Source organism: Camellia sinensis, chromosome 15 (genome assembly GCF_055761805.1).
Source record: "Camellia sinensis isolate YWXY chromosome 15, ASM5576180v1, whole genome shotgun sequence".
NCBI lineage: Eukaryota > Viridiplantae > Streptophyta > Magnoliopsida > Ericales > Theaceae > Camellia > Camellia sinensis.
In genome coordinates this window covers 15,227,976-15,297,709 of record NC_138975.1, presented here as the reverse complement: position 1 = coordinate 15,297,709, position 69,734 = coordinate 15,227,976, and the positions used below count along the sequence as shown (strand labels likewise).

Sequence of the window (69,734 nt, the reverse complement as noted above, 5' to 3'; positions counted from 1 at the left end):
ATTTCTGATTTGCTGCAACAGAGAGCAACAAAGGGGCATGGAAAGGTATTTTCACATATGTATGCATGACTACTCGTCAGGAAGTGTAGTTCTCGATCCTCGTGCCACCAATCACGCATTTCGATGCATGATGGCCGAGAAGTTGAATTGCATGACTCAATATGAAATGAATACACATATGGACACAACAAGGCCTAGACTCCATCACGGATAATCCGGAGTGTCGGCGACCGGGAATTGAGACACGTTCCGTTACTCGGAGTACGAAACGTCCCTCGTTTCCCGTGCTTGGGCTAACTCCTATCCCAAGCACAATGCAATATGCATGACATGCATGAACGCAATCCTAACATGCAACCTAGCATACGCAATGCTATGAAGTGGCATACACAATGCATGATGTAACGAGGCATACACAATGCTCTAACATACAACCTAGCATACACAATGCTATGAAATGAAATGGCACACACAATGCACGATGGACTTACACCAACATGAGTGGACCTCAGCCACACTCACATCAGTAGCCATTAGGTGAGAATGAGACTCTCAAAATGTGTGCACGCATGCACGCAAACCGAGGACCAAGCCTAAGGCATCAAATGCCACTCTACCAAAGCATGGCAAGGCATGGAACATGGTATGCAAACATGCAAATTTCAGCACTGAAATATGATGCTAAACAGCCCCGAAACATGGAAAAATGGCACCCGATGCATGAGATGACCCTCGAAACTCGAAACTAGGCACATGGAATGACTTATAGCTATACAAAGCATGCATCATTTGATCATGAAGTCTAAAGACAGAGCCAAGGTAGTCCCAAAACATGAACATTTCCAGTTCAAAGTATGGCCAAAAGATGCTAGCAAGATGGACTAAAGTAGCATGCAACTTTGACTAGCAAACATGAGTTATATGGCAAATATAGGATGCACATGGAATCTTACGAAACCAGCAAAAATCAGTGAATAAAACATGTGAAAATATTCCCAAATAACCATGGAGATGTAACCAATACATGCAAAAATGATGGGCTCCTTTAGAGGGCCATGCAATGGATTATTAAGCACATACAAGGTGGACACGTAGCATGGAATAAACAACTATGAAAATCAAATATGGTAGTCTTAGAACTCACCAAATTGACCCTAGAAAGTGACTTCAAAGCATGCAAGATAGGGTCTCTTTGGAAGGCCAAAATGACCACCAAACAAGTCAAGGAGAGAGGGGGTCACCCCCCTATGATTTGGAGGCTCAAAATAGTGTTCTAGCCACTGAAAATCCATTGGATTTCAGTGGCTAGAAGGCCAAACCAAGCATGCAACAAGAGTGTAGGTGTAAGGCTCAAAATAAGGGACAATCGAGCATACAAGGAAGCATATAACCTCAAACAAGAAAATGCCCTTAATCAAACATGAAGACGATGTCAAAAGGAGACTTTTTCCAGTTTATAACAAATCTCAAAAGTGAACACAAATAGGGCTAATCTATTATGCAAAAATGGCCCTAAAAGAGAGATTAGAGACAAGGGACAACAGCTGGCCCCAAATAGCAAAGATCCCTTCAACAAAGTTGAATAGGGGCTCAAAACAAGGTACTTTACAGTTTATATCAAGTCTCTAAAATAAACACAAGTGGGGGTAAAACAACATGCAAGAAAAAGGCCAAAAAGAGGGATAAAGAGACAAGTGGTAGAAGCTGGCCTCAAAAAGAGGAGAGTCCTTCAACAAAGTTGAAGAGGGGCTCAAAAAAAGACATTTTACAGTTTATGACTAAGTCCAAAACAGCTCACAAATAAGACTAAAATACCATGCAAAAATAGGCCTAAAAGAGAGATTAAACACAAAGGGTGAGGAGAAGACCTCAAACAGTAAAAAGTCCTTGATCAAACATGAAGAGGAGCTCAAAATATGACCTTTTTCAGTTCACGAAAAAGTCCATAAATGCTTGCAAGTATAGCTTATAAATGAAACAAAAAAATACAAGTTTGAGGGAAATAGACACTTACCCTTGAAGAGCAGCAAATCAACAACTTTTGGACCAAAATTCTGGGCTTTCAACCTCTTCAAATGTCCTCCAATGTTCTGGAATGAGTGATGGAGGGGGTAGGCTAGGGGTTGTAGTACAAGTGGTGCAAGAAAATGGGTGTTTGGAGCTTGAAAATGGAGAGTAATGGAGGAGGAGGGTTATGAGCCTAAGCCAAAAGTGTCTAACCCTTAACAATGGTGGTGGAGTGTGTATTATATAGAGGGAGAGAGGCTAAGAAAAGGGAGGGGAAACAAACAAATTCAAAAATGGAGCCAAAACTTGTCTCTCTTGGAAAATGAGAGATATATCATCATATATAGCAAAAACAACACTAAAGGTCGAAAATATCTGAGCTAGGGACAACTGGAGGTTGTGGAAGACAGATGGAGGGAAGACATCTGTCAATTTTGGGCTTTCTGGGCATAAGTGGCCGGCTTACCACCTTTTATGGTCGGCCTGCTACTTTTCAGGACAAAAATGGATCTACCGGAAAGAAAGGTGGCCTTCCAGTGATTGGGAAGTCCAATGGTGGCTGGCCAGATATCCAAATTTAAGCCCCAGAATTTATCTTTCCAATGGCGCAAACCTTGCATTAAAATTCCTCCTGTGCAAAAAGTTATGCCTGTTTTGGTGAAGCCGCGCAGATTCGGTCCAACCAGAGTGATGCCCTACTTCAATCAACCATATCTCCCTCGTCCAGAATTGGCTTTAGGAGATTCTTGAGTGAAAAATGAAGCCCTGAAAGTCTTCTTTCCAACGGTGGTGGCCTCATAGCTTGATTCCAAGTATGCAAATGCATAGGCCCAATTCGGCGAGGGTTGCTCGACTCTTTCTTAACAGTTCATGCCCATTTTCTCCCCCAACTGGGTTTCTTCCCTCTTCTCTTCTTTTCTTCAACTTCAGACTCCTAAGTAAGGTGTTTTGAAATATTTTTCAAAGATTTCATCTCTCTTTCATTCATTTCTGCTTTGTCCTTGCTTGGTTTACCGAAAAGCGCAACATTTAACAAAATGCGAGCGTTGGAACATCGTAGAAACTTTATTTCAAAAACGTTTTGAAAGAGAGGGTTTTAAGGTCTAAAATCTTTTGATCAAGATTGTTTTGGTCAAAAAAGGGGTATGAAGTTGAGTTTTGACTCTCTCCTTGCCGAAGAAACTGAACCTTTCCCCTGCACACCTTTCTCCACCATGTAAACCATCAGTCACATCCAAGTCTTAAGGGCGGTCAAAAATGGGGTGTCTACACCTACCATTAATGGAGTTTTCCTACAACAACAGTTTCTAGTCGAGTATTGGCAGGGTACCATTTGAAGCCTTGTATGGCCGACCGTGTAGATCTCCAGTGTGTTGGGCCAAGGTGGGTGATGCATCTTTGTTTGGTCCAGAGTTGGTTCAGGAAACGATGGAGAAAATGGTACTTATAAGTAAGAGGTTGATTACAACCCAAAGTCGCCAAAAGAGTTATGCCGACCGTATGAGGAGGCCGTTGTCATTTGAGGTGGGAGATCACGTCTTTTTAAAAATATCACCTAAACGGGGTTTGATGAGATTTGGGAAGAGTGAGAAGTTGTCCCCTCGGTTTATTGGCCCTTTTGAGATCCTTGAGTGGGTTGGGGAGGTTGCCTACCGTTTGGCGTTGCCACCGCAATTGTCCAGAGTACATGATGTGTTTCATGTTAGTATGTTTCGGAAATATGAACCGGATCCATCACATGTGTTGGATTGGACCAACTTAGAAGTAGATGAGGATGCTTCGTATGAGGAGAGACCATTGAGCGTCTTGGATAGACGGGACCAAGTCTTGCGAGGCAAGACGATTCCCTTGGTCAAGGTATTGTGGAAACATCACGGAGTTGAGGAAGCGACTTGGGAGCGTGAAATGGAAGTCCGAGAGAAGTATCCGGACTTGTTTGCTAATATACAACTTTGTATTGAGATTATAATTGTTGTTAAAGAAAAGTATGAGCATTGTATATGTTTTAAAGTATGAGAACATTGTATATGCTATGGACATCTTGGAAACATGAGTTTATTGTACACATTGCATATCTTTGGGAATATGGAATATCACGTGTATTGTATTACCTTGGGAGCATTGTATATGCCATGTACACTTATTGAAAATTTGAATTTTGATTAAACATTGTTAATGTTTTGGAAATTGTGAATTTCATTTCAATGTGGGGCTCATGTATCGAGTCGGTGGGAATGAATGGCCAGAGGATGGGTCATGGTATTGGATTTGGAAGAATAACATGGTTAGGAATGACCAAACGTTGATTTTGAACTTAATTTGTAATTTTGGGGATGAAATTCTACAAGGAGGGGAAGTTATAGTGATCCCGGTTTTTGACTTGGCTTTTATGGCGTTCTGGACTCGGGTCTTGTGGTTTAATGTTGTTGTTTATGTCTTTTCCTCTTCTTACCCTTTGAATTTGGGTTTTTGAAGGTCTTGGGCGTGTTTAGAACAGGTTGGTTGTTACTTGGTTTAGAACCTTGTTGCCTAGAATTTTGGTCTTGCGCTCAAGCGGGCTTTCTTGCGCTTGAGCGGGCTTTGCAATCATTCAGTACTTTGTGCGTCTGCAAAAATACTGCAGAAGTGTTTTTCACGCTCGAGCGGAGTTTCTTACGCTCTAGCGGGTCTAAGCTTGAGCGGCCCATCTGGCGCTCGAGCGACTGTCTGAAGTCTGTAAAATACTGGGCAAGTGTATTCTACGCTCGAGTGGGTCTCATTGCACTCGAGCGGGTAGTGCTTTGCTGTTGTGTCTGGTGCTCGAGCGGCCTTTATTGCGCTCGGGTGGGTCGAATTTATGTGTTTGACGCTCGAGCGTCAAACTCTTCGCTCGAGCAGACTGTGTGTATATCAGATCGCGAAAGTGACTTTTTAAATCACTTTTTTCTGTCATTTCTCTCGCCAAAACTTTCCAAAACCCTAAGTTAAGAGCCTCTTTCTCTAAAATACTCTCTCTCTCTACATTTTGACCTAGATCTAGTGATCTCTTCACCCTCCTTCCTTTGATAAAAAGATTGAACTCTTCAAGATCTCCATTTTCGACCGAGTAAAAGTTGGTTTCATCACTTTCGAAGTTTATCTCGTGCTTCGATTTTCTCCTTTGGGCTTCTACACTTGAGGTAGGGATATTCTACTCTCCTATATGGGTTTTAACATAGATATTTGTCATTTGGTATAAATGGTGGGATTTGGGAAGTTTGGGTGAAGTTAGGGTTTGAAATTGAAATGTTTGAATGAGGGGTTTTCTAATTTGGGTTCCCTATGGGTATGAGAGGTCTTGAACATGTTATTGCTTGGATATAATTGGTGAAATTGGGTCTTGGGTACCATGTAAGTTAAAGGGAGAAAATGCTCTAATTTGAATTAAATGAATTATTTGTATGATTAATGAAATCAAGTGTGGAAATATGAAATTCGTTTGGAAATTATGAGATTGGGGAAAAATGTGATTAAATGGTGTAGTTGAATTGATAAATCACTCACATATGGTAAAGTTGATAAATCATCTGTTTGATAGATTTATTTATCTGTTTAGAAATAACTGTTTTGGGCTATCGGTGGAGGATAGCCATGATTGTTGTAGAAATTGCATGATGATTAGGTAAATTGAAACAAATCAAGTGGATTATGTCATTGAATATGACGGTTGGATTAACACATTGAATATGTGATTTAATTGGTCATTGTATATGACAACGTGTTTAAATACATTGCATACGTATCTTGTTTGGGAGGAGATAGGGGATGGATTCCATGGATAATTAAGTTGGCAGGAGTGTCCAGGATGAAAGTTCCGAAATCTGATATATATTTAGGTGCCGGTTCCCTCGGACGTAGTTCCGTAAAATGGCAAGTGAATGGAAATGTATGAATGATGTTTATGATTGAAGTGTTGATAAATGAGTTGTAGTCTCGTTTCGAATTGTTTGAATAACAATGAGCTATGTAAATGAATTGATTTTGATAAATAAAGGAGAGTGGATTGATTAGGATATCAATGTTGATTTGTAGTGGATTTGGTGTAAGTTGGTTTACAACTGTTAAACATTTATCGGATGCTAATGTTTTAGTTTATTCTCATATGTTGTTTAACATATCTCTACTAGGCTTTGGCTCACCCTGCTTGGGACACCATTTTTCAGGTACAGGTGATATGCCGCCTCCGAGATCTTAGCTTGGGACGTTTTGAAGTTGAAGACTCCCTTTTGTTATTCGTTTTGATGTTAAATGTATATTCAAGCCTAGGGCTTTTTATGTATAGAGCTATGACTCTTTTGTTGTAACCAAGTGATGACTTGGAAAGCTGTAAGCCTGTAGGGCATCCATTTTGTTGCGATCATGTAATATCCATCGTAATACAAACTCTGATGAATGAAATGATGATATTTCTATTATGCTTTATGGATTTATTGAATGGGTGGGTTATGTTTTATTTTAAGGGCGTCACATAAATTATTTCTAGTGACGATTTTACTTGGACTTATTTTCAATAGGAGTCGATGCCAATTAAGTTCAACTATTAAGACTTATTAGTAGTTTATCCCTAATGGAATCCGTAGCTCATTGCGGGTCTCACTTCAATCATATATTTTGTTTATTTTTAAGCATAGTATATCTTTCCGAAAAATGAAGAAGAATTATAACTGTAATTATATAATTTTATCAAAATTTTCTTAATTGAAAATAAATCATCAATTTTTTTTAAACACAAAGATAATAAAAATCATATAATTACAATTATTGAATTAAGTTAATTATTTCATGAATGACACACAATAACATAAATAAATAAAAAATGTCGAGCATATAATAAAAGGTAAAATTCATTTTACTCTTTTGTGATTTCGCCTCGGAGCACTTTACTCCCATATAATTCAAATATAGGCAAAGAACTCACTTATGCTTTTAGACTAAAGTGCTAATAGTTTTTCCATTAAAAATAACAGAAGATGTGCCACACTCTCTTAAATTGAGAATGAACATTGCGAAAATGTTAACTAAAAGTTAAAATTGAATCAAATATCAATAATATCCTCATATTTATCTTATTCTCCAAATTAAATCTTAATCCTAATTAAACCCTAGCCCTAATTGTCATCATTTAAAAAAAAAATAATTTAATTTAAAATGTTAAATGAAAAATTAGGTTAAAAATTAAATAGTAGATATAGCGATCCAGACTTGGTTCCGTGGTTATGTTGTTGCCTTATTCTCATTTCCATCCTTTACTCTTTGTATTAGAGTCTTGGGTTGTGTTTGCCAGGTTTGGAACAGGTTGGTTGTGTTTAGAAATCAAAAGTTGATGCCCAGATTTTGGCATTCACGCTCAAGCGGGCCCTTTGTTTTTACTTCTCCGCTCGAGCGGGCATTTTGACGCTTGAGCGTGAATATTTATCTCCCAGTATTTTGTCTCTGCAGGTTGTCGTACGCTTGAGCGGGCCCTTTCATTTTTGTTCCTCCGCTCGAGCGGGAACCATGGTCTGCAAAACTTCTGGAAGTGTGCAATCGACGCTCGAGCGGCACTTTTGACGCTCGAGTGTGAGTCTGTGTCTGACGCTCGAGCGGGGAGTTCCACACTCGAGCGGAGCGACTTGTATATCAGTCTGAAAAGTGACATTTTGGATCACTTTTTGACTTTCTTTCTCTCTTCTACTTTTTCAAAACCTCCATTGGAGAGCACCTCACTCTAAAACTCCAACTTCTCTCTACGGTTTGATCTAGTAGGAGTGATCTTCTATCCTTGGGCCTTTGTAAAAAGTGTAGAGCTTGTTGAGGACTACATTTTGATCCGAAAATATTGGGGTTTGGAGCACTTTCAAATTTCTTCATCTTCTCCTTTGAGCTCCGAATTTGAGGTAGGGATAATTACTTATTTTTATGATCTTTGACATAAATTATTGGTCATTTTGATGTAATGTTGAAGTTGGGTAATTTTGGGTGTTAGGGTTTCAAAATGAATAAAGAGGGGTTTTGTTATTTTGACTCATATATATGTATCTTGGGTCTTAAAATGATGGAATTGATGTTGTTGATGATATATGAGACCTTTGGGTTATTGTAGAGAAAAGAGGGAGAAAGTCCTAAATTGTTGTATGAATTAATTTATATAATTAATTTGGGAACGTTACGGAAATATGGAATTGAGTTGGAAATAATGAAATTGGCTCATTATAAGAGGGAATGGTGGAGTTGGATTTATTAATCACTCGCCAATGAAATTGTTGTCAAATTATCTGTTGATGCATTTATTATCTATTTAGAAATAATTGCTTTGGGCTATCGGTGGAGGATAGTCTTGAATGTTGTAGACCTTGCATGATGATTAGGTGAATTAAAACTAATCAATTGAATATGTCATTGAACATAACGGTTGGAATAATACATTAAATTTATGTATTGATTGATTATGTATGATATGTGTTTATATACATTGTGTTGTATGGAAGGAAATAGGGGATGTACTCCACGGTTTAGGAGGAGATAGGGGATGGACCCCTAAACCGGATTTTATTTGGGGGGAGATAGGGGATAGACTCCATTGATACAGCAAATATGTATATCTATTGGAGTGTTGATACAGCGAATATGTGTATCTATCGTGAAGTATGGAAGTGTTTTATGTGTAATTGATACAGTAAATATGTGTATCTATTATGAAGTATGGAAATATTGTTGATATGAGCTGTGGTCTCATGGGAATTGTTTGGCCAAGTTCAGAGCCATATTTATGAATTGAAAATCGGTTAAGTAAAGTAAAGAGGAATGAAACATGGACATATTTGTCATGTAATTGAAATGGGTTATGAAATGATTCATGCGAGTTAAACATTTATCAAATGCTGATGTTTTAGTTTTTGCTTATATTATGTTTAGCATACCTCTACTGGGCATTGGCTCACCCTATATGGGACATCATTTTTAAGTTCAGGTATCATGCCACCTCCAAGGATGTAGCTTGGGAGACTTGAGGTTGTTAGACTCTTTTTGTTGTTTTTGTTGTATTACATGTATATCAAGCCAAGGGCTTATTTTGTGTAGAGCTAGTACTCTCTTTTTTTGTAACCAAGTGTTGACTTGGAAAGTTGTAAGTTTATAGGGCATTTACTTTTGTTGTCAACATGTAATACCTTTTGTAAGAATACTCTGATGATTGTAATATGAAATCTCTTTTCTTTATCGTGAATACATGATATTATGGGTTCATTTTGAGGGCGTTACAGTAGATTAAGGTAATTTTACTGTAATAAACTAGATTATTTAGGTTAATTTATGGTTTAATTTTTATATATAAATGTTTGATTTAAAATGTTATTAAATAAGAAATTGGGTTAAAAAGTAAAAATTAGATTAATGTAATTTTATGATTTAATTTTATGGTAATAAATTAAGGTATTTATGTTAATTTATGATTTAAATTGTTAAATATATAATTTAAAATTTTATTAAAATAAAAGAATTTTAATAAATTAGGATGTCTAGTTTAATTTGTGGTAAATTACCAATAGGTCATAATAGTCGGACTTAATTCCCATAAAGTCGTATTGAAAATAAGTCTCAGTAAATTGTCGATAAATAATTTTTTGTGATGATTGTTTTGCATATGTCGTTAAAAATTGACAATTAACAACTTTTTGTCACGATTTTTATAAATTATCGCTAAAATTTACAATTAGTTAAGTTTTTTTGTGACGAAATTTTCAAATTATCACTTAAAGTTGAAAATTATAGTGACATTTTTTTTTATGACGATTTTTTTAAACTATCGCTAAAACTTATAATTAGTGACATTTTATGTGACAAAATTTTTAAATTATCTTTGAAAATTAACAATTAGTTACATTTTTAATAGTGTTTGATGAAAAATGTCATTAATTATTATAGGACTTATTGAATAATTAGTCCACTTATTAGGACCTACACACGTAGGTCTCCCTGTAATTTATGATTTAATTTGTTAAATATATATGTTTATATGTTTAATTAAAATACTATTAACTAAGGTAATTTTATGATAATAAATTAAGTTGTTTAGTTTAATTTATGATTTAATTATATATATATATATATGTTTATTTTAAAATTTTATAAAAATTAAAAATTAGGTTAAGATAATTTTATGGTAATAAATTAAAGTGTTTAGGTTAATCTTATGATTTAATTTATGACAATTTCATGTTTAATTTAAAATGTTATTAAATAAAAAATTGGGTTAAAAAATAAAAAGTAAAAAATAGATTAAGATAATTTTCTGATAATAAATTAGGGTGTTTAGCTTATTATGATTATATTTGTTAAATATGTGATTAACTGTGTGATGCACGGAAATTTATTTTAAAATAAAAAATTAATTTTGAGTCTTAATACTTAATGTGTACAATTGAAAGTCAAATACAAACAGATTTGCTAATAGTTGATGAAAATTTTCGTTACTGCGTGTGATCCTATGTAAAAGGTTCATGAAATTAATTTTTATCAAAGTTATAAAAAATAAAAATAAAAAACTATATTTGCAACCTGATATCAAATTCTCATTTGTATTAATCAAATTTACCCAAAATCATGAATTCCAGATATATCAAAATATAATATATATATATATATATATATATATATATATATATATTTTGAAAAAAATGAAAATAACGTAAAATTCTATAATGTACAATTTATGACTTGGTTATAACTCATGGTATATTATTTTGGTTATTAATCGAAAATGTCTTTACTAATTTCTTATGTTTTTGGTTATGTTTAAAGTGGTGCATCAGGTCTTTGATTATGCTTCAAGTAGTATTTGATTATGATCTATTATAATATTTTTATATGACAATATTTAAGTATTTTATTACATGAAAAAGTGTTTAAGGTGGGTTGACTCAAAAGTATGATTTATACTTGTATCAGTAATATCATAAGAGATATTCACATTGACACTTGAAAAATTACAAATTCAAATCATAAACAGTGTCCTCAAAGGGGATTAGGCACAAAATTTCTATAACCTTAATAATTTCAATTCACAAAGTTGTTCTGATTAATTATTTGACACATCATAATAATCATAAATTTTTTATTCCAGCCAAATTATTTTTGCATATCTTTTCTAGTAGAACTCATGAAGGTGCATTATCAGTAATATTATAAATTCAAAATTTTTATTTAAAAATTACTCAAGAAATATCAATAGGTGCCTTAAAATAAACACAATCATTTTCGATGAATCATTATTCTTTAAAATAATCTCTACACTATTTATCATTTCACATTTGTCAATTTATCTTATAGAAACTCAACAAAAAAGTATTGAGTTCCATTATTTAATCAATCAATATCAAATTGGACGCTACACGTGTATGTAAATCACTTTTAGAAATATTATGTATGACAAAATCACAATGAAATTAACTTTAATTAATGTAATTATATTTTATATTATGACATGTGTTATAAAAAAATAATAATAATTTTAATTTAAAATAAAAATAAAAATAAAATTATTTATTTTAATAATCTTAACATTATCATTTTATAAAAGTATTACTTGAATACTTGTATATAATAAATTTAGTTAAATTATTTATTTATTTTGATAATTTTAGTTCTATTGTGCTATAAAAGTGTAATTATCATATAATGATTTTATATGATGTATATTCAATTATAAAATAGTAAAATAAACACTCATTTTGATATTAAAAATAATAGTTAAATTAGAAAGAGAATTAGTAATATAAAACTAAAAGTGATTCTAATTATTTAATTTAGTTTTTATATTTATTTGAAAAATAAACATATGTAGAAATAGTACACAAAATTTATTTAAAAGATTAAATATAAATATGTTGTGATTGGATTAAGAAGAAAATACATAAATTAATTATATAGAGTATTGATTTTTTTCTTAATATTCTTTTTGACTTATTCATACATATTGTATATATGTATATAAAATTTAAATTAAATATAAATATTTCGTAATAAATAATTTCATATTAAATAAAAAATTAAATATAAATTAATATTAAGACATCAATAAGATAGAAAAAACAAAAAATATAAAAGAAAATTAATTTGATATGTGCAATGCACATAATTAAACATATTTTGTCTTATTTATTTATTTATTTGTATATCAAGATATATATTTTTCAAATATCATAATAATTAAATTAAAATATCAATTACAAAAAGAAATCTGACAACAACAAAATTGAATACACGATGAAAAATAAATATTTCTCAAATAGAATCCATATCAAATTGGTTATTATAATTAAAATTGAGTTTGTATAGAATTTTATATGTAGATGAAAAATGCATGCTGATGTGGTTTTTTAAGAAAAAGGTAAGCCTTTGGCATGTCCCACATAAGAAAGGAAAAACACTACTTATATATGTATATATATATTAGCAGTAGACCCGGACAATGCACGTGTTATTTTTTTTTTTCAAAAAATATTTGATGGTGCAATGTGTGTTGTAAAAGAGTAATTTTAATTTTAAATTAAAATTAAATTATGCTTTTAATTATTTATTTTGATAATATTAACACCATCATTTTATAAAATCATTACTTGAATGCTTATATATATATATATATATATATATATATATATATTAATTTTAGTTAAATTATTTGTATATTTTGATAATTTTTGTTATATCCTATTATAACAGTGCAATTATCATATAATAATTTTGTATGAGATATACTAAAATATAAAATAGTAAAATAAATACTCATTTTGATATTAAAAATAATAGTTAAATTATAATAAGAATTAGTAATATAAAATTAAAAGTAATTCTAACTATTTAATTTTTTTATATTCATTTGGAAAATAAAAATATGTAGAAATAGAAATTATATATAATTTATGAAAAAAATTAAATAGAAATATGTTGTAATTGAATTATCATATAATGATTTTGTATGATATATATATATATATATATATATATATATATATATATATATATATATATATTAAATTATAAGATTGTAAAATAAACACTCTTAATTAAATTAAAATATCAACTATATAAAATAAATTCAACAACGAGTAACCAAGAAAGAATTACATAACAACATCTACATCTAAAAAGAAAAGATAAGGAAAACATCCAAATAATAGATATATTTCAATCTATGAAGTGACTAATCATCTGTAATATGACGTCAAAACATAAAAGAACTTACTATTCAACAATTGAAAAAGTAACTTAAGCAGTAAATCCAAACTTTAGAGGTTCCTCGACAGTATTATTGTTGTGCAGGTTTTTCCTCCTGTGAGTTGTGATTATATAAAATAATGTAGAAAATGAAATATAATTTCATATATAAAATCACTATAAAATTTAAACGATAAATCCATAATATGCAATAATATAGAATTGATATTGGATATAGAATAATGCATAGAAAAATAAAGAAAAAGACAATTTAATATTAAAAAAAAATATCACAATATCCTTGAAAGAATTAAGAAGAAAAACATGAAATGTAAAATTGGTATTGGATTTGTAAATTATCTCAATTTATCATGAAAAATATATAGAAAAGAAATATTTGTCAAATAGAGTCGATATAAAATAGATAAAGTTAGCATAAGTTAAATTAGGTTTGGGTTTGTGTAAAACTCTCTATGTAATTAAGAAAATACATGCTGACGTGACTCTATTAAAAAAAAAAAAAGTCCTTATAATGTGTCACCTAAGTATGAAAAAAACATTACTTTCAATAATATATATGCTATGATGATATGTGATTAAGATGAGAAATTATGTATATTAGAGAATAGAGAAAAATAATATATCATAGGGGTATTTAAGTAATTTTGCCCTTACTTTAATAAAATTAGTTTTATACTTTAGTTTAAAATCATAAAAGGGTTTCTTGCTTCTATTTGAACATAAATAAATAAAGTACTCTAAGACAAAACTATAATTAAAGTGAATTTTGCCCTATAATAAAAAGTGAGATCCTTTTGGTATATATTCATATGACAAACATACCATTCAAAGTGTGTTCACTTGTGTATTAGGCCTGTTTGTTTCACAGGATATAAAATGAAGAATATAATATGATATGGAATTTAGTCAGGATATATAATGTGAGAGGGTAATTTATGAGTAAATTAGGCCGAGCTGGGTAATGGGCCGTTCTATGGGCCATAGTAAGGAGGGCTTAGTAAGTGGACCGAAGTCCAGGTGTTAGCTCGGTTCAGGTATGGAAGTGACCTAGCAAGGGTTAGCTCGGTCCAAGAGAGCTCTGCTGTTAGCTCGGTCACCACACTCAGAGCGGTAACAGTTAGCTCAGTCATACCATATTGAGCCGAAGTATGTTAAGCTTTCCTCAGAACCTTGCTATTGGTTAGCTCGGTCCAAGCTCATTGTGGTTAGTGCGGTCTCGGACAACGTAGTTGGAATATGTCAAACCAAGGTACATGCAGTGAAAGGAAGAACCGAGCTAGTGGGAGCTCGGTCTAGTCTGCGGTTTTAGCATGGCTATGTTATCTCGGTTGTATTGACATTCAACTATGGTAAAACCATCTCACTTGGTTTAAGCAGTGAGGGGGGTGTTGAAGGATAAGCATTATCTTTCAAGAATGTGATTTTTAGGAGGACTCTACATGGAGGAGTAAGAGTCTTACTAGGATTGTGCCACACAGAACCTATAAAAGCTCATAACATCACCTATGGAGAGATAACACAACTTTGAGTCTCGAATACACAGAGCTTTTGTCTATTTGTCTATTTTGCTGACTTAGGCATCGGAGAGGTATCCGGCACACACCCGCCGGCTAGCTCACGTTTGTGTTTTCAGGGAGTAAAGCGATGACGTTTGGAGGAGCGCGGACTCGATCAACAGGATTATACGAGAAGATTATTTCTTGCTCGTACAATTGGTGGCGTTTATGGGAACATCAGACAAAGAACAAAACCTCTTGATCAAGTTTCCCTCGCTAGTTGAATGACGCACAATGAACATTTGCCGCAATCCGCCATCGATGGACAAACCCCAGAGGGGGGTGGGAGGCGCGAAGGATTGCCCTCTATCCCTTCCATGGCGGACTTAGAGCCCCAGCGACAGAACCCTCGGAGGGATGCAAGGGGAAGGCAGGGTAACAGCCCCCGTCGCTTATCAAATCCTGATAGGCAGAGGCGGAGGATCGACCCTCAAGTTTTGGAGGATCGGGTAAAGGAGCAGGATGAGTTAATCAGGAAGATGGCGGCGGACATGGAATTGATGAAGCGCTAGATAAAAGGGAAGGGGGTGGTGACAGGAGTGGGGCGCAAGAACAATACGCCTCCTCGCCACTCAGAAGATCGTGGAAGGCATACCACGCCATCGCAAACAGAGAGTAAAAGCCTCAAGACAGGCGACACTCAATCAAGGACTTCCAGAACTCGTTACTCCAGGTCTGAGAGAACGAGATCATTGAGGTCTTACACTGAGGGAAGTACTTATCGGCCTTCACATACATACCAGACATCATCCAGGCAAACGGAGTTGCCTAGATCGTCCGACTTACGGACTGTGCTTAAAGAAAGGGCACGACGGAAGGAGGATGCCAGGGCACGCGACCTGCACAGAATTTCAGCCCTTCAGCGGTTGGCTCCTCGGACACACGGAAGCGTTGAGGTAGGAATGCCGATACCGCACCTTGCCTACGAACCAACAGATAAAGCATTGGCAAGACTACATAGCTCGTCGTTCGTTCCGGCGATTGAGAACGCACCATTACCTTCAGGCTTCATCCAGCCTAAGTTTACGACATACGAGGGGAAGACAGGCCCTTACATGCACCTAAGCCACTTTCGCCAGGTCATGGCGGTATACCGGTGGAACGAGGCTTTGATGTGCATCTTATTCCCTTCCAGCCTTGGCGACCTAGGTTTAACCTGGTTCGAAAGGCTACCCGAAGGCAGCATAGCCTCTTGGGGGCAGTTAGCGGAGGCGTTCGTGACAAGGTTCAGAACGAACACCAAGACCCCAGTGGAGATCGATCAGCTACTCTCCATTGATATGGGCGACAAGGAAACATTGAGATCCTACATCAGTCGCTACTGGGAGACGTTCAACCAGATAGGGGATTGTCCTACAAATCTCGCCATCGCGCAATACAAAAGAGGACTTCCAGTCAGAAACAGGCTGAGGAACTCAATTACCATGACACCTCCCCTCACAATGGAAGCCTTAATGGAGAGGGTACACCAGCACATTCGGGTAGAGGAGGATGGCGCGCGTGCTAAAACAAAGCTAGTACAGCCGCAATACCAGATAAAAAGACTTCGGCAAAAGTCAACGCGGTAGAACGTCCAAGCAAGAACGGGCGAGGCAGGCGAGACAACGGAGAAGACCAAGATAAAAGATGGTTGAGAGTCCATACTGCATTACCACGGTATTCAAGAAACCAATTTACCGAATTCTCAGTGACATACGTGATGAACCTTTCGTCAGATGGTTAGCTAAGCTGGGAGAAGCACAAAAGGACTACGACGAAAAATCCCGGTGCACCTTTCATAAGAAAAAGGGGCACCGCACTGAAAATTGCACGCCGTTGAGACAACATCTGGAGGAGTTAGTGACAGCTGGTCACCTGGATCGGTACATAGAAGGAGGGACGCAGCCAACCCCCCAAAATCACGATCATCTAGACGGAACACCGACAGACGCCCCACCTCAAGGCGTGATAAACGTAATACATGGGGTATTCGAACCTGAGCGAGTATGTGAGCTCAGGGGAATGATAAAGAAGGCTGAGCACCTAAGGGAAGTATTAAGTGCGCAGCCTACCATTAAAAAGGGAAAAACAGAGGCCACGAACGTCATGTCTTTTCAGACAAAGACTTGGCAAGGATATATTGCCCTTACAATGATGCACTGGTCGTCACTCTCCGCGTCAAGGATTACAACGTCAAGCGAATTTTGATTGACCAAGGGAGCTCATGTGAGATAATGTATTACGAAACCTTCAAACAATTGAAACTGGAAGACAAAGACTTGGCACATGCCGTATCCCCCCTGATCGGATTCAACTCAATGCCAGAGTGGCCAGTCGGCAAGATTATCCTCCCAGTCAAAGCAGGAAGCATGACAAAACAAGTGGAATTCTGGGTATTGAAAGTCCCTTCCACTTACAACATAATCTTGGGGAGGACATGGCTGCACGCCATACGATCGGTAGCGTCAACCTACCATCAAGTAATGCGTTTCCCAACGAAGACGGAGTAATTGAAGAGGTCTATGGAGACCAAATTATGTCCAAGCAATGCTTCGTCACAGTAAATGGCAGCCAAGCTGCCAAAGGGTTTGTTCAGATGGTGGAAGAACCTGAGAGTAATGAATTGTTTGCGGATGTTGGCAAAGCCGCTGAACAGAAGGCAGTGGAAGACTTGGTACAGGTAAGAATAGATGAAAAGGACCCAGAAAAGTTCTTTTTGCTTGGCTCATCTATGTCCAGCACCGAGAGAATAGAGATCATGGAATTCTTGATCTCTAACATCGAAGTGTTCGCCTGGACGCCGTATGACATGCCTGGCATCGACCCAAACTTCATCTGTCACCAATTGAATGTCCATCCAACTGCAAGACCAATCATACAGCGCACTCGCAGATCGGCACTTCACCATGCCGAGATAGTGGCAGAAGAAGTAAAAAACCTGCTAGAAGCAGGAGCTATCAGAGAGGTGCACTACCCCAGATGGATCTCCAATACAGTAGTGGTACCTAAGAAGAATGGAAAATGGCGTGTCTGTGTGGACTACAAAACGATCAATAAGGCATGCCCAAAAGACAGCTTTCCTCTTCCACGGATAGACCAACTGGTAGATCTAACGGCAGGACACAACCGTCTTAGCTTTCTTGATGCGTACAGAGGGTACCATCAGATCGCCATGTATAAGCCAGACTAGGAGGTTACATCTTTTACAACGCCAAGAGGACTATATTGTTACAAGGTCATGCCCTTTGGCCTTAAGAACGCTGGGGCAACATTTCAATGGATGGTTACCAAGATGTTCGAACCATTGTTAGGCAGAACAATGGAAGCTTACATCGACGACATGGTGGTCAAAAGTAAGGATAAGAATGACCATCTCAGGGACCTAGGTGAGATGTTTCAAATCCTGAAAAAGCACAAGTTACGCCTTAATGCATCCAAGTGTGCATTCGGCGTAGGATCTGGCAAGTTCCTAGGCTTCCTGGTGACCAACCGAGGTATAGAGGCAGACCCTTCTCAGATCAGAGCAATTCAAGATCTATAGAGGCCCAACTTAGTAAAAGAAGTACATCATCTCACCGGTATGGCAGCCGCGCTCAACCGGTTCATCAGTCGGTCGTCAGACAGATGTCAACCATTTTTTCAAGCATTAAACGCCAAGTTTGAATGGGATGAAGAATGCTACCGCGCCCTAGAAAGTTTGAAAGAATACATGTCTTCTTCACCGTTATTAGTGACCCCAATACCTGGAGAAGAACTATTCCTGTACCTACCCGTTTCACAGCACGCAATCAGCGCAGTGTTGGTCCGAGCAGAAGGAATCCAACATTTGCCCATCTTTTATGTCAGCAAGACATTGCTGGGTGCGAAGACCAGGTACTTACCATTGGAAAAATTGGCCTTAGCCTTGATGATGGCGTCAAGAAAATTGTCGCATTACTTTCACACCCACACAATAACCGTCCTCATAGCTTTTCCATTAAAAGCTTTGTTTGAGAGGGCGAACTTTTCTGGACGAGTCTTGAAGTAGGCAGTCGAGTTGGGACAGTTCGACATCAAGTTCCAACCTAGAACCACGATAAAAGCCCAAGCCTTGGCAGACTTTGTCGCATAATTCACCCCAGGAAGTCATCATATCTGCCCAGTCGACCTGACTAATGCAACCGAACTAGGGTTGAAAGTTGACACCAGAATAGCGCAACCCCTGGTGCAGGATACCCAATCAGACCTTAAGGCAGACTAGAGTAAAGTAAGGGAGGAAGAAGCAAACCATGCTACACCAAGTCAAGACTCACAAACAAATAAAGACTTAGTACAATTAGATTGCGAGGGGCAAAAAGCAAGCATGGACCTTGAAGAAAATACCAGCAACACTCTTGATCCCAAGGCATCATTTGATCCCTCCACTTGCTGGAAACTGTTAGTTGGAGAGATGTGGAAGCTCTTCGTGGATGGAGCATCCAACAGGCACGGTGCAGGACTAGGCATAGTCCTCATCTCACCAGATGGCCTAGTGGTGGAGCAAGCAGCCAACTTTGGCTTCTCAGCATCAAACAACGAAGCGGAATATGAAGCGCTTCTGGCAGGCTTAAAATCAGCATCCTACATGAAGGCCACCGAGCTAATGGTTTACAGTGACTCACAGCTGCTGGTAAACCAAATTTCAGGTAACTACGAGGCAAAGGACGACAGGATGGCTAAGTACCAAGAGTTAGTCAAAAAAGTGATCAAGAAATTTGAAGTAGTATGGATAGAGCAGATCGGCAGGGAAGAAAATAATAGAGCGGACGAACTAGCAGGCTTTACTCTAATGGCAGATACCACCATCCCTCATCCATTGCTGATTGACTACCTACCAAGACCAAGCATTGAAGAACCCAAAGTAGAAGAGGTATGTTGTGCCGAACTAGGCCCTTCGTGGATGGATCCCATCATACTGTTCCTAAAAGACGGCGTCTTACCGGAAGAAAAGAAAGTGGCCAACAAAATAAGAGCAAAGTCACAGCGCTTTTGGCTCTTCCTATCAATGGCATTGTACAAGAAATCTTTCACAGGACCTTACCTAAAGTGTGTCCACTCCAGCAAAGTGGAAGCATTCTTGTTCGAAATTCATGAAGGCGTATGCGAAATCCATCAAGGAGGAAGATCATTGGCCTACAAAGCAATTTCGCAAGGATATTGGTGGCCATATATGCAAGTGGATGCAGAGAAGTATGTCAAGAAGTGCGAGAAATGTCAGAAGTTCGCACACCAAATACATCAGCCAGCTAGAGAGATTCTACCTTTAACTAGTCCATGGCCCTTCGCAATGTGGGGCTTGGATTTAGTAGGACCACTTCCGACAGCACCCGGCAATAGAAAGTTCTTTCTCGCAGCAACAGACTACTTCACAAAGTGGGTGGAAGCAGAAGCACTAGCATCAATAAAGGAGAAAGATGTGAAGAAGTTCGTCTGGCAAAATATCATCACTCGGTTCGGCATACCCAAAGCGCTAATATCAGACAACGGCACTCAGTTCGACGGCAAAATCTTTAGAGGCTTTTGTGAAGAGTACAAGATAGAATTCTACAACTCTACACCGGCATACCCCCAAGCAAATGTCCAGGCAGAAGCATCAAACAAAGTTGTCTTGGATGGATTGAAGAAAAGGTTAGAGAAAGCAAAAGGAAAGTGGGCTGAGGAGCTTCCTCATGTTTTATGGGCTTATCGTACCACATCTCGGCGATCAACCGAAGAAACGCCATTCTCTTTAGCCTACGGCATGGAGGCAGTAATCCCACTAGAAATCGGCCTCCCCACAATTAGAAGCGAAAATTTTGATCTAGACTTAAATGGGGAAGCCATAGCCTTGGAACTCGACCTTGTGGAAGAAAGAAGAGAAAGAGTACTGGTTCACATTGCCTCATACCAGCAAGAGTTATCTAGAAAATACAACAAGACAGTACATCAAAGGCAATTCAAGGTTGGACATTGGGTACTGCGCAAAGTAATGAGAAACACCCTGGTACCCGGAGATGGCAAGTTAGGGCCCAATTGGGAAGGACCTTACAAAGTGGTTGGATTAGCTGGTAAAGGGGCATACCACTTAGAAGACGAGGACGGCAAAGCCATTCCCAGGCCATAGAACACTGCCAATCTCAAACTATTTTATTTTTAGCTTTTCTTTCAAGTGTTTGTAATTTTTTCTTTCTCAATAAAACAAGTAGTTTCTTTTCAGTATAGTTGTTCCCTTCTGTAAAAGATTGTTTTAGTGAGTTAGGAGCACTGCAAGTATAGTTGGCCGAAATAACCAACTTTGCACTCTCTTCAGCTAAGATGAGGATCGGTGCTGAAGAAGTTGGCTGGAATAACCAACACCCCTCCTAAGCCCAAGACAAGGATCCAGGCTGCAGGACGTTTGGTCGGAATAACCAAACACTTTACTCTAGGTTGGCAGGAAAAACTAACCTAGAGGTTGGTTGGAAAAACCAACACCCTTCCTAAGCCCAGGATAAGGATCCAGGCTGCAAGACGTTTGGTCGGAATAATCAAACACTTTACTCTAGGTTGGCAGGAATAACCAACTTAAAGGCTGGCTGGAAAAACCAACACCCCTCCTAAGCCCAGGATAAGGATCCAGGCTGCAGGACGTTTGGTCGGAATAACCAAACACTTTACTCTAGGTTGGCAGGAATAACCAACTTAGAGGTTGGTTGGAAAAACCAACACTTAGTACTCTTCAGCCGAAGTAAGGATCTAGGCTGAAGAGTGGTTGGCTGGAAAAACCAACACTTAGTACTCTTCAGCCGAAGTAAGGATCTAGGTTGAAGAAGTTGGCTGGAAAAACCAACACTTAGTACTCTTCAGCCGAAGTAAGGATCTAGGCTGAAGAGTGGTTGACTGGAAAAACCAACGCTTATTGTTCTTTAGCCGAGATAAGGATCAAGGCTAAAGAGGTCGGTAGGTATGGCCAGTCAGATTATAAAGTTATGACCAGGATAAGGTATCTCGGCCTGAGAATATTATACTTCATTCAGATTACAGTTAGAAAGTTATATGCATGACAGTTAACCGAAATAACAGTTGGAACAAAAGAGATTTCATTGATAATGCAAAGCCGAAGTACAAAAGGTGGGGCCATAGCCCGGTTACAAAAACTCCTAAAGTTAGCATCTAAAAAAAGAAGAAAATACAGAGTCAAGCAAACAGATCGTCAAGATCAGCATCCAGTTCGACTCGGAGCCCGGTTTTAATTGGTAGCTCAGTTGTCGGGTCCTCCACCGGTGGTTCCACCCGAGCTGACTGGATGACAGGATCATTGATGACTGGGGCATTATTAGGCACGGCCTCTTCATCATCATCCTCAGATTCAAGGAATTTTTGTTGAATGGCGGCTGCATACTCTGCCATATAGCTCAGTATGAAGTACGATGGAGGGTTCAAGAAAACCTCAGTCTCTGGACCGTGACCGAGCTGTTCCACCGCCGCCTTCCACCCGCACTTAAAAAATAGATCCTTGGTAGCTTCGCACTGCAGAATGTAGGTTGCTTCACCTTCTTTGAAGCCGTGGTCTTCTACATCACCAATCTTCTTCTCGAGGTCAGTTATCTCGGCCGTCTTCTTCTCTTCAATGGTGGCAAGCTCACGCAGGTAATAGTCTTTCAGCTCGGTCAAAACTTTTTGCTTCTCCACTTCGGCTGTGTTAACTACACCGGTGAGGCATGCGACCTCAGATTCAAGCTCGACCATTTTCTGTTTGGCCTCATTTAGCTCGGCCGTCTTCTGTTTAGCCTCTGCCAAGGCTTGCCTTGTTGTCTTGCGTAGCTCTAGCACACGCGTATGAGCAATCTGGTTCTTCTACATGGCCTGCATAAATATAGTAAGCAAATTGGAGTAAAAACTGAGCTAACAGTTGCACAAAAAAAAGGAAAGATAAAGGAAAGAATACTCACTAGCACCATTGATTTTGTGGCCGAACGGATAGTTTTTAGCTCGGTTAGGTGGGCATGATGATCCATATCAGGGGGCAGACACACGCTCTTAGCCAGATTGAAGTCCAGCATGTGATCTTTGTCAGCCACCACTGAATCTGTGTCTCGGATGGCTCAGTTCTGGTACGATAATTTCGGTGCCCAATCAGAAGAGTTAGATCGGTCCGAGCTCTCAGGTTGTGGGCTTAGAATTGCGGTTAGAGGAAGCACGGTTTCATCCTCATCGACAAGGCGTGGCTCGGGTGAAGAAATCCGAGTACGCTTACTTGGCCGAGATGTTGAAGGCTGATAGGTTGGCAGGGCTACCACGGCCTCTTGTGTTTGGCCGGTCGATGGTACCTCGGGCTGGTTTGTTTCGGTCAAAAGGGCTCTTATGACTCTCTTCTTGGTCATTTCTTGTTCAGCAGTTAGTCGGATTAGGTTGATTTCAGGCAAGGATAGGTCCGGTTCAGGAGAGGCTTCCAACAAAAAATCAGTTACCCTGGTCTTCCATTTACTACTGTGTCTATACGTCAGTTCAAATTCTAGTAGCTCGGCCTAACTTCTATTGGGATATCGCAGCGCGGTGCGAAGTATGTTTAAGTTGGGGTAACTGTACTGGGACTTGAGAAAGTTCATATCTGCAAGAAGTAAAAAAAGACAACAGTCAGTGCGGTTCAGTTTATGAAAACTGAGGTAAAAGAAAGCATAAAACTAAGCCAAGGTAATTGTACCGGCAACTCCTTTGTCCCAGTTTATTCGGTCGCCTGGGATTTGGGCCTTATGATCTTCAAAATTCCCAAAAACTCAGAAAAAATCGTCGTTGTTAACATCCTTATCCGGGGTATCTTTTATTATCTTTTCACGATGGCGCCTTATTCTTAAATAGTAAACCCACCCGTCCTCATTTGATCCTATGGAGTATTGGTGAAAGAGCTCGGCTAAACCGAGGTTAAGGCCAGCCCGGCGGTTTAGCTCGGCAATGTTATTTATTATACGGTATGAATTTGTGAAAAGTTGGGTTGGGCAAAGGTTGGTTTGTCTGAGGAACTCGCAAATGAGGGGCTGTATAGGGAATCTTAGTCCGGTTTCTATAATGGAAAGAAGTGCAAAGAGAATAAAGCCAGGGTTTCCCCAAGGTACGGTATCTAGTTCGGCTGGAGTGAGATGAACATCATCAGGGATATGGTAGTCCCTTCGGAACTCGACCATAACACCTGGTGAGTTCACTAAAAACCTATATTTACCCATAAGGATTTAAATTATGTATAAATTACCCTGCAGTATTAGCTCGGCGCCAAGTAGATAGAGGGTATCTCAGTTGGACGTGCAAAGGAGTGCCTGGGCAACCTAGTCAGAGTCTGCAAAGTGAAAAAAAAAAGGTGTTAAGCACAGATCGTGGGACTGTGCTACAAGTAATATAGGCAAGATAAATGAAGTCTTAGCTCGGTTACATGGAATACTATCTAGTCTTAGCTCGGTTTAAGCAAGGGGCTTCAGCCTGGTCGAGCCATTGGGGTAGCATTCTTAGTTCAGTTTGAAATAAGGGAGCTGGTTTAGCCCCAAGATTTAGCTCGGTCTGTGATTGAGGCTTTCTAGCTTAGTATTGCACAAACCTAGTACGGTGCGATAGCTCGGTTAAAAGAAACAAAAGGTCCCTAACTTATGGAAACCGCAAGTATGGCATAAGTTTTAGTGCGGTTGTTGGTTGTGGCTAGGCTTGCATCTAATACAAACAGTATCCTAGTTCGGTTGATGTGTTATTTTGGATCAGATACATCGTTCTTCAGTTTATTCCTAAGTACCAGTGGTTATATTACAAAGGTTTTTCCAGAAAATGGAACGTATGCTTTGAAAAACATAAACATGCTTTATGTTAAGAGGTGCGAAATCAATAGAAAGGAAGGAGATTCGAATCACTTACTAGTTCAAAGGTGACGACACTGAAGATGGAGGTAGTATCAGCAAGAACACGAGCTCCACAGTTGCAAAAGAATAAGGGAGAAGAAGTTCGAAGAGAGAGAAAGTAATGAATAGTGGAGTGATAGATTCAAAACGAAGGATTTGTTTTGTGTAGAGGGAAGGACAAAAAGGCGGGACTGTTCAAAAAACGCGGAGTACGAAGACGGCGTGACAACTGCATTTGGCTAATCAGAGTCTGCCATGTGTCCTTGGAATAGAAATCGATTCAGTTGGAGACTGAAGAGACATTGTGACTGGACAGATTGATAGCATGATGTAAATTTGACTCGGTTAGAAAGCTAAGGTTTTTTAGCTCGGTTAGAAGGCTAAGGTTTTTAGCTTGGTTGGAAGGCTAAAGCTTTTTTTAGCTCGGCCAGTAACAGGTAATCCCTATCATGCTGCGCAGATGGAATTAAGGGGCAATTGAGAGGGTAATTTATGAGTAAATTGGGCCGAACTAGGTAATGGGCTGTTCTATGGGCCATAATAAGGAGGGCTTAGTAAGTGGACCGAAGTCCAGGTGTTAGCTTGGTCCAGGTATGGAAGTGACCTAGTAAGGGTTAGCTCGGTCCAAGAGAGCTCTATCGTTAGCTCAGTCACCACACTCAGAGTGGTAACAGTTAGCTCAGTCATACCATATTGAGCCGAAATATGTTAAACTTTCCTCAGAACCTTGCTATTGGTTAGCTCGGTCTAAGCTCGTTGTGGTTAGTGCGGTCTCGGACAACCCAGTTGGAATATGTCAAACCGAGGTATACGCAGTGAAAGGAAGAACCGAGCTAGTGGGAGCTCGGTCTAGTCTGCGGTTTTAGCATTGCTATGTTATCTCGGTTGTATTGACATCCAGCCATGGTAAAACCATCTCACTTAATTTAAGCAGTGAGGGGGGTGTTGAAGGATAATCATTATCTTTCAGGAATGTGATTCCTAGGAGGACTCTACATGGAGGAGTAAGAGTCCTACTAGGATTGTGCCACACGGAACCTATAAAAGCTCATAACATCACCTATGGAGAGGTAACACAACTTTGATTCTCGAATACACAGAACTTTGTCTATTTGTCTATTTTACTGACTTAGGCATCGGAGAGGTATCCGGCACACACCCGCCGGCTAGCTCATGTTTGTGTTTTCAGGGAGTAAAGCGACGACATTTGGAGGAGCGCGGACTCGATCAATAGGATTATACGAGAAGAATATATATAATGAGTAAGATATATGTGTTGGATAATATATCCCCCAATTCATGTTTGTTAATTTGATATATAAGACTGGATATATATTATATACAATCCCATAGTATTATATCCTCTTCAAAAAAAATTACAAACATGGGATATGTGAACCTTATAACATATAATATCCAATCCCATCATTTGTATCCTGGAATCAAACAGGGCCTTAATGCTTACTCCAGACATGCCACATAAAATTTATCTGTGAAAGGCGGTATAAGTGTTTTATATAATGAAATATGATAGAAAAACCCCTCTCTCTCTCTCTCTCTTCCTTAAACAATATTTATTAGATCAAGGGAACTCTGGCTTTGGAGGAATCTTGGTTATATTTTACATTTCAATAATTTTAAAATATTATGTGATATTATTTATGTAATGTTCCAAACGAATCATATAAAAAAAAATACTACAAGTGAAATTTGCTGACTTACTTTATTAGATGATTAAGAGACAAAAAGTGATCAACTTTCATATTTATTGTAAATTTTTCCTTCATAAAATACCACATAGGAAATGTACTCTCAAAATATTAAAGTAAGAAAATATATATGAAAAAATTGCTAATCGCTATCTTGCCATGTTTTTTGGGTTTGGTTATGATTCTCATGATTGTTGACAATATCATGTTCGGAGAGAAAAATTGTTCACACAAGGTGAACAATACGCGCCATCTCATTAGCTGAACCAATGAGGTGTTCCCACCAAAAGTAAAGTACAAAATGAACCAATGAGATGGTATATTGTTCACTTCTGTAAGCAAATTTGCAGTCACATGCTCACTAAAACCAGCCATACTGAGCATATCACTATGGGAGAGAGGTCTTAGGCCCAACCCAAGAAGTCTCTTGTCGTACCCTCATTGTCACCGCCACCGCCACTGCCACTGTCACCTTTATACCCAACAAACCCACTTGCAGAAGAGAGAGAAGCCATCATTTCTTGAAAAAGAGAAGAAGGAGGTGCACCTGCAGTTGCAGCAGGTGATAAATTCCCAAAAGGAGATGGAGAACAAGCATTAGTAGTAGTGGTAGTAGTAGCACTCATTGTTGCACCTATCTGAGCAGCTTTTTGCAGCAATGCAGTTGCAGATATGTGTGGAGAAGGAGAAGAAGAAGAAGAGAGTGTTTGATGGTAGGGTTGAAGAAGAAAGGTGGGTCCCAGATTAGGGTTAAGGTTTGGGTTCTCATCATCATGGAGTATTCTTGCTAACTCTTGATCTTGGTCTAGCCATGGAAATGAATGGAGGTCATGGCTATGGAGTTGGGGTTGAAGAAGGTTGTGGTTGTTATTGTTGTTGTTTATATGTGATTGTGATGTTGGTGAAGGAGAAGTGGGAAGTTCAGAGGAGGAGAGAAATGGGGTTGATGTAATTCCTCTTGCAGTCTCCTTTGTCAAAGCATCACAGAATGCTCTGTGAGTTATGAAACTGTCCCTCCTGAAACCCAAAACAGAAAAACACAAAACAAAAAATCATACACAAGAAAACAAAAGCAATACCATCATAAAGTACTGTTACAAAGCACAGGTATTTTTTCCCTCTGTTATTGAATTGTTTACCATCAGCTAATCTAAAGCTCAAACTATTAGACTGAGAGACAATTTTATTATTTATATTATATTCTTAACCTGCACCCTCATGTGCGGACTTTTTATCTATAGCATGCCGAACAAGTGCAAATATTTTTTAATTATCAGGTAGGTAGTGAGGTTTGAACATAGAATCTATTGCCTAATCCACTCTGATACCATATTGAATTCTTTTTCCCCTCCGGGCTCCATCTTTGTTTCAGGAAAAATGTTATAAGTTTTAAATTTTCTATCAAATAAATGACCAAATGTCTCACATAAGTTCATTTAGTAGAAAATTTTATATCCTAGCACTACTCTTATTTCAGCGGTCAGGGACATATTAGCTAGTATCATCATAATTTTTCATATCTGCCCACTTTCTCTCTCTCTTTCACACTGATGCAATGTTGGTAGAAGTTCATGCAATGCGGTGATCGATGCTAGATTTTGCTCGAATTTCTTTGTTTATGTTTTCTAAATTTCAATTACTATCTTTTAGAGTTCGAGTCAAATGGGTTTTGAATTGAGATTTCTTTTTTTTTTTTTTTTTTTTGAGAAGTGTTTTGTGTATTTTTTTTGTTGTTGCTGTAATTATGCTATGATTAAAAAGTAATTACTCTAATTATGGTGTAACTTATGACATGGTTTCCTATATAAATAACATTTTAAGCCATTGAGACTAAATAAAGAGTAATTGGTTGAGTTTGATAAAATTTAAAAATAATTGTTTTATTTCATATTGTTCTCTTTTTATTTATTTTTACATCATTCCATACACGACACTACTTCACACACACATTGGAGGCGACAATGCTACGTAGCTCAAATTTTGTGGCTCAAAAGTGGCTCAAATGGCCAAAACGACGTCGTTTTGAGTACAGAACAACATAAAAATGGCCAAAACGACGTCGTTTTGGCCATTTGAGCCATTTTGAGCCACAAAATTTGAGTTACGAAACATTTTCCCATTGGAGGGGAGTTTCACAGTGATATAGTAATTAATAACTCCTGATAGATCAATTAAATAAACTTGAGTACATTTTCTTCAATCGAGATCAATATTTACTCTTATATTAGTTAATACTGTCCGATATTAGCTAATTTTCGACTGTTGAGCTTTGATGGGAATTGAATTAATTCACATATTTTTTGACACAAAAAAATAAAATAAAAATGATTTGGGTTAATTTATAATACCTTGAAAAAATGGTTCCACAGTCACATCTATACTCTCTAGCGCCACATGTCTTGGAATGAGCTTTCCAATCTGACTGAACAGCATACTTCTTTGAACATTTCTCACATTTCCACTTCTTCTCACCATGCTTTCTGGAAAAGTGCTTCTTGATTCCAGTCAAGTCCCCCAGAGCCCTTGATGGGTCATGGTGCACACAACTAGTCTCAGGGCACACATACACTTTCTTCCTTATTATCTCTTTGCTTTCTCTCTGCTTCAGCTTCCACGGCAGATTATGCCCTCTTCTGTGAAGCTGAAGATTCTGATCTCTCTGAAAGCCCTTCTTGCAGATCTCACACACAAATCTGTTTGTTGCCATGAGAGTCTTGGGTGACAAAGCTATCACTTCTGCGTCTGGGTCTGATTCAAATCCATGAAAAATTCAAAACCCAAATGATGAAAATGAAATTATAAGTAAGGGTAACGCAAACAGAAAATTATATTAAAAAAAGAAAAAAACTAGGGATCATGAAAAAACTTTCATGAAAATGATCATGAAAGATTTATGACTCTTGGATTACCTTGATTAGTGTGTGGTGCTTTATTTCAAGTGTAATCCAAAGGTCATAAATCTTTCATGATCATTTTCATGAAAGTTTTTTCATGATACCTAGCATTGCTCTTAAAAAAAACTTATATAAAATGATATGCCAAAACTATGAAATTATAAGAACACCAATATCAAATCATTTTGTATAGAAAGTGGGTCTAACTTTTGGTTGGACCCGAATAGCAATACTCTTCTCATAATTAAAGAAAAATGAAAAAATATACAGACTTTGAAATAAGAATACAAGGCACGGGATATTCTGTACCCAAATCTTTTTATCTTATTATTTTAAAACAATCATAGTTATTGAATGTGTCGAGATCCAATATTTTGAGATTCTCACATAATTTAATAACTATGAGCTGAGACAAAAAGACAAATAGATTTGAGGATAGAGGATCGTTGGCCACAATCTAAGAGACCTGGGTTGCCTGGCAAGTTTCTCTTCTTCTTCACTAGTGGTTGAGTTTGAGTTGATGGTGGTGGAGCAGCATATTGATGAGGATAGATAGTGGGAGTTTCAGGTATGTTGGCTGAAGAAGCACTGAATTCAGCAGAGGTAGAAGTCAAATGAGACATGTTCTCTTCCACACCTGAGTTTTGTCGTTGGATTGGCAAACCCTTCATCATCATCTTCTAGATTTGCATCACAGGCATATGGTTCTTAACCTTTTCTGTGTGATAAACATAGATTTAAATATGGCCTGATACCAGACAGTGAGATCTAATTAATGACAAATTCAAAGATTGAAAAAGCTAAAGTGAAAAATAAAATAAACTTGGAGGAGTTGCTGAATTTGAGCTTTGAACTAAATCCTCAGTTGCCTCTTGACGTTTTCTTCATTCTTTGGCATCAACCAAAGAGACAATTTTTGTTTTTTGAAAACAGAAAAAGAAAAGAGAGAGAGAGAGAGAGAGAGAGAGAGAGAGAGAGAGAGAGAGAGAGAGAGTTTAAGTGAAACTGAACCAGACCCTCCAGTCACTCTTCTTCTTCGTGTTTGAATAGTTTGCTAATAATAAAACCAAGAAAATCCAAGAATAAGCATACAAATAAAATAAACCCAATTCAGAGAGAGAGAGAGAGAGAGAGAGAGATGTGGATGAGATGGGAATCCTCTGTAATTCTGTACCAATCCAAAACCATACTCCAAAGACCACAACTAATCCTACTGCTAACTCTGATGTGCACCTTCTGTCTTTTTCTCTGTTTTCTTCCCCACCCCCAATAAAAATGGAAGAGGCTTCTCTCGACACCATTACTTGGACATTGTCCAATTGAAGTGTTGTGGACTCACTCTGCCTTCACTTTACCGATCCGAATGGTTCATCTTCTAATACTTGCTAATTAGATTATCGATGCAAATACTCAAGTTGATCAAATGTCAATAGTCTTGTCTTACAAAAATGAATAGACAATATGATTTTAAAAATACTTCATCCAATTTTAAAAATAAACGTGATCCAATCATATGATTACTGATTTTTCAATTAATTTGATTCTTTTGCATAAATAATTTACATGATGGACACTAAAAATAAAAGATTCATATTATCAACATGAATCCCGAATGAGGCTATAATTTTTCAATTAGATGATTCAATTCAATTACTAGATTAGAGGAAAATCTATCTCTCATTTCTTTGTTTTTTTTTTTTTTGCTTTTAACAAAGTTTAATTTACGGGCAAAAAAAAAAAAAAAAAAGACTTTTCTTTAATGGCACTACATGTACCTTTCCCTTGGACTAAAGTAAGTGAGAAAAGCAACTATTTTTTTAATAGAGAATTTGATTTGTATATATATGATGTAGACAGAAGGAGAGAGACATAAAGGCAACAAAAAAAAAAAAAAAAAAAAGAAAGAAAATTCTATTTTGTTTTTCAATTTTTTTCATCATAGATAGTAGAACCTTTCCCAGCTTTCTACAATATTTACAGGGTTATGATTGATTCATTGATTGAATCCTAAGTGACATGATCATGCCTAAAAGTTCAATTATTCCATTTCTTTCTCTTTCATACTCATTTATGCCCTAATCAATCAAGACTAGAGATCAATTATTACCAACTAAAAGAGATAAATATCTTATATTTTTGCATGGTGCTTCAATTTTATTATCACTGCTTAAAAAAAAAAGAAGCCTACTTCTAAAATTACCATTGATTGTACCAACCTTGTATATAACCTTAATTAAAAATTTTCTTAAGTTGAGACTCAAAACGAATATCGATAAATGACTTAACCCAATAGTTAAATTAAAGAATTGTACTCATTGAATGACTGATGTTAGTTAAATGATATATATGTATGTATATATTTTTAATGGTAACCAACATATGTAAATTCACTACATAACGTTCAAAGTGATTTGACAACAACAAACACAACAATTTTATTTATTTTGCTTTTTATCTCTCCAAAATGCTATGAATGTCTATATAAGACTTATGTATTGTAGACTATTGGTGTAAAGTGTACATAGTCGAGAAAATTGACAATTGGATATTTTTTCTTAAACCGCGTTCACATTCTTTCTATTTCATACAAAATATTCAATCTATGTTTAGGAAGAGATTAAAAAAAAAAAAAGGTCAGTAAAACTTATATAATTACAAATTAATATGGCAGCATTAGATTATTCAATCTTTCTCAAATTAATATTTTACTTTTTAAATGCATCTAAAAGATCAAATGAAATAAAATTTGACTAAAATATGGAGGAAAAAAAAAAGCTTGAAAACCAAAAATGTAAACTGGGTCTAATAAAATAAAATAAAATTATACTGGAGGCAATTTTATAGTGTAAATGCACTTGTTCGAGTTATTTTAATATGAAGTTGTGTCTCTCTAAAGATTAAAAGGTTAATAAAAAAGTGAAATAAACAAACATTTTTCTTTTGTCATTTTGTTGATTATTCCTCAATTATTTAATTTTGAAATGGGATCTAGCTCGACCCAAGTCTCGGCATGCCCTGCCAGCTCATCTGTGCCTTCTTTTTTTAAAAAAAATATATAAAAATAATTTAAAAATATGAAGAATGTAAGAAGTGAGGAATTTTTAGTATGTGTGAAATGTACAATAGTTTCTCTACATAAATATGCCTTTGGTTCATTGTATAGAGCATATATGACTTGGGAGTCATTTTGATTTGTTTTATTATTGTAAATGGATTTATCAATAATTTTATAATGTAAATTTATTTTGCAATTATTCATGCAAAACATTAGAATCCTTTCCTTTGTTCCTTGTCCTCCAATCCCAAATCATTTTTCTATCACATGACTTGTTAAATAGTTATTGTTTTTTAATTGAGAGTTTACGCATCATAAAGTGAAAGACGTTTTGAGACATAAAAAATGAGGATAGGGAATCTTGTGCTCAAATTCGGTTGAAATACCAAACAATTTACAAAATTAAGAGTGCGTAAAGTACAATAGAAGAACAATAGTTTGCAACTAAAATCTTAAAAATTGAAATGGTGCTAATTTTATTGAATCATTGCCTTCGCATCATATTTCTTCTTCATTTTAATTTTTTTTGAGGAAGTTCACATCATTTTATTTAAACAAGGTACAAGAATTATATGGGGGTGTACAAGTCCACACTAGAAGAATGGCCAAATTAGAGAAATGAGAAAATTCAAGTTTGAAAATTCACATAAAAACAATATTGAAAATTTTCTGAAATTCAAGTTTGTATACAGAATTGAGAAAGAACAGCCAATTTAGAATAAAAGAGAAAATGAAGGGCTATAGAGTAATTGGAACGCGGAGTCCATCATAGCTTAATTGCACATCAAGACCCTCAGTATCCATCAATTTTATAAGACCTTCATTTACTTTTTCATGATCCATCAGATGCATCATACCTTCACAAAATGGAAAACCACTAATCAAAATAGAATCATTTTTTGTGTTTTTTCGTTTTCATTTTTTGTGTTTCTAAAGACAAAAACATTCAAAAGTTTGAAAACACCTAAAATTTTTCATATTGTTTTCACTTTTGTGCAAAAACATATTTTAAGTGATTTCCGAAAAGAGAACAGAAAAATAAAAAATGATATCAAACATAACTTGCTTGATGAACTGTTTTCAAAAACTGTTTTTGAGAAAATTTTCCCAAAACAACCCATTTTGGGAAACATCCAAGAAAGATGTTTTCAAATTTTAGAAACTTGTTTTTGCATAAAAATAAAACGATATGAAAATAATGGATTTCTCAAAGTTTTCATCATATTTTTTGTTTCTAAAAGCACGAAAAGTGAAATCACAATTAAAAATCTACATTGCTACTAACAATAATTGATTAGAAAAAATGATAGCAAGTTTTTTCGAACCTCTTCAAAATCTTATTCCTAAATGTGCTGATCATTCCAGAATTGGTCAAGGTGAAAAGGTGTGCAAAATTATATTAAAAAAAATAAAATCGGTTTTCCTTGAAGAAAATAAAGCAACTCTACAAAAGAAGAACAATAACATACCGGTGAAAAGAGTTCGTTTCGGCTGGATTTTTCGAACTTCCTCGAGAGCCTGGCAAGAAAGTAAACACGATGTCAAAAATTAATGATGATAAACATTAAAAGATAACGGAGCATACCCTTGGAAGTCCAAAATGTGTCGAAGAAGATCGATCTGGCCTCAATGCATCCTGATAAAAGATTCAACGTGTAAGCCAACAAGAAACAGAGCAATATAATTCATTTTCATGCAAAGAAGGTAGCAATGAAGAGAGAGAGAGAGAGAGAGCCACCATGATAAGAATTTCACAGTCCTTCAAAAGTGGATAAGTTTCTTCAGGTATTTCGCTAACATCACTGCAAAACCAGAAATCGGATTAGCCTTCAATATCCCAGTTAAGAATGAACAAACTACAAGCATATATTTAGAGAACCATTACCTAATGTAACAAATATTGCCGAAGCGAAAACCAAGGGAACGATAACCACTTCCGTGCCAGACAGGTAAAGGAGTAATCTGAAAGCACAATAAAAGCAAAAGAATGGGTATCATAGTTTAGTCATATACAATAGTCATTCCTTATTTGACTCCAATGAATAAATATCCTATATTATTTAATTTCCAATGTAATTTGTGCCAGATGAAGAAACACTTCAAATAATTTGTGAAATAATATTAAAAAGTTAAATAGGTATATCACATCTCAACTGCAAATTACAAAGTCAAAAGCATGAAAGGCGAGGTAACATTCTTTTGCATAAATTCATAAATTTGCACACGATTAACGTCTATGAAGTATGGACACGCCAGATTTCATGCCGTGGTGGTGTCTGACACGGGAACACGCCGGGGACATGTACGGAACACGCTGGGTGGCGTGTCCCTTTAATTTAATTATTTTTTTGCAGGGGACACGGCGGGGACAAGCGTGTCTACCAAATCTGGACATGCGTGTCCAAATCTGGACACAAAGAGCAAAAGAGAAGAGTAAAGGTCAAGAGATAAACTTAGACTTCGATCCAGTCAACTTGCCTGTCGACCTCCATGACTTCGACCACCGTAAGCTGTCGACCCAGACCGCGACCTCCATCCAATCGACTTCAACCACCGTAAGCCCCTCTCTCTCTCTCTCACCTTCGCTCTCGCTCGCATCTCTCTCTCTCGCTGATTAATATGTATAATATATATATATATAATATGTAAAAATTAATGTATTATTATTGATTGATATATTGATATCTATTACAATGATTCATGATTCCTATATATAGAAGAGGGTGAGTGTGTAGTAGGTAAGGAGTAGGTGAAGTGGAGGTGGTAGTGGTGTAGTGGGTTAGGTTTAGTGGAGTAGGTGAGGTGGTAGTGGTGTAGTGGGTTAGGTTTAGTGGAGTAGGTGAGGTGGTAGTGGTGTAGTGGGTTAGGTTTAGTGGAGTAGGTTTAAGTAGGTGGAGAGTAGGTGGATTTTAACAGCCCCCCGCAAACTCAAGGGGGATAGGAACTAACCAACTTGAGTTTGGAGAGAGTAACAAAATAAGAAAATACATAAAAATAAAAGAGGATAAGAGACACTGTATGGTCGTGTCAGACCATTGGTGAAGACACTGGATGGTGGTGTCATAACATTGTAGAGGACACTGTATGGGGGTGTCATAACCATGTAGAGGACACTGTATGGTGGTGTCATAACGGTGTAGAGGACACTGGATGGCGGTGTCAGACCGATGTAGAAGACAGTTTATGGGGTCATGTCGGACCGTTGTAGCAGACAATGTGGTGACAGTTGTTGTGACAGTTTACGGAGTCTTGCTGGACCCTTGTAGAAACTAATCGGAATCAATGTCGGGACAGTTTACAGAGTCTTGTCGGACCCATAAAGGAGCTAACCGGAATCAATGTCGGGACAATTTACAGAGTCTTGTCGGACCCTTGAAGGAGCTAACCGGAATCAATGTCGGGACAGTTTACAGAGTCTTGTCGGACCCATAAAGGAGCTAACCGGAATCAATGTCGGGACAGTTTATAGGGTCATGTCGGACCGTCGTAAAAGTTGCACCCTCAAAAGGTGTGCCCAATCTTTCAAAAGGCGTGCCATCAAAAGGCGTGCCCAATTCATCAAAAGGCGTGCCATCAAAAGGCGTGCCATCAAAAGACGTGCCATCAAAAGGCGCGCCCATATTGTCGGCGAGCGTCGAGCGGCGCATGATGCGCGTGTCTGCCGCTTCGTCAGGGTCTTTATAAATCGAAGCGGAGGCTGAGGTTGGGAAGCATAACAAACCAGTTTGAAACCTCTGAACCTTTGCAGTCTGAAACACTCTGTAACCAACCCTTCTCTGAAACACTCAGCAACCCATAACATGGCCTCTTTTTCCCGTCCAGCTAACCAGAACATGGCCTCCTCTTCCCGTGGGCTACTTACGCTCTTTCCAGAACTGAATGAGTCCACAAGAGAAATAACTGGTGCGGTGGCCAGTGAACCTCAACCAAACACCTCTGGTTTTGCTCCGTTGAACTTTCCGATGCGGTCGGTGGAGCAAAAAATGGCGGTGCAGTCGGATGTGGAGGCCAATCAGTATACCTTGAAGTCATGTGTGGAAACCATGACTGCGGTTACAAATTTGTCGAACCGGCTGCAGAGCAGGACAAATGAGGTGCAGCAGTTAAATGCCCAACTGGCTCTGCTCCAGCGCATGTATAAGGATGCGCGAGCAGAGATAAGTATGCTAAAGGCGGAAAACAAGGAGCTGAAGCGGAAGGCCACCGTGATGTTCCGATTTGGAGATCCGCCATATGCTGCAGTGGAGGAGCAGAGAGGAGGCAACTTGCTTGGTGGTCTAGGAAGCACGGAGGCAACACCGTCAAGGGCCGTCCAGGACGGAGGCAAGAAAAAGAGACCAGCGGCAGAGTAGAGAAGAACAAAAAAAATCCCGCCGGTGGATGTGGTTGTTTTGTTTGTTTGGTTGTTGTGTTTTTTTTTTTTTTTGTGTTTTTTTTTTTTTGTGTGTGTAAAAGTGTGATCGGGGTTGTTCCCTGAGATAAATAAAATATGATTGGTTGTGCAAATTTGTAAATGGTTTGCAATGGTGTTTGGTATTTTTTTTTTTTTTTTTTTGTTTTAATAAGAATAATAATAATAATAATAAATAGGTATCATGGAGTGGGCGGTGATAAAAATATGATTTAGAAAAAAGAGGAAGGTGGTGGAATGATGGGTCAAAAAGTAGAATAAAAGAGAAAAAAAAAAAAGGTGCACATGAGTTGGTATGTCAAAAAGTAGAATAAAAACAAAAGTGCACATGGGTTGGAAAGTAACATGACCTCGTCAATTATTTATCCATAACTAGTTCCTTTCTCCTTAAACCAGTATGGGATTTTTCTCTTGGTAAATATGATGTTATCATCGGGGAGACCCGGCAAAGCAAATGTCTCTGTAACATAGAACAAGAACCTGGGAATGGCGAGGCGAGCACCAAGGTCGGCAGTCCAGGGATGGAACATGTCGCTGACGATGCAATCAGGGCGGCGTCGTTTGAAATGATCGCCGATGACCTGCGATTTTGGACGCCGATCACGAGGTTGAGATTTTCCGGCGAGGAAAAGAAGCAGAAGCTTCCGAGATCGCAGGATTCGCCTCTGATGGTGACGACGTAGGCGAATCGGACGGCGATGATGAGAACACTGAAGACAAAGAGTCGAACCAGAATGTTCCTCAGTAAGCTTGGCTTAGACTCCATAGCTCTCTGTATATACTAAATCTAGAGAGAGGGAGAGAGAGCCGTGGGTCTCCTTGGTTTGATGCCAGGAGAGTGTAAAAGAAATTGAGAGAGAGATGTGGAATTTGTGGCAGCGGAGTGAAGGAATGTGTGGAGGTCCGGCGGGCGGCCAAGGCGAGGCTGCCGCCCGCCGGTGAAGCAGAATTACTAGCTTCTTAACCTTGCTCTGATACCATGTAAAAATTAATGTATTATTATTGATTGATATATTGATATCTATTACAATGATTCATGATTCCTATATATAGAAGAGGGTGAGTGTGTAGTAGGTAAGGAGTAGGTGAAGTGGAGGTGGTAGTGGTGTAGTGGGTTAGGTTTAGTGGAGTAGGTGAGGTGGTAGTGGTGTAGTGGGTTAGGTTTAGTGGAGTAGGTGAGGTGGTAGTGGTGTAGTGGGTTAGGTTTAGTGGAGTAGGTTTAAGTAGGTGGAGAGTAGGTGGATTTTAACATAATATTAATAAAAAAGACATATCTTATATCTTATATAATATATATACTTATACATATTAATCCAAAATAAAAAAATAGATAAAATAAAATAAAAAAATTAATAGAAACACATTTATTTAAAAATATAATAATTAACTTGTATTAAAATAAAAATATTTATAAAAAAAATTTGCCGTGTCTCCAGCCGTGTCCGTGTCACCATTTTTTTAAAATTGCCATGTCCGTATCCGTGCTTCATAGACTAACATTGAAGAACAAACATCAAAGTCGTTTAATTCTTTCCAAAGCTATTTAAAGCTCACAGAACTACAATTTAGGGAAGAAAGCATAGAAGAAGCGGGCCAACTTGCTCTCCTTAGTCACTGATGATAATTGACATGACATCAGGACTATTGCCCCCCTCTTTCTCTTTGTTATTTTCCCTTTCTTCTTCATATTTTTCATCACCTCTCTGGGTCCAGTAGATTACTCCATAGGGGCCATAACCACTTTGGTTGAGAGTTTCACATTCCATCAGGAATATTTTCATTTAGTTTATTTATTTTGATTGAATCACAACTAGATTCTACGGTTTCAACTTTGTTGCATAGGATAAGTAACAAAGATAAGCCAATGGTTTCAATTAGGTACTTAGTCCTTGTCCAAAGTTCCACACACAGTTCGAAGCCAAAGATTTGAAACAAAATCATGCTTCAATTCTATACAAAAAGTGATAAGATATGGGTCTTCTTCTGACCTTTAGATCATGTACTTGGAATGGCTCTTCATGTATGATCTTAAATTCCAACTCCGAGACTGCAGCACCAGGTATTATAACGCTTGTATCCACTAAATAATAATGAGTTTTCTTCATTACCTGAAATTATTTCAACTACTGTGAAGTTAGATCTGAGAAAAAACTGATCTGGCCAACATATTGACTAATCAATGTGCATTGTATTCTAAAATTGCTTTTAGTGTGTTACATGTAATCATGCATATCAAGAAGAAAAAAAAAAAAAAAAAAAAAATTAGAAGTATTGTTGGAAAGTCAGCATCTAAAGGTGAATTGCTTTGCTGCCGTAGTTTATCAGCTCCTCTACAAAGTCATACTGGGGTTCATTTGGGAAGTGGCCTTTTTAGTGACTTTTTAATTTTTTTGGTAAAATATGAGGTGAACAAAAACTGAAGTGTTTGGGAATGGTTTTTTGGCTTTTTATGAAAAAATGAGCAAAAAGTAAAAAGAATGAGAAGGAATATTTGACTTTTCTGTATAGCTTTTTGGTATTTTTTGTGACCCTTTGGCTTTTTTAGTGGCCTTTTTTTACTTTTTGGCTAAAATGTTCAATTCCCAAACGGACCAAGCTTCAAATATGCTACCTTACAAAAGAATTCAATGCTAACATGAGTATTTAGGGCCTTAAGTAAAAATTTAGTAAATCTACATGTTCCCGATTTAGAATTTGTTAACATAGAAGGGGTGCTGACTCAATAGATTTAACATGCATTCATATGAAATAAAATAGAAGTGATATAGTTTGAATACTTGCAGAGTATTCTTTATGATGAGAAAATTTTAATTTGATGCAAGAAAGGCAGTAGTAGAATTTGGACCTCAAAATCACGTGGTGCTACATAAATTGGAATATGGAGCTGAACATTGTTCGTCCAATCGCGAAGATCATCCAAACCTGAACAAATAGCAAACTTTATGACAAATAATATGTGATTCACTCAGGAAAGAATTGCATTATCATGTCTTCTTAATCATATAAAGAATAACAGCAAAAGGTGTTGTTGCCAGAGACCTCCAATTGCATCAGCATGAGAATGTGTAATAATAACCGCATCAATTGTTCTTATCCTGACAGAAATACAACTAGTTACAAGAAGATAAAAACATGACAATAAATATTAAAAAATATCTACAAGAGAATCTGCAAGAGGACCAACTTCTTGACAACTTTTCCACGGCATTTAATAACAGAAGATCTTCTGGGGTAGGAGTACCAGAGACCTCTAGTCTAATCTTAGAGCCCCTACTCAGCAAAATTCAGTACAGGCAAACGGCAAGACTCCAAATTTCTAATTGAATTAATTGGATACCAACATTGCAGCAATTTCTTATATTGTCGAAAAAAATTCAGTTTCTACTTGGGTGTGTAGAAAATGAACATTCCTAACTGAACAGTGAAGTCCAGAACCAGTAAAAAAACATGTTTGAGTAACGGATAAAAAATATAATAGTTAAGACAATATGCATATAGACTCTTACCCATAAGTAGGAAACCATCGTAGAGCACTATGGTAGAAGAACCTGCACCATTATCAAAAGAAAAGATTGTTTAGTAAGTAGCTATCAATTAACCTATGGCCATGGCAAAAACATACACATACAGTACAAATGAATGAAAATAAGATTTGAGGATTCTAGCAAAGGAAGAAAAAAATATTAAAGACACTGCAAATAAAGGGCGCACACGATGATGATCTCCACCTACCAGAATCTAGGACTAATACGACTAATACAAGATTGACTTAAGATTTTATTTTCCTTCCCATTTCATAAAAATATACACAAAATTAGGGACAAAAACATCTTTTACTTACTTTCCAGCATCTATAAGAATGTTACGTCTTCCAGAGGGCCTAGGATGACTGATAAGGATGCTTGTGTTGAGTCTCTTATTCTTACTGCCTGGTTCCACTGCTTTTGAACACACCTTTAAAAAACCCATGAAGAGATCGATTTCAATTAATTATCGTCATTATGAAAACAATATTAAACTATCAATGCAATACTAATTTCAATCTTTCAGATAACAAATTTGCTTAAGGATAGAGGTTCTGCTAGTATACCGGACATTTCTTTTCAGGATTGGTGAGGCAGCTCACACGTGGAATGCCTTCACTAGTTCCTGTCCCCAAAAATATGATTTCAGGTTGTTCTGCAAGTGTCTGTACACCAGGTTGTGCATCTGCAGACTCTGTAGCTCACAACAAGTCACTGCATAACTCATCCACTAAAAGGGCACAGAAACTTGAAAGTGAAGCCCAACAACATTTGACTAGAAAATCTGCATCAATTTCTATTTCTCACCACTTCCATTGCTCAAATGTGCGAAAGTATCAGATACTATGCCAAGAAAATAACGACAATAAAGCATACTGTAGTGCATTGCACAATAGTTTTTGAAGGGCCAGAGGCCGAAAGAAATAAAAGAAAAGGGAAAATTTTACTTTGCCCCCTCAGACTATTATACTTGTGTCATTTTACCCCTGAACTGTCAACAGAATTATTATTTGCGGCAGAAAAAAAAATAAAATAAAGATTGAAACTAGTATCCCCACCGCCACCCCCAAAAAAAAAAAAATTTGTGATTTAGTTGTTTGCTACAGTTGGTTGTATTTTGTATGTTACTGAATATTTTCTAAACAATTTGTTGTGTTTTGTTTGTAAGGTATTTGTCTATTTGTCTATTTATCTATCTCAGGCAAAGTGAACTAGTATCCTCAATTAATCATGCAAGACCCGACGGGTGTGATATTCTGTCAAAACACAACCAATTGTTTGGGTTAAAATGAATTGATATCAATAGTTTAAGGGGATAATTATTCAAATTAGTAGTTCAAGGTGTAAAGTGACACAAGTGTAAGAGTTGGAGGGTGCAAAGTGAACTTTTCCCCTAAAAGAAACAAAGAACTTGAATCAAGCAATATTGACCCTTTTTCCAATATTAATGTTCCCAAAGCAACTTTTATTTTTGCAACCATATCAAGTACTGTAGGATTGAATCTTATTAATGGAATAAAGCTATTCATGAGCAGAATCTAAAAAGCGAATCTACTTTAGTAAAAAACATACATTCAATACAAACGATTCATTCTGATTTTGATATATGAATATACCCAAATTCGATATCATACAACAAACCTATTCAAATTAGAAATTGTTTTCATGCATGGAAAGCGATTAAAGATTGAAACTAAACGAATCAAAATAGAATCAGGAAACTACCCAAATTAGGGTGGAAAGAAATGCAAGAAAAGGGTAATAGAGAGCTCACTTGATTGAAGACTAGCTTGAAAAATTCGCTTGAATTGAGGAGACCCAAATCTGGAAACAGAGAGTGGGTATAGGGAGAGACAAGATTGGAGCCTTGAATGGGCGAAACCAATTAGGGACAATGATGAAGGAGTAGGACGAAGTCCGCCCAGAAATAGTACCATTTGGGGAGAGAGAGAGAGGGAGAGAGAGGGAGAGAGAGAGTTTTCAGAGCTTGAACATTGCTAATGGAGTGTTTACAGGGACAACATTTGCAACATATTTATTTGGTTGATCTTTCAACACTTGTAAATTACAAATAGATCGTGAAATTTCTTTAAAGGCTAAATTACAAATACTCCCTGAGATTTTATTAAAATACAAATGTGTCTTATAATTTTGAAAATTATATTTCACCATTAAAATTAATACAAATGCATCTTATAATTTTGAAAATTATATTTCACCATTAAAATTTTTAATTTCATAACAAATCGTTTATTTTATTAATAAATCATCAAATCAATAAATAGTTTTTAATGATGTTAGAAACATGTTTCAATTAATAATTTAGGTAATTTTATTATTGTATAGAAGAATAATTATGAATTTCATTTTTTTAGTTAATTCTGTTAAATAAAATATTCTAACAATGAGATATTTGTAATTTTTTAAATTATAAGGACAATTTATATTTTAAGCAAACCTTATGGATATATTTGTAATTTATTTTTATTTTGTTTAAAATATAAATTGCCTTTATAATTTAAAAAATTATATAAATATTTTATTATTAGAAAATTTTAAATATATTTTTTAAAATTTATTTAAAATACATATTGCTCCTTATAATTTGGAAAATGGTAAATTACAAATACACATTCTGATGTTTGCTTAAAATATATATTGTTTCCTGTGATTTAAAAAATTACAAATACCTCATTGTCAAAATTTTATATTTAACAAAATTAACTAAAAAAATGAAATTCATAATTGCTCTCCTATACAATAATAAAATTACCTAAATTATTAATTGAAATATATTTATAACATCATTAAAAATGGTTAATTAACTTCGTGATTTATTAGGTGCCGTTTGGTAACACTTACGTTTTCAGTTTTCTGTTTATATTTACAAAAATTTTAAAAACTCAAATAAAAACTTGTTTGGTAAAATTTTTGATTTATAAATCAGTGGTCTTAGTTTATAAATTTGGCCAAAAAATGAAAATATAAAAAATGTGTTTCCGTTTTGAGTTTTGAGTTTTTTTTTTTTTTTTTACCACCCAACACTAGCCACCACCCGTCACCATTTTCCACTACTGTCTTCCGCCACCACCACCCACCCCCGACCACCACCTGCCACCACCACTCACGACTCACTTGCCACCACCACTCACCACCACTCACTTGCTACCCACTCGCCACCACCACCACCCACCACTCACCTGCCAGCCACCTGTCACTGCCATACACCGCCCGCCACCACCACCACCAGCCACCTACCTGCTACGACCACCCGCCACCCACCTGCCACCACCATTCACCACCTGCCACAACCATCCACCTGCCACCTGCCACCCACCACCACCATCACCCACCACCCACCTGCCACCACCACCCACCACCCACCCACTCACTACCACATACCACCTGCTACCGTCACCCACCCACCTACCACCACCACCACCACCCGTCACCTACCCGTCACCACCGGCCATCCGCTACCCACCTACCACCACCACCCACTCGCTACCATCCACCACCCACCACTATCACCCACCTACCCACCAACACCATCCACCCGCCACCACCCACCCGCCACCACCTGCCATCTGCCACCCACCTGCCACCACCACCTACCACCCGCCACCACCACCGCCACCCACCCACCACCACCCACCATCCGCCACCTACCCGCCACCACCACCGCCACCACCCACCACCCGCACACCGTCACCCACCCACCCACCACCACCACCCACATGCCACCAGCTACCCACCACCCACCATCACCACTTTCCACCACCGTCTTCCGCCGTCACTTGCCACCACTTTCCATTTCTCACTCTTTTTTATATTTTTAAATTTTTTTAAACATTTTGTCAATTACTAAAATTGGCGATTTGTTATGAAATTAGAAACCTCAGGGGGTAGAATGTAATTTCTAGAATCACAGGGATTATTCGTATTTTAATCAAATTTCAAGAGTTATATTTGTAATTTACCGATCAGAAAATTACAAATACTTTATTGTCAAAAAGTTTTTATTTAGCAGAACTAATTGAGAAAATGAAATTAATAACTACTCTCCTATACAATAATAAATTTACATGAATTATTAATTAAAATAAATTTCTGACATTATTAAAACTGTTAATTGACTTGATAATTTAATAATAAAATGGCTATTTGTTATCAAATTAAAAATTTCAAAGGGTGTGGTATAATTTTCAGAACTACAGGGGTAATTCGAATTTTGAGCAAATATCACGAGCTGCATTTGTAATTTATCCTATAATTTTTTTATTTAACAGAATTAACAGAAAAAATAAAATTCATAATTACTATCCTATATAACAATAAATTACATAAATTGTTAATTGAAATATATTTCTAATATAATTAAAAGCTATTAATTGATTGATGATTTATTAATAAGGGGAGGTACCTATTATGCAATTAAAAACTTGAAAGTCACGATAAAATTTTCAAAACTATATGGACAATTCTTATTTTATTAAAAACAATGGTAAATTACAAATACATCTCCTAAGATTTGTTTAAAGTATAGATTGCCCTTTGTAGTTTGAAAAATTACAAATACCCCCCTGTTAGAATTTTTTATTTAAGAGAATTAACTAAAAAAAATAAAATTTATAATTTCCCTCCTATACAATAATAAAATTATCTAAATTATTAATTGAAACATATTTTTAACATTATTAAAAATTGTTAATTAACTTGATGATTTATTAATAAAAGGGGACGATTTGTTATGAAATTAAAAATTTTAGGGGTGAAATGTAATTTCTAAAATTACAAGAGACAATTCATATTTTAATTAAATCTCAGGATGTATTTGTAATTTACCCTTTAAAGAAATATCAAGGAATCTATTTGTAATTTGGTAAATGCTAAAAAGTGCTCCTTGGTATTGTTTAATGTTGAAAATGTGTAAAAAGTATTTTGAAAACATGCAAAAATCTTAAAAAGTGTGTTGATTTAAAAAAAAAAAAAAAATCGTCTTGTATTTAATTTTTTTTTTTTTTTTTATCTTTTACATATATCCTAGGGGTACTTGTTAGCAAGACCACTGTAATTTATTCAACAAAAATGAGAAGAATAAATAAAAAATATATATTTTCAGATTTTAAAATTTATTTTCTCTCAAAAAAAATTTATACAAAAACAATAATATTTTCTTAGTTTTATTTGTTATTTCTTATAATGAATTAGTTTTTGGAAATTTTTAGAGACCGATTTTAAGAACTCAATATAAAAAAGATATTTTCAATTTTTAAATTTATTTTTACTCAAAAAAATTTATACAAAAACAATAATATTTTTTTTAGTTTTATTTGTTATTTCTTATAATAAATTAGTTTTTGAAAATTTTTAAAAACCAATTTTAAAATTAGGGTTGCATTTGTTTTAAGTTGAAATATAAATTTGATCGTTATATTCAGATTCATGCATATATTTCATTTTGATGATCTTAATAATTAATTTTGTTAGGTCATTTGCTTATATTATTAATGAAAAAATATATTTTTAGAGAAACCCAACCCCATAGATGGACTTTCTACCATCATTATTGTTATTTGTTTCTTTTTAAAAACACGAATAATTCAACAAAATGAACAATATAGATTATTAAAATAGGATTCATGGTAGATCTTACATGCCCAAATCATATCCTCCAGTAAGAAATCCATATGGTTTTCAAAAAGATGAGGACTGTCTTAGTCCATAATCTAGATTGGAGGGTGCTGTTAGGGTTTGTGGGACTTACGACGGATCCCGTTTCAATAATTTGAATAATTTATTTTGTTGACAACTTTGTGTATATCATCCACACACAAAAAGTAGGTTGATCTAATAATCGTAGCCTAATCAATTTATTGCGCTTGTCATAACAAAAAATAAAGAAAATAAATGAATGATCTATTTTTAAAAACACAATTTTTATCTATTTTTTTAGTGACAACGAGATAAATTGAATTGATTATGAGATAGACTTAAATTTTTGTATGAATGATATACACAAAGTAACTAACAAAATCAACGGTTTAAATTATCAAAATAAGATTCACGATGAACCCTAACACCGCTTTCCACTCTAGATTATGAACTAGAGACAATCCTTCCCCTTTTAATCAAATTTAGTAACTTCTTACCCTAAGTCAAACTCATACCAAATTTTTTAACAACCAACAATACTACAACTGAATGGTTAAAAAATAAAAATAAGAAATAAAAAATTGGGTACTTTTTCATAAATCCCTTTTCACTTACTTATATTTCATTTAGTTCACATTATTTTTTTATGTTCCAATAAGTCCTATGTGTAACATAGTTACCAAAATGCCCTTAATAATATTCACAGTTATAGTGTGAATGTTTTGTTATGTGAATATTCACACCATCAATGTGAATGTTCACATCGTCAATGTGAATATTTACACCATCAATGTGAATGTTAACATGTCAATGTGAATATTCACATTGTAAAATATGAATGTTTACATCACAAAATTGCTAACCGTTTAAAAAATATTTGTAAAGGTAGAAATGTCCATAAAATACCTTAAATATGAAAATTAGGATTTTGTAAATCGAATGTCCAAATAATAGGACTTATTAGAATATAAGAATATCATATGGACTAATTGGGATATAAACACTTGAAAAATAATTTTTTAATAAGTTTCCTATAAAAAATCTATAACCAAAATTTATTCAAGGAAAATATACAAGCTTCATTTCTTGATCTAATGATGCGCAAGTGAAACAATTGATTGATAATTAGAGAGATTTTAATAGGTTATCACATTATTAAGTTTAAAAAATGAATCTAATTTTTTTGTCTAAATAGCAACCCTCTTTATTCATATATATATATATATATTTTTATTTATTTCTTTGGTCTTGTTCTATATAGTTTTCAAGGAGATACTCTCTCGACTAGCATCTTCTTGCAACTTAGCAATACATCCATAATTGTCAAAAATTAGAGGTGTGGTAACTCTCTTTATGATGGTTTTTGTTTCTGTCCATAATGTGTGGGTAATTTTCTTACCACACTGCCCGCCTAGTAATCAGCTGGAGAGCACCGGCAGAATAGATGGCTCCAGTAACCTGTAACAGAAAGAAAGGGCTCCGGCGGTGGCTCCTCCACCCGGGGGCACTCCGACGATCAAGTCATTATATCTCTCAAAGATAATCAAGTGCTAAACTCACAAGCTTGAGTATAAAACTGCATACCTTAGACCCATGGGGGTGCCTCTCTTTTATAGTTAACTCAATCCAAGTCCTACTAGAAGCATGACTTTTATAGACTTCAATTTAGTGATTACTTAGGATTTCTCAAGAGATAAAGATAAACTCCCTAAGAGCTTTATCCTTATCTTGGCTAAGTCTCCTCTTTGTCCCAGGACTCTTGTCCCCTATCCGCTTATCTCGGATTCCGATATCTTCGGAGATAACCTCGGCAACTCCGAGATCACCTCGGCGTAATTTCCATGACACGTGGCACCTCGGCCAAACACGTCGGCGTCGCCATGCCACGTGTTGGTACCCAAGAAATATATCCCCACAACTGCCCCCTAGGTTCTATTACCTCGGCATTCTGAGGTGATGGAACCTATATCGATATTTCTTTTTGCATAGTGGTTCAAAAACTGTTTGGCCGAGATAATGCATTCTCAAGCCGATGTGTTCTCTTCGGAGAACAAGAATCCAAATGAACTCCACCATGCGCATGAGCTGTCATGCACATCTAAACATTCCTTTCACGTGCTCTGTCTTCATTGGCCCGTGTCTATGACGCGCCTGAAAGCTATCTTTTATTCGTCTGCGCCGTCTGACGTATCCAGTGCTCCAGGCGCAATAAATGCCCTGTTTTGCCGCCGTTTTAAGTTTTTTACAAAACTTTTCTTTCCCTTTTCCTTTCTTCACTTTTTGCATTATGATTTCTTGTTTTCTCTCTCTCTAAAAGCTCTAGCATTCTTCGAATCCGTCATTGCTCTAAGTCCCAAATTCTGTGACCATCCTTACTCTTCCATTTCCGCGAAGCTTTCGCTACTGTTACAACTGTCGTCTGGTCTCGGCGAATATTGCTTCGGCTTCAATTTATCTGGTAAGCAACTGGCCCCCTTACCCTGTTTTTCTAATTCGTGATTGTTTCTGAAGTTTCTTGCTATTACTGTTCTGTTTAAGTGTTATTCGTGATTCATTCACCTGAATGCGTCTTATTTCATGATTTTTTCACATGCCATGAACACTTGCACTGTTTCACTACTGTTCTTGGCCCTTAACCCTTTGTATTCTTCGTGTTCTTGATAGCCCATCCCTGTTCTTGTCTCTGAAACTTCACCTTTGTTCTCTGTTTTTTGTGTTTTTACTAGATCTGTGCCCTCGATCTTCATCTTTATAATTTTAGGTTTGGGATTTGTCTGTAGAACCTTCAATCTTTAGGAAAAACTGAAACAAACCTTACCAGTCCTTACCCAGGTTTTGAAACCGAGGTTCTAGCAACCCTTTTGAAACACCTATTTTCTGAAACACAGCCTTCTGAACTTAGGCCGATGTCATGGGTATGTGGAGACATCGAGTAAATTCCCCAACAAAACTTGAATACTTTAGGCAGGAGTTCTCCATCCCAGCCGATGTTCACCTTAGGCTTGCTGGGGATGGTGATTCTATCATGCCCACAGATCATACGATGCCCTTTCCTATTGTAGCCTTTACTGAATGTGGACTCCGGCTTCCACTCAATCCCCTCTTTCGCGAGGTTCTCCATTTCTATAGGTTGAACCCTATGCAACTTACCATTAACTCTTATCGAGTGATTAATGGTATCATAGCCCTGGCTAGGCAAGAGAACGTTAGGATCACCCTTGCCGATATCTAATTTTGTTATACCATGTGCCCCCTTAACCTGAAGGAAAGAGGTTATGTCTACTACCTCAAGCCGAGGTCTACCGAGTTCAAAATTGTAGCCGACCTCCCGGATTCCAACAAGGGAGCCGGGGATGACTTTGTCATTGCTTCGGGAAATTGGGAATTTGGCCCAGACGAAGATGTTCACCTCTACCCTCTTCCTCGAATAGTTAAAGAGGGCAAGGGTAAGAGCCCAGTGCCAATACTTAGTTGTTTCTTTTCCAAGTTTTCAAAAACTCTGTCTGTTTCTAATGTTGGTTTTGTTTGTCTTACGGATCTTCATCAGCCACCCAAAAACTTTCGTCAATCTTTCTTCCCTGGAAAAGATTTAAAGAAGCTTCTAGAACTTCCAATTCACAAGCGCAAGGCTCCCCTGTTACTAAACTTTATTCCGACATACAAATCCACATTGCCCGACGTCCCGAAGAAAAAGAAGAAGAGCCTCTCTCCACCTACTGCCACAACTATAACCGCTTCTTCATCCCAAACAGATCAAGAGTCCACATCTGACCCAATCAATCAACCATCCACTTCGGCCCCATACTTGATCCCAATACCAAAAAGAAAACACCGGCGACGCCTTGTTAAAACTGCCGAAATGGGTCGTGCAAAGCCAATTGCCCAAAATCTCCTTGCCGACCTCCCGACTGATGCTGACGCTGTACCATCCCAACCAATGCCCCCACCGAAGCCAAAAAGAATCAAGAAGGCCCAGCCTAAGGCCAAGGCTGTTGAGGCTGAGGATAGCTTGCCTATCTTAAAACAGGCTGAGAGTAAGAAGACTTCTTCTGCTCCTGCAAAAAGGTCTGCCGAGACCCAGCCCTCTAAGTCCACCCAATCAAAGAAGCCGAGGTCTGCCTCAGCTACAACTTCGGGGTCCAAGAAATCCGATGTCCCCTGGGCACCAAAGTTGACTTTGGAGGATAGGCCAATTATGTCAACTGAGAGTGCCGACGACATTAATGTCGGTGTCGCCCTCAGTACTGCTCTTCTCCTTCCAAGCGATCTGGAGCGAAATGCTGGGTACAGCGAGTACGAAAACTACACGCTAATGCTCCAGCACTCCATTCAAGTAAGTGTTTCTTTGTTTTGTCTTTTCTTTTTGCTTCATACTTAGAAGATTTTCTAACACTTCTGTTTTCGTTCAGGCCATCCAGCACGCCCATTCATTTTCGATGCAATCTTTTGAAAATCGGCAAAGAGTGGTTGACATGAAGAGGGAGATTTCTGCCCTAAAAAAGGACAGTAAATCTTTTGAATCGAAGATGAAGAAATTGGAAGATCAGGCCGAGGCCGCTACTAAGGCCCAACAAATAGCCGAAGAAAAACGGAGTCTGCTGAGGCTATTAGAAAAGCTGCTGAAGCTGAAAATGAGGAGTTTAAATCGAAAATGGCTCAGGCTGAGAAAGAGCTTCAAAAGGCTCTGGCCACAAAAAAAGCCGAAATTGAAGAAGCTGATGAGAAGGCCTATGCCCAGGGCATGGCCGACGTCACTGAGGACTATAAACTTCAAGTTAAGCAGGCATGCAACAGGGGATTCTCCCTTGGTTGGATGGCCCTTGCCAAAAAACTTAACATCCTAGATGATTCGCCGTTGCGCAATGCTGAAGCTATTCCTCTCCCATTTCCTCCAAATCAGGCTGAAGAAGAATCTGAGTCTGAGCCTGAAGCCGAAGATGAGGATAACGATGATGGTGATGCTCTAGTAAGGAAGACCAAGGATGCTGGTGAGATCCAATCTCTTCCTCAGGATGATCAAATCTTAGACTTGACTCACGAAGAGGATGAGGAGGTTATTAAAGAGGCTACTCCTGAACAAGCATCATCTGATGTCCCTCCTATCTATGACAATCTTAATCAAACACTTGCCGAAATTGATGCCCAGATTATGGCCGAGAAGGCTGCCGAAGTAGCTTTTCAAGAACCCGCCGAGGTCCAAATTCAAATTGCTCCTGATGTTGAAGAATCATAACTCCCATGTCTTTTGTACTTTTTTGTTTTTTTGGACAATATAAGTTTCTTTGTATGGCCGATGTGCCTTTTCCTGAAAAAACAATTTACTTCTGGTAGGCCGTAGTGCCTTCTTCAATATGTAACTGCAACTGTTTTCTCTATAGATATTTCAATCTGTGTAATTTTCTGTTGATTGCTTCTGCATAGTTCTATACTTAGAATTTTTTTTGCATGCCTTTCCATTTTGATTTCTTTGTATAATCTTCTCGGGGTTACGCACCTCGGGTGAGATAACATCCAACTTCACTTCGGCAAGATACAGATCTGTAAACTCTTCATGAATTCCAACAAGTGTAAAACATATATTGTTTTAATGTCAATTCTGCAAACTGTTTTCCAAGTTTCAACAAGTATTTAAACAGCGATCTCGGTCTAACCTACTTGTAAATTGCTACAAATTTCAATAAGTGTTAATATATACTGTAATTTTTTCTTCAAGTAGTAACAATGATCTACTTGTAAATTGCTATGAATTTCAACAAGTGTTTAAACAATATACTTAGCTTTTACCTCAACCTGTAAATTGCTGCAAATTTCAACAGATGATCACATGTCGGCTTAACATTATCTTGTAAATTTCTACAAATTTCAACAAGTGTTAAGCATCTTCTTTGGTTGGATCATCCTGTAGATTGCTATAAGTGTGCAAACTATAACCTCGTCTTTACTTTGACTTGTAAATTGCTACAAATTTCAACAAGTGAAGAGAAACAGTAATCTCGGCTTAACTTCGACTTGTAAATTGCTACAAATTTCAACAAGTGAAGAGAAACAGTAATCTCGGCTTAACTTCGACTTGTAAATTGCTATAAATTTCAACAAGTGAAGAGAAACAGTAATCTCGGCTTAACTTCGCCTTGTAAATTGCTACAAATTTCAATAAGTGAAGATAAGGAATCAGCTTAACTTCAACTTGTAAATTGCTACAAATTTCAACAAGTGAAGATAAGGAATCAACTTAATTCTAACTTGTAAATTGCTACAAATTTCAACAAGTGAATTAAGGAATCAGCTTAATTCCAACTTGTAAATTGCTACAAATTTCAACAAGTGAAGATAAGGAATCAGCTTAACTTCAACTTGTAAATTGCTACAAATTTCAACAAGTGAAGATAAGGAATCAGCTTAACTCCAACTTGTAAATTGCTACAAATTTCAACAAGTGAAGATAAGGAATCAGCTTAACTCCAACTTGTAAATTGCTACAAATTTCAACAAGTGAATTAAGGAATTATCTCGGCTTAACTTCGATTTGTAAATTGCTACAAATTTCAACAAGTGAAGATAAGGAATCAGCTTAACTCCAACTTGTAAATTGCTACAAATTTCAACAAGTGAAGATAAGGAATCAGCTTAACTCCAACTTGTAAATTGCTACAAATTTCAACAAGTGAATTAAGGAATTATCTCGGCTTAACTTCGACTTGTAAATTGCTACAAATTTCAACAAGTGAAGATAAGTGTCTCTGTCTTCTCTCTGCCCCCAATGTGAACCTGAGTTCTACTTGGGTTCTCATTATTCATGTTTTCAAAAACACCAATATGTAATTTCGTTAATCATATGTGTTGAAAGAATTCTGAAAAGACTTTATTGATGATATCGGCCAAAAAATGATGCACATCTAATGATAAAAAAATTTCAAATTACAAGTATTCCAAGGTTTGGGCAATGCTTTGCCTTCATTGTCCTCAAGCCGATAAGCTCCATTGCCTAATACTGAAGTAATTCTGTAGGGTCCTTCCCAGTTTGGGCCAAGCTTGCCCTCTCTGGGATCCTTTTTGTTGCCGACGACTTTTCTCAAGACTAGGTCGCTGACTTGAAAATCTCTTGGATTGACCTTTTTGTTGTAAGTTCTAGCAAGTTGCTGCTGGTATATTGCTAGCTGAATTGCAGCCTTTTCTCTTCGTTCTTCCAAGAGGTCCAGATCTCGGGCTAAGACTATGTCGTTAGTGCCATTCTCTACTCCCTGGGTTCTGATCCCTGGGATGCCGATCTCCAATGGGATGACAGCTTCTGTGCCATAAGCCATGGCAAAGGGGGATTCCCCTGTTGATCTTCTCGGCGTAGTTCGATATGCCCAAAGCACGTTGGGCAACTCGTCTACCCACTTTCCTTTTGCTGCCTGCAGCCTCTTCTTTATTCCATCTAAAATTACTTTGTTGGATGCTTCTGCTTGACCATTACTTTGGGGAAAGCTTGGTGTTGAAAAGTAGTTCTTGATCTTGAATTTGGCACAAAAGTTCTTGATGAGTTTGCTGTCAAACTGTGTTCCGTTGTTGGCAACGATTGCTCTTGGAATGCCAAATCTGGTGATGATGTTTCTCCATATAAAGTTCTTGACGTCCACATCTCGGATTTTGGCAAGAGGTTCTGCCTCTATCCACTTTGTAAAGTAGTCTGTTGCTACCAGTAAGTATTTTCTTTGCCCCGTTGCCTGGGGAAGTTGCCCAACCAGATCCATGCCCCATTGGGCGAACGACCAAGGGCTGGATACTGGGTTCAGATCAGCAGCTGGCTGATGCATCAAAGGTGCAAACCTTTGGCATTGTTCACACTTCTTCACGTAGGCTTCAGCATCCTTTTGCATGTAGGGCCACCAATACCCCTGGGTAATGGCCCTGTGGGCTAATGATCTGCCCCCAGCGTGGCTTCCACAAATTCCTTCATGGATTTCATAGAGGAAATCTTCAACCTGCAAAGGGTGTACGCACCTTAAAAGGGGTCCAGTGAAGGATCTTCTGTAAAGATGTCTATCTTATGTCAGACAGAATCTTGCAGATTTCAATCTGACTTTGTCTGCTTCCTTACGATCTTCTGGCAATTTTCCTTCTTTCAGGAATGCGATAATTGCATCGATCCAGCTTGGCCCCATGTCCACACACATTGCTTGCTGTTTTGTGCTCTCTGGTCCTATGCCCGGGCCCAACATGTAGTCGATCATAATTGTTCTTGTTTTTTCAGTCTGAATTGAACTTGCCAGGTAAGCCAACGCGTCGGCGTGGGTGTTGTCATCTCGGCTAACCTGGAGTAGTCGGCAGTTTTGAAATAGAGTTGCTAATCTAATGACCTCTTTTGCATATGTCGACATCCTTTCGTCCCTGGCTGCAAATTCACCTGTTGACTGGTTAACAATAAGTTGTGAATCACAAAAAACTATTACCTCATCTGCTTCTGCTGCTGCTGTCAGTTTTAGCCCTACAATTAATGCTTCGTACTCCGCTTCATTGTTTGAGGCCTTGAACCCTAAACGGATGGACTGTTCTATTATTTCTCCATCAGGAGATATCAGCAGTACTCCTGCCCCTGCTCTTTGACGGTTTGAACTTCCATCGACGAAAAGTCTGAATGAATCGCCGATGTAGATGCTGCAGGGTCTGAGTTTTTCCTTCCTTTGTTCTTTTGCCTTTGGCTGGGCTTCTCCTTGCTTGCTGGGATGCTGCTCATCTCGGCTCAACGGAGCCCGATGTTCCATGGTTTCTGGGGTGAATTCTGCCACGAAGTCGGCCAAAACTTGGCCCTTTATTGTTGTTCTCGGCCTGAACTCCAGGTCATATTGGCCCAGGGCCACTGCCCATCTTGCTATCCTTCCTGTTAAGTCTCCTTGTTGTAACAAGGACTTCAGTAGGTGCTCTGTTAGGACCACAATCTTGTGTGCCTGAAAATAATGGTTCAACTTCTTTGAAGCCATTACTAAGGCCAGCATTAATTTTTTTAGCGGCAGATACCTTGTTTCTGCACTGGCCAAGGTTTTACTTACATAATAAACCGCTTTTTGCTCCCCTTTTTCTTCTCGGATTAACACTGCACTTATTGCGTGTTCTGAAACTGCCAAGTATAAAAACAGTTCTTCCCCTGGTTCTGGATTGGAAAGAACCGGAGTTGTGGTCAAGTACTTCTTTAGGTCGGCTAGAGCGGTTTCACATTCTTCTGTCCACAGAAAGTCTGTGGCTTTTTTCACCAAGTTGAAGAAGGGTCTGCATTTATCTGAGCTTCTGCTGATGAATCTGTTTAGGGCTGCGGCCCTTCCAGTAAGCATCTGAATCTGTTTCGCCGACGTCGGGTTCTGCAGCTCTAGGATGGCCTTGATTTGGTCTGGGTTGGCCTATATGCCCTTTCTCGTTACTAGATACCCTAGAAACTTACCTGATCCAACTCCAAACGCGCACTTTGATGCGTTGAGTCGGAGCTGGTATGTTTTGAGTATATCAAAAATCTCTTTTAGGTCGGCAAGATGTCCCTTAGATTCTTTGGTCTTCACGACTATGTCATCGATGTAGACTTCTACCGTTTTGCCAATCAGGTGCTTGAACATTTTTGTTACTAACCTTTGATAAGTTGCTCCTGCGTTTTTCAACCCAAAAGGCATTACCTTGTAACAGTACAAGCCTTTAGGGGTGATGAACGCAGTCTTCTCCTCGTCTGGAGGGTACATGGCAATCTGGTGGTATCCCCTGTATGCATCCAAAAAACTCATTCTTTCGTGCCCTGAAGTTGCATCTACTAGCTGGTCAATCTTGGGCAGAGGAAAGCTGTCTTTGGGGCAGGCTTTGTTGAGGCTGGTAAAGTCTACACAGACTCTCCATTTACCGTTCTTCTTTTTTACTACTACTGTGTTGGACAGCCATGTCGGATAGTGAACTTCTCGGATGGCCCTGGCCTCCAGAAGTTTGTCTACTTCTACTTCTACTACTTCGACGTGCGTCAACGTCGGTCTTCTGGCTCGTTGAATCACAGGTTTTGCCGACCTGTCGACATTCAGTCTATGGCAAGTGACCTCGGGGTCAATGCCAGGCATTTCATAAGGTGTCCAGGCGAACACTTCAATGTTGGCTCTCAAAAAATCTTCCAGTTCTTTTTCTTCTTCTTCGGCTAAACCTGAACCGAGAAGAAAGAAACGTTCTTCGTTGCCCTCCTGGACTAGAATTTTCTTTAGTGTCTCTTCACTCTTTTCGGTTGGCTCCTTGCCGACATCATCTAGGACCTCCATGTCCTCGTCTTCAATCTCTGCCTCTTTTGGCTTTTGAATGTTGCAAGTGGACTTTGTTGCTGCCATGGAGCAACTTTTTGCTTGTAGTTGATCTCCTCTGATTTCTTCAATTCCATGCTCTGTGGGGAACCGTAGTAGTTGATGCAATGTTGAGGGAACTGTCCCCATTGCATGCAACCATGGTCTTCCCAAAATGATGTTATATGGTGAGGGAGTGTCAATTACCATAAATTCTGTTTTGATCTTCTTAGTACCGGCTTGTATTTCCACGCTTGCTGCGCCCAGTGGCCATGTCGGCGTTCCATTGAAGCCGACCATAGGGTTGTTGGATTCTTCCAGGTCGTCAGGATGAAGGCCTAGCTCCTTATAACATCTGATATACATTATGTCACAAGAGCTGCCTTGATCTATTAGGATGCGTTTTACTTGGCATTCCCCAACCTGGAGGGATACTACCAAGGCATCATTATGCGGATGCTGGACCATCTCTAGGTCGGCTTCAGTGAAGGTTATCATTGGTCCTTGGCTTTCTTCAGGCCGAGGTCTTTTTTCCCCGATTTGGTAGACATGCTGTAAATGCCTTACCCTCTGGGTTTCTCCTATGACTTCGTTCTCGTTGACCCTTGAGTGGATCACATTAACCACCCTTGGTCCTCCTGCCTGTGGTTGCTATGCTGGAGGTGGTGGAGCTGTTGGTGCTTGAGGCAATCTTGCCTGTTCTTCTCTGGTCCTGGCCTCATCAACAAGGTCCCTCAGATGACCTTGCCTTACCAAGTCTTCTAAGTGTGCTTTTAGGGCTCTGCAACCCTGGGTTGGGTGCCCTTCTTCATTGTGGTAAGCACAACGCCTACCCATGTTTCTTTCCATGAATTCCCTTGGTGCTCTTGCTGGAGGTCTGAAATAGGGTTGGTTTCGTATTTGATCCAGGACTTTATGGATGGGGATTCGGAACACTGTCGTCACTGCCTGTTTGCCCTTCAATTCCATTTCTTGTTTGGGTGGTCCGTTGTTACCTCGACCTCGCTTCGGCGAGCCGTTTGCTTTCTCCTGCTTTATCTCTTTGTTTCCCGATGTGTCTTCCTCGGCTCTGGCGTATTTCTCAATTCTTGCCATGAGCTCTTCCATGCTTTTTGGCAGTGTTTTTGCCAAAGACTTCCGTAGTGGGCAGTCATCTTTCAGGCCGTTCTTGAAAGATACGACCGCCACTTCTTGGTTGCATTCGGGTATTCGATTGAACACCTCATAGTATCTCTTCGCGTAGGCCCTAAGGCCTTCTTCCTTGGTGATTCTTAAAGCCATCAGGGCGTCGGCCCGTAAGGGCTGTAGTTTGTTCGTCACAAACCTGGCTACAAACATCTCGGCCAGGCCTTCCCATGTCTTTACGCTTCCCTTTGGCAGCTTATGGAACCAATCGGATGCAATTTCCCCAAAGGATGAGGGAAATACTTTGCAGAGCAATGGCTCGTTCTCACTGTATAATGCCATTGAATTCAGGTATAGTCCAACATGAAAGTTAGGGTCTGACTTACCATCATAAATTTGGAACCTCGGCATACTGAATCTTTTTGGTGCTTCAAATTTATCCAGTTCCACCGAGAATGGTGTTCTCGGCTTAACTTTAGAAGTCACCTCAGTTTCAACATTCTACTGCCTCTTTTTGAAGTAGTCCCTCAAGTCTTCTTTACTCCTACCTGGAGCTCGCCTATCTCTGGACTTCAATCTTTTCGGCACACTACTTTCGGCCTTGTGGTGGGCCCGTTTCGATCTTTCTCCATGGGTTGTGTCAAAGCAGAGCGCCCTGGAACATGCCGATGTTCTTTGGGCCCTGGATCCTTCATGCGATGTGCCCTTCGGGACTCTTCTTGCCTTGGTTTCTCTCGTCCGACTTCCCTGGAACGTTGGTGAGAGTGGCTTGCACTCCTGGTGTGCTGAGGGGCTTCGGGGATTGCTTTTCTTCCTCCCTTCTGGGTATTAATTGCTGGCATCGGTGTATCTTGGAGCGGGTACGGTGGCTACATAATATTGTTTTGCATCATGAAGTTGACCACTGACTGTAGGTCTGCCAGCTTGTTTGCCAAGTCTTTTACTTCCTCATCCCTTCGTAAGCACCTATCCCTCCAAACCTGAAGGTCATCTTCGTTGTAGTACTTGCTTTGGTTTGTCCTTTTTGTAGAGTCGCCCTCCTGGCCGACGTCTTTTTCTCCGTGGCCCTGGTCACGATTCTCTGTATTGTGGTTGTCTCCTTCAACGTCAAGGTCGATTGGTCTACCACTCCCAACAGGAGTTTCGCCCCCAATGTTTTCCCCTTGTCCGTCACTGGCCATTTATTCTTCTAAGATTCCCACAGACGGCGCCAAATTGTGTGGGTAATTTTCTTACCACACTGCCCGCCTAGTAATCAGCTGGAGAGCACCGGCAGAATAGATGGCTCCAGTAACCTGTAACAGAAAGAAAGGGCTCCGGCGGTGGCTCCTCCACTCGGGGGCACTCCGATGATCAAGTCAGTATATCTCTCAAAGATAATCAAGTGCTAAACTCACAAGCTTGAGTATAAAACTGCGTATCTTAGACCCATGGGGGTGCCTCTCTTTTATAGTTAACTCAATCCAAGTCCTACTAGAAGCATGACTTCTATAGACTTCAATTTAGTGATTACTTAGGATTTCTCAAGAGATAAAGATAAACTCCCTAAGAGCTTTATCCTTATCTTGGCTAAGTTTCCTCTTTGTCCCAGGACTCTTGTCCCCTATCCGCTTATCTCGGATTCCGATATCTTCGGAGATAACCTCGGCAACTCCGAGATCACCTCGGCGTAATTTCCATGACACGTGGCACCTCGGCCAAACACGTCGGCGTTGCCATGCCACGTGTTGGTACCCAAGAAATATATCCCCACACATAATATTAGTTTCTTGTTTGAAGAACTGAACATTATACTTGGTTTTAGACTAGGATAAGTAAAAACTACTTTTCAAGAACTCAACCTTTGTACTGAATTTTCAGTCTATTATGTTCTTTCTTTGTGTTGATGATGATTATTTAATTTAGGGTAAATTACAAATACACCCCTGAGATTTGTTTAAAAAAATAAAATTCATAACTGCTCTCGTATACAATAATAAAATTATCTAAATTATTAATAAAATTATTTATTTAACAGAGATTACCTAAATTATTTAGTAGAATTACCTAAATTTATTTAATAGAACTCACTAAAAAAATTAAATTTATAATTTATCTCCTATACAATAATAAAATTACCTAAATTATTAATAAAATTATTTATTTAACAGAAATTGCCTAAATTATTTAATAAAGGTACCTAAATTTATTTAACAATTAACTAAAAAAATAAAATTCATAATTGTTCTCTTATATAATAATAAAATGACCTAAATTATTAATTAAAACATATTTCTATCATTATTAAAAAATGTTAATTGATTTGATAATTTATTAATAAAAGGGGGCGATTTGTTATGAAATTAGAAACCTTAGGGGATAGAATGTAATTTTCAAAGTCATAGGGGTAATTCGTATTTTAATAAAACTTCAGGGGCATATTTGTAATTTATCTTTTATTTTTTTATATTATTGTCATTTGGTTCTAGTTGTAAACAAAAATGGATCCAAAAGAATAATTTAGTATCTGGCCAAATGGCAACCTTGTTCTTTACTTGAGATCCGTTTGTTTTCAGAGGTAGAATGGAACAGATTTATAATGAGGGGATTGATAGTGAGAGAATTAAGTAAAATTGTGTTTGTTTTGATAATAGTTGTTAGTGTAGGAATTGTTAAATTATTTTTATATAAAATAATAAAATAATAAAAAAATATAAAAAATTAAACATTAATGTTTTAAAAAAAAATTTCAATATGTAAATAATAAAAAAAATAAAAAAAATTTCTAATCTCCTCACTATTTTTCTAATACCACCTCCAACTCCTCCATCCTAATCCCTCTTCCAACTTCCATCTTAATCCTCTCCTCCATCCTAATCCCTTCCCCAACTCTACAAACAAACACAATACTAAATAACCCCACCTCCTTCCTAATCTCCTCCTATCTATAACACCCCAAAACAAATGGGGCCTGAATGTGACCCAGAACCGGATCCCAGCTTAAGCCTGACCCACATGCATACTATAATAACTCTCTATTATAGAAATTCAAACAATTTTTGGAGTTGTTTTTACAATTTACAAACAAATATATTCACATATAACCTACATAACCTTATTATCACCTGGTGTGGAACTCATACATAACTTGTGTTTATACATTTATTTGGTGTGTGAGTGATTTTCTGACCACACTGCTCGCTTAGTAACCAGCTGGAGAGCACCAGCAGAATAGATGGCTTCAGCTATCCTGCAACAGAAAGAAAAGGCTCCGGCGGTGGCTCTTCCACCCGAGGGCACTCCGACGATCAAGTCAGTATATCTCTCAAAGATAATCAAGTGCTAAACTCACTACTCAAAGCATAAAATTGCGTACCTTAGACCCACGGGGGTGCCTCTCTTTTATAGCCAACTCAATCTTGATCCCACTAGAAGCCTGACTTCTATGGACTCCCATTCAGTGCTTACTTAGGATTTTACAAGAGATAAAGATAAATTCCCTAAAAGCTTTATCCTTATCTTAGCAAAGTTCCCTCTTTATTTTAGGACTCTTGCCCTTTATCTATTTATCTCGGATTCCGATATCTTTGGAGATAACCTCGGCCTTGCCGAGATAACCTCGGAGTTACAACCAGGACACGTGGCACCTCGGCTGACACGTCGGCGTCACCTTGCCACGTGTTGGTATTTAGAAAATACATCCCCACAACTGCCCCCTAAGTTCTATTACCTCGGCATTCTGAGATGATGGAACCTATATCTGTATTTTCTTCCAGTAAATCGGCTTAAAATTTGTCAGCCGAGATCATTCATTTCAGGCCGACATGCTTTCCCTAAAAAAATCAAGATTTTTAAGGACCTTCTTACGCGCATGCGCTGTCATGCACTTCAACCCAACCGTTTTAGCCACGCGTTTCTCTCTTACTGGTCCGTACACGTGACGCTCCTGTTAGCCGCCTCTTTCTTCATGTGCGCCGTCTGACGCCCTCGTTCTTCTAGGCGTATTGATTTGCTTTTGCCGCCGTTTCTGTTTAATAAAAAACTTTTTCCCTTTTTTCCATCTCTTTGCTTTTTCATTCGAATCTCTTGCTATCTCTCTCTAGCTTTCGAAACCCTCCATTGCTCAAGCTTTTAAAGCTCTGCAACCTTCTCCGTTCACCCCTTCCGGCGAGATTTCCACCGGTCTTCTGCTCCTGCAACCGTCGTAGAATATCGGCAAATCCGTTTCCAGCTTCCTCTTTTTTTGGTAAGCTACTGTTCTTTTCATTTTCAATTCCCTGATGTTTCTTTTTTTTTTTTTTTTTTTTGCGGTCGCCATTACTGTACTATTTTGAGCTTTTTTAATTCATAAATTGTACATCTGAATACATTCGTCCATGATTTTGCCTTTGCCCACATTTTGAACATACGCACTGTTTCACCACTTCTTTGCACTTTTGCCACTGTTCTTGGCCATATACTCTTGTATTCTTCATGTTCTTAATAGCCCATCTCAGTTCTTGTTTCTGAAACTTCATTTTTGTTTTATGTTTTTTGCATCTTTTCCAGATTCTTGCTTTCAATCCGTGTTTCCATAGATTTAGGTCTGGGATTTGTCTGTAGAACCCATAGCTTAGGAAAAAATTGAAACCTGCACCTACCTTACTGTTTGCTGAGGTCCCAATAGCCTTTCAAAAACAGCTTCTGAGACCCACCTTCTAAGATTAAGCCGATATCATGGGTATGTGGAAACATAGGGTAAACACCCCCTCCAAACTAGAATACTTTAGACAGGAGTTTGAGATCCCAGCCGATGTCCATTTAAGGTTGGCTGGGGATGATGACTGCATCATGCCCATTGCCGACTCCATGCCTTTCCCCGTAGTCGCTTTTATCGAGTGTGGACTTCGGTTTCCATTAAACATTCTGTTTCGTGAGGTCCTCCATTACTATAAGTTGAACCCTATGCAACTGGCCATTAATTCTTACCGAGTGATTAATGGTATTATAGCCCTAGCTAAACAGGAAAACGCTAGGATCACCCTTGCCGACATTCAATATTGTTATACCATGTGTGGCCTTAACTTGAAAGAAAAAGGCTACATTTATTATCTTAAGCTGAGGTCCGCAGAATTCAAAATTGTAGCCGACCTCCCAGACTCCAACAAGGGAGCTGGTGACGATTATTTCATTACCTCGAGGAACTGGGAGTTTGCCCCAGATGAAGACCTCCACCTCTTCCCTCTCCCACAATCAGTCTTTGTAGAGGGTAATGGTAAGAGCCCTGCATTCATACATGTGTTACTTTTAAAGTCTTGTATACTTTATCTGTTTCTTAATGTCTGCTTTGTCTTTACTTTTGCAGTTCTTCCTCAGCCGCCAAAAAACTTTCGCCAATCCTTTGTTCCCAGCAAGGATTTAAAGAAATTACTGGACCTGCCAGTTCAGAAGCGAAAGGCACCCCTGCTTCTCAACTTCATCCCAATATACAAATCAGCTCTCCCCGACGTCCCCAGGAAAAAGACGAAGAAGAGCTTATCTCCTCCCTCTGCTATAACTCTCCCAGTTGCATCAACATCGCGAACAGACCAAGGATCAACCTCTGATCCAGCAGAACAGCCGTCGATCTCGGCTTCATACCTCATTCCACCATCCCAAAGAAAGCGTCGCCGACGTCTTGTTCTCACAGCCGAGATGGGTCGCGCAAAGCCAGTTGCTAAAGACCTCCTAGCCAACATTCCATCATCCATTGACGAACAACCAACACAAACCCAACCTCCAGCAAAACCAAAAAGAATTAAGAAAGCTCAACCGAAGGCGAAAGTGACTCAGGTTGAGACTGAGGACACTTTGCCAGCCCCAAAACTGGCTCCAAGTCAGAAAACTACCTCTGTCCCTTCAAAGAGGTCTGCCGAAGTACCTCATTCCGAACCTTTAAATCAAAAAGGCCGAGGTCATCTGCAACGACTTCGGGGTCAAAGAAACCAGATGCCCCCTGGGCCCCCGAAATCACCCTAGAGGATAAGCCGGTAATGGCAAGTGACAGCGCCGACGATATCAATGTCGGCGTTGCACTCAGTACCGCTCTACTTCTCCCAGGTGACCTGGAGCGGAACGCCTAGTATAGCGAGTATGAGAACTATGCCTTAATGTTACAGCACTCTGTTCAGGTAAACGTCTTCTACTTGATAAATTTTTCTTTCTCTTTATTTCACACTTTGAATATTCTTTAATACCTCTGTTTTCTTTCAGGCCATCCAGCATGCCCACTCTTTTTCAATGCAGTCTTTTGAGAACAGGGAGAGGCTTGCCGAGATGAAGAGGGAGGTCTCTAGCCTCCAAAAGACCAACAAAGGCCTCCAGTCAAAAATGAAGAAACTGGAAGACTAAGCCGAGGAAGCCATCAAGGCTCAGACCGAAGCCGAAGAAAAGACTGAGGCTGCTGAGGCCATTAGGAAGGTGGCCGAATCGCAAAGGAGAGGCCGAGGAAAAAATGGCCCAAGCTGAAAAAAAGCTTTAGGAGGCCCTCGCCACCAAAGAAGCTGAAATCAAAGACGCTGACGAAAAGGCGTACTCATAGGGTATGAGCAACGTTACTGAGGCCTATAAAAAACAAGTGAAGGAGGCATGCAACAAGGGTTTCACCCTTGGTTGGATGTCCCTTCTTAAAAAGCTTAATGTTCCTGATGACTCTCCATTGCGGAAGGCCGACGCCATTCTCTTGCCATTTCCTCCAGCCCCAACTCCAACTGAAGATGTCGGCGAATCTGATGCTGAAGATGAGGCCGATGAGGAAGAGGACGAGGCTTTGATTAGAAAATCAAAAGATGCTGATGGGGCCAAGTCCCTTCTTCAGAATAAGCAAGTCCTAGACTTGACTTATGATGAAAAAGGCGATGAGGTTGTCCAAGAAGCTGTTCCCGACATCGTACCAGCCGACATCCCTTCTGAGGTCAAGACTGTTGAAGAAACTCTCCAAGAAATTGACGAGGAGATAGCGGTAGAGAAAGAGGCCGAGGTGGTATCTGATCTTCAAATTCAACAATCTAGAGGAGAGGAGCCTTAGCTCTAAGTCTTCTTCTTTTTTTTCCTTGTACTTTTGTTTCTTCTTTATCTTTGGAAACAATGTAATCTTCTTGTATGGCTGACGTTCCCTTTTATCTTTGAATGTTAATACCACTTTTTTCTTTTATTGAATGCTTGTAATCTTGTCTTTTCTTGGCTGTTCTGGGGCTACTCTATACTTAGAATATTCTGCCCGTCTTTCACATATTCTTTCCACTTTGTTAAATCTTCTCGGGGTGACACACCTCGGTTATGCCAACCGATGATGTACCTCGGCAAGTTCTTGTCTTTGGCTTCACTTAAACTTGTAAATTGCTTCAAATAAGTGACGATGAACAATTATCTTGGCTTAACTTCAACTTGTAAATTGCTACAAATTTCAACATGTGAAGATAAACAATTATCTCGGCTTAACTTAACTTGTAAATTGTCCACAAATTTCAATAAGTGTTAAGCAATACTTTTCGGTTTAACCAACTGGTAAATTGTCCACAAATTTCAACAAGTGTTAAACAATGATCTCGGCTTAACTTAACTTGTAAATTGTCCACAAATTTCAACAAGTGTTAAGCAATACTTTTCGGTTTAACCAACTTGTAAATTATCCACAAATTTCAACAAGTGTTAAACAATGATCTCGGCTTAACTTAACTTGTAAATTGTCCACAAATTTCAACAAGTGTTTAAGCAATACTTTTCGGTTTAACCAACTTGTAAATTGTCCACAAATTTCAACAAGTGTTAAACAATGATCTCGGCTTAACTTAACTTGTAAATTGTCCACAAATTTCAACAAGTGTTAAGCAATACTTTTCTCTTCCCTCTTCCCCCTAATGTGAGCCTGAGTTTTACTTGGGTTCGCATTATACATGTATTCCAGAGACAATATCAAGTATCTTGAAAACAGAAGTGAATCTTTATTTATTTATTTCGGGAAATGGCCAAGGAACAAAGGAATTCTAATGATAGAAAAATTTCAAATTACAAGTGTTCCAAGATCTTGGCAATTCTTTGCCCTCTTTATCTTCAAGCCGGTATGCCACATTTCCCAGTACCGAGATGATCTGGTAAGGTCCTTCCCAATTTGGGCCAAGCTTGTCCTCTCTGGGATCCTTCTTGTTGTCGACAACTTTCCTTAGGATGAGGTCACCACTCTAAAATTCTCTTGGATTGACTTTCTTGTTGTATGCTCTAGCAAGCTGTTGTTGGTATGCTGCAAGCTGAACTGCAGCTTTCTCCCTTCGTTTTTCCAAAAGATCTAGCTCTCGGGCTAAGAGAACATCATTGGTTCCGTTTTCTACCCCTTGGGTTCTGATTCCAAGGATGCCGATGTCACGACCCAAACCCGGCCCTATGGGTTTAGCACCGTAACCGGCCAGTAATCCGAGATTACCGAAGGCCTGCAGAACAGTAATACAGTAAAACAGAGCACAGGGCCTGGCGGAAGCCAATACAGTAAATAAATAGTGTCCATTGAGCTGTGACAGTCTATATTCAAAAAGGCTTTTCATACATTTATACATAAACAGTATAGAACAGTATACACAATATTTACAATCATTCAGACTAGGGACTCGACCCTATATAACAGTACAGTAACACTCAGTCTATACAGAACAGTAAAACAGTACAGAAGGGGGAAATCGTAAAAGACCCCTAAGCCTTAACAGATAGGCTCGGAACCTCGCAGTGAGGCACAAAGGCTGGCTTGACAAAACTGGAGTCTATCCCACGCTCCTAGCTCCGATCTGGTGGCTGAGCACCTACATATATATATATATATATATGAGCAGTGAGCTAAAGCCCAGTGAATAACATAATGCGTAAAGGGGTTTAGAATGAATGTCCTTACAGTAATGAAAACAGTTCAATTCAATCAGTATTTCAGTTGTTCAGTACAGTAAACAGTCATATGTGGTACATCCATTAGCATAACAGTAACAGTAGGTCTTAAAAAGACCGAACAGTAATGATGGCCATCAGTCAGTAAACAGTAGTGGTTCCCCGAGGGAACCGACAGAGAATTCTGTCGCAGTAACAGTAACAGTAAACAGTAAGTACTAAGGATGCCACAGTACAGTTCAGAAATAACGGACATACATTCATTCAGTAAATAGTACCAGTTCAGTAAACAGTTCAGTTCAGTATTCAAAAGATATCAGTTGAACATATCTTTACACAATTGTTACTCACAGAGTTCTGGGCTACAGTATGCTAGAGCGCGTCTCCCCAGTTGCCAACCCTACACAGTTCACAGGTTGAACACACACTAAGCTACACAGTTGGGAAATATTATAACTTAATCCCTAATTTGCCTTGGTGTGTTCTACAACGATATCCTCATCTAAATGTCTTAAACTAGGCCTAAGAATGCCTAGGATGGGATGAGGATGCAAAAATGTACATTTAAAAGCATTTTCAGGATTTTCAGAAAAACAGAGTCCCGCTCGAGCGCAGGTTTCCCCGCTCGAGCGTACAGGAAAACAAAGGTAAACGCTCGAGCGCAAACTTTCCCGCTCGAGCGTACTGTAAAAGTACTGGATGGGTGAAATCCCCGCTCGACGCCCGCTCGAGCTTGAGACATGACTCCGCTCGAGCGCCCAATCCTCCGCTCGAGCGGACTGTAAAACAGTGCAAGATGCTGGAAGCTCGATTTTCCCGCTCGAGCGGCACTTCCCCTGCTCGAGCGGACGACTGAAATCTGGAAATCCCAGATTCGAGCTCCAGGTCCAAAACCAAGCTCAAAAGCATCAAAACCAATCCTCTTGGGCCCATTTTCTGGAAAACATTTATAAACACATAGGATATCATGTTTCAAAGCTCAATTTTAAGAAATCAAAGCCCAAGGGTGTTTAATTCAAACTCAATTTAAACCATTTTTCAAGCACAAGATGAACATGCAAACATGCATGAATTCAAACCATTTCAAAGCTTCGATTTGATGCTCTAAAGAGCCAATTCTTTTCAAAACATGATGAAATCATGGACTACACTCAAGATATGAACATGCATGTAACATTTTGCCATGAACTCAACTCAAAATCCAACAATACTAACATGCATGCAAAGATTGAGCTTCAATCCACCATTAATGAACCAAATCATGACTTAGCTCTACAAATTAACATGAACCATGCAAGAATCAACTCAAAACATGAACAAGAGACAATGGAGCTACCTTTAGTCTCGTATTTAGGATAGGGAAGCTCAAATGTACAAAACTCCTTCAATTCTTCAAGATTCTCAAGCTATATAGAAATGAACTCAAGACTCTCACTTCCTCTCTCTCTAAATTCGGCTAGAACAAGAAGAAATAGCTGAGCAAATGTGTTTTGGTTCAAGTATAAGGCTCAAGTGTGTGTATGAGATAGTGGCCCACTCAAGGGCAAAACGGTAAATAAGTCCAACACTTTTATTAGCTTATTTTAATCTAATTTAATCATACCTAATCAATTTTCAGATAATTATACCATAAAATCACATTAAATATGAGGGTCACGGAACATCAATCGGTTTCTAGTTCGGCCGCCGATAAGGCCTTCAATTAGCAGTTTAAACATATAAACATGAACAGATAATCAGACAATCAAACAATAGAATGCAGTTCAATCAGATGTATTCATTCAATCCAGTTCCAGTTTTCAGTCAGTCAGTTCAGTACTTTAATCAGTTCAATTATCAGTCAGTTATCAGTCATTATCAGTTCCGTTTAACAGTAATCGGTCAGTCATAAATCAGTAAACAGTATGAGGGTTGTTACAGTCTCCCCTCCTTATAAAGAGTTTAGTCCTCTAAACTCGAGTTACCTTCATTCTGGAAGAAAACAGGATTCAGTGGAAACAGTTCAGGATATCTTTTGGCCATGTCATCTTCCCTTTCCCAAGTGGCATACACGCCACCGTGGTTTTGCCAATCGACTTTCACTAACGGGATCTCTTTGTTCATCAGTTTCTTGATTCGTCTGTTTACAATCTGTATAGGCCGTTCCTCGTAAGTGTAGTCATCACTCAGCACTACACGAGTAGGCTCTATTACATGGAAAGGATCCCGAAGGTAGTCTCTCAACATAGAGATGTGGAAGACGTTATGCATGTGCTCCATTTCAGGAGGAAGCGCAACTTGATACGCCACCGGATTGATTTTCTCAATGATCTCATATGGTCCGACGTATCTCGGTGCTAACTTGCCTTTGACTCCAAAACGAGTCTGGCCTTTCATTGGTGTCACTTTCACAAAAACGTGATCACCCACTTCATACTCTCTGTCCCGTCTTCTGACATTTGCATAACTTTTCTGTCTACTCTGTGCAGTTTTCAGTCTTTGCTGTATTAGTTTCACTTTCTCAGTTGTTTCATACACAATCTCGGGCCCAAGCAAAGGCCCATCTCCAACTTCTGCCCAGCAAATCGGAGATCTACATTTTCTGCCATACAATGCCTCGAAGGGCGCCATACCAATACTCGAATGGTAGCTGTTATTGTAGGCGAATTCAACTAATGGCAGATGACTTTCCCAGTCTCCCTGAAAATCAAGGACACACATTCTCAGTAAATCCTCCAGAGTTTGGATGGTCCTTTCTGATTGGCCATCTGTCTGAGGATGATAGGCACTACTCAGTCTTAATTCAGTACCCAATGCAGTCTGTAGGCTTTGCCAAAACCTCGATGTAAACTTCGAATCCCTGTCGGAAACAATAGACACTGGCACTCCATGCAGCCTAACAATTTCATCAATATAGATAACAGCCAATTTGTCCGCATTATAAATCGTCTTGACAGGTAAGAAGTGAGCAGATTTAGTCAGTCTATCAACAATAACCCAAATTGAATCCATACCTTTCCTGGAGCGAGGTAATCCCACGATAAAATCCATCGTGATATGCTCCCATTTCCACTCTGGTATGGGTAGGGGTTGCAATAGTCCGGCAGGTCGTTGATGTTCAGCTTTGACCTGTTGGCAATGAAGACATTTGGATACAAAATCAGCAATTTCTTTCTTTATTCCCGGCCACCAGAAATTCTGTTTCAGATCTTGGTACATTTTCGTATTCCCCGGGTGGATAGACAGTTTCGAATTGTGGCCTTCTTGCAGAACTCTTCTTTTCAGTTCGGTATCATTTGGTACACACAGTCTTTCTTGAAATTTCAGTACATTATTCTCACATTTGAATCCCGGTCTCGGTTTAGATTCTCTTTCTTCGATGATCTTCTTCAAGAAGTCATCCAGTTGCTGTTTTTCTTTAATCTCTTCAATCAGTGCCGGTTGAGCAGAAATAGCAGCTAAGGTTCCACCTTGTTCTCGTAAAACAATTTCAATTTCAGATTTTTCAAGGTCACAAAGCAACTCTTTCTGTCCGGTGAGCAAACATGCTAGATTTCCAATCGATTTCCGGCTCAATGCATCGGCAACGGTATTGGCTTTTCCCGGATG

The 69,734-nt window shown here is 38.2% G+C and overlaps 3 protein-coding genes across 5 annotated transcripts; all 3 read right to left on the bottom strand.

Moving 5' to 3' along the window:
• Positions 1 to 21,833: 21,833 nt before the first annotated feature.
• LOC114261421 (uncharacterized) lies at positions 21,834 to 25,992 on the bottom strand. 2 transcript variants are annotated; one of them, XM_028201694.2, is made up of 3 exons: positions 23,455 to 23,926; positions 22,703 to 23,361; positions 21,834 to 22,616 (listed from the first exon to the last, which is right to left on the bottom strand). In XM_028201694.2, the coding sequence occupies exon 3, from the start codon at positions 22,497 to 22,499 to the stop codon at positions 21,948 to 21,950; it is 552 nt and encodes a 183-aa protein (XP_028057495.2). In that variant the 5' UTR covers positions 22,500 to 22,616; positions 22,703 to 23,361; positions 23,455 to 23,926; the 3' UTR covers positions 21,834 to 21,947. The 2 variants fall into 2 exon arrangements, with proteins under 2 accessions (XP_028057495.2, XP_028057494.2); XM_028201693.2 differs by having other exon boundaries at positions 22,703 to 25,992.
• Positions 25,993 to 26,377: 385 nt separating this feature from the next.
• Positions 26,378 to 29,908, bottom strand: LOC114261422 (protein indeterminate-domain 7). The gene is made up of 3 exons (XM_028201695.2): positions 29,698 to 29,908; positions 28,686 to 29,085; positions 26,378 to 27,354 (listed from the first exon to the last, which is right to left on the bottom strand). The coding sequence occupies exons 1-3, from the start codon at positions 29,906 to 29,908 to the stop codon at positions 26,742 to 26,744; spliced, it is 1,224 nt and encodes a 407-aa protein (XP_028057496.2). The 3' UTR covers positions 26,378 to 26,741.
• Positions 29,743 to 42,299, bottom strand: LOC114261424 (Metallo-hydrolase/oxidoreductase superfamily protein). Of its 2 annotated transcripts, none has more exons than XM_082909213.1 (12): positions 41,996 to 42,281; positions 40,788 to 40,915; positions 40,539 to 40,651; positions 40,204 to 40,245; positions 39,737 to 39,792; positions 39,543 to 39,619; positions 38,686 to 38,805; positions 34,172 to 34,248; positions 34,025 to 34,088; positions 33,872 to 33,922; positions 33,756 to 33,804; positions 29,743 to 29,979 (listed from the first exon to the last, which is right to left on the bottom strand). In XM_082909213.1, exons 1-12 carry the CDS (start codon positions 42,156 to 42,158, stop codon positions 29,969 to 29,971), a joined length of 951 nt encoding a protein of 316 aa, XP_082765339.1. In that variant the 5' UTR covers positions 42,159 to 42,281; the 3' UTR covers positions 29,743 to 29,968. The 2 variants fall into 2 exon arrangements, with proteins under 2 accessions (XP_082765339.1, XP_028057497.2); XM_028201696.2 differs by lacking the exon at positions 29,743 to 29,979 and adding an exon at positions 32,739 to 33,143 and having other exon boundaries at positions 41,996 to 42,299.
• Positions 42,300 to 69,734: the final 27,435 nt, after the last annotated feature.

Bases quoted from the DNA above. Each gene is read 5' to 3' on its own strand.
- LOC114261421 (XM_028201693.2), bottom strand. From the start codon at position 22,499: ATGGTCGAGCTTGAATCTGAGGTCGCATGCCTCACCGGTGTAGTTAAC.
- LOC114261422 (XM_028201695.2), bottom strand. From the start codon at position 29,908: ATGATGATGAAGGGTTTGCCAATCCAACGACAAAACTCAGGTGTGGAA. The intron at 29,086-29,697 runs GTCTCTTAGATT...GATTTGAATCAG, and splicing joins AAACTTGCCAGGCAACCCAG to ACCCAGACGCAGAAGTGATA. The intron at 27,355-28,685 runs GTATTATAAATT...TTTGGGTTTCAG, and splicing joins TGTGGAACCATTTTTTCAAG to GAGGGACAGTTTCATAACTC.
- LOC114261424 (XM_028201696.2), bottom strand. From the start codon at position 42,158: ATGGTACTATTTCTGGGCGGACTTCGTCCTACTCCTTCATCATTGTCC. The intron at 39,793-40,203 runs GTAAGAGTCTAT...TATTTCTGTCAG, and splicing joins CGATGGTTTCCTACTTATGG to GATAAGAACAATTGATGCGG. The intron at 39,620-39,736 runs GTCTCTGGCAAC...CTATTTGTTCAG, and splicing joins TCATGCTGATGCAATTGGAG to GTTTGGATGATCTTCGCGAT.